We start from the raw sequence: 71,740 nt of genomic DNA, 5'->3' as shown, positions 1-71,740 counted from the left end.
TTTGAGAATTAGGGTTATTTATTATGCCTTGTAGTTTTTGTTCTTCATGACATGTAATAATATTCATACCAGGTAAATGAACATGGAGCCGCTCAACAGCAGGTGTTCTACCATGTATTTCAAATCCAAAAAGCCTTCAAAATGATTCACAAAGCAGATCAATATCGAGATTTTATATATTCAGCTATCTCATCTACTCCATCATTATTATCTGGGTGATCTGTATCTCCATGTGAAGAATCATTGGATAATGAATTGATTAAAGAGACTCGTGCATAATCAGAGCCCTTCATCACATACTTGAATAAGTATTTAATTAAATTAGTTCTGATGCAGACTTCAACATTGATATGGGCTTGATATTTTTTTAAAAGAACCATGTTATATGGTACAACCCAACGGTTGTCCAACTGAATTCCATTCTCTGTTACTATTGTAGATGTATCACGACGTTTGTAGATTGGAAAGCCATCTTGATCACTGAATGTTTCTTGACGGAAGGGTTTTGAGAACCTTTTGCTGCATACACCATTTTTCATGCAAGGGGCATTTGGATTGTGCCTCCCACATGGACCATGAATCATAGATTCTTCTACTAAATGGTAACCCAAAGGATCTGTTTCTTTATTAGGAATTTCAGCACAAACATAAGAATCAATAGAGGACGGTGAATATTCGAACTTTTCATGACTTAGCCATGTTAGAATATGAGAATGTGGTAGACCGCGCTTTTGAAATTCATTTGTATGAACAATTGTAAGGGAAGAATAAAATTATTATTATTTGTTACAGGAAGCATAACCAAGGTAAATAATATAAATATGAGGGCTGCTATATATAAAAAATATTGTAGTATAATGGCCGCATTTGGAAGAAATAGAAGAATATAATTAAAGAGCAAAAAAAATGATTGGAGATAAGTATTACTAGCTAGAGACGGCCCACATATAGTACCATCTTTGAGATTGTCTAATAGCTCATGTACTTTGAGGTGGAAAACCCGAACAATAATATCATTTCGGTCATGTGGTTTTTGGCTCGATTCATACTTAATTGCCTCTATTATTTCAGGCCAATTACTATTGCAAGTATGTGTTATGAAGAGTTGTGGTGCTCCATAGACATGACAGATGGCCATACAATCATGATAATTTTGCACCAGGTATCTTTTAGAGCCAATGAAATTGGAGGGTAATGTACATTTTATCCCAACATCTCTACCTGTTGATGCTCCTCTATTAATAGCTTCAGCAATTGCTTGATAGGTTTTAGACCTTAATTCAGCTTGGTGAAAATAATAAAATGTCAAGCGTTCACTTTCGACGCAAGAATACACATTAACAGAAGCTTTATCAGATAACCAGCCACATCAAGTATAGGAATTTGGGTCATTTTTTGGGTAATGAGCATAATAGGTAAAATATTCTAGCATTGCCACCTCTTGTCTACCAGTTAAAGATTGATTGTTGATTTGTTTATACTTGATACCTAAATGAAAACTTGGTTCACCATATGGAAACAAAAGAGGATATTGTAGTGCCATGAGTGCTGGATGTATAGGATGTATTTGCTTAAATTCACCACTATGACATTCAACAATGATATCAAGTTTAGTTGCACCAATAGAAGCATCGCCTATCATCAATGCAGCTAATTCAGAAGCAATAGGTAAATTGTATTTATCCCCTTGAGTTGTATAACTTTCGATTAGTCTGATTGATATATCTGGTCCTGTCGGCGATAATAAACAATCTCTTGCCATTCTGGATTCTTTCACTAAAGGACTATATGTATCTAGCATCTTTATAATATCTGCTACAATAACTAGATCTAAATCCTTGGATGTTGCATCATTAGTAAATATATTTAGTCTGTTGGCTACTTCATTGTCAGTGTCGTAGATATAAAGCTGAGCATATTGAGGTGGTTCACCATCTTTAGGTAATAAAGATCCTATACGATGATGCACCACACCATTGATACGAAATACATATGGACCATTGCCAGTATTAATGCTTTGATCAACATGAACTCCTATAGAGGTAAAAGCAAATATAGAGTTGTATTGCCTTATATGGCGCATGAACTTATTGCTTCTTGGGCCTCGTCAAACCGAATAAGTTCACTAAGTGGTTCTGGTCTAGGTCTGAAGCATGGTAATGAGACTTTCCCGCTATGACAACACAAATTATATACAATTCTTTTCTGGGCATATGAACTGTTTTTTTCTATACATTCTTGATACCAAAAGATAGCACCACATTTATCACATACATAAGCTGGACCCCATAATAAGATCGATCTTTATATGTCTCTAAATGTATGAAATAAAAATAATAAGAAAGTTATTTTAGATTAAATCTAGTATAATATCGTGTGTTAAAGATTAGATGTTGTAGTTATATTTATTCAATGTATAGGTATAGGATTCCATACCTTTGAGGAAATTTGTGTACTCTCTTGATGATCCAAATGTATCTTGTAATGAATAAAGTGATATACCAGCTGACGAAGCTGTAAAAAATTAGCATAAGTTTAATTAATATATGGAACATTGATGCAGCTAGTAACTTGTTGGTGGAAAAAAAAACTGTATTATTAAAAGGGAAGCAAATTAGTAAACCTTGTCGCTTTAGAGCTTTGAAATGGTTTAAACGTTTTCTCTTTCTTCGATTCTGTGCAGCAATATGTAGTGGCACAATTGAGCAGAAATGATCCCCTGCATTGGTCATAATGATTTTCAATGGGAATTATAACATATATTTATCGAGTGAGTTTCTTATATATATGTGTGAATTTTATTTTGTGTGTGTAGCACTTACTTGTTACTGCATTTCGTGCATCTCTGTGGTCTGGTCGTGCATATGAAATAGAAAGTGGTGCTATACGGGGTTCTGTTTCAAAAATCATGTTAGTATACTATTTCTTTTCTTTTTTTTAAGCTATGTGCAAGAATGAAGCAGGAAAATAATTATTAATGGCCAAACTTACCAATTTCTATGTTAGTGCTTGTTCCAGCTAGGATACTATTTTGATCTGCGCACATACACATGTATGAATGTACCATCATAAGTAGTTTTTTGGTAGAATAGAGTAATCTTGTAAGATAGTTGCTGAAGTTTAGAAGCTGAATAGAGCAATCAAGGGTGATGTTGTAAGGCAGATGCTAGAGTTCAGAAGGAGAGACCATATATATTATTGATCTATGTTAGAGGGTACAAATCATATAAAGAATTTAGTAGCATGTAAAATGTGATCAGGTCATACCTAAGTTGTTAATAGCTGGTACATTCTTTGAAGACGAAACGGAGTAGCTTCGTACATGACTTCGTGTGTGAGGTCTACGACTTGATGACATGTATATAACTAAGTTGCATAGAAGAGAATCATATATACACAATTACTTGGAGCTTAAGTTTGGAATATAAAGAAAATTTTATTATGTTCTGTAATGTTTAAGGTGTGGTTCTTGGTTTTCATACGCACATAACATCTATCAATTATTAAATTAATCATAAATTCTGAACTGTAAACTTCTGTATATGCATAACGAACTGTAAACTTCTGTATATGCATAACATTCATCGAGATTATTTCAAAGTAAAAGAATGTGTATGTGGATATTCTTAGAATAGTGGTCAACAACATATTTTCTGCAAGCGAAAGTTAGAGCGAAGCACAACATACTTTAGCTATGGTCAATCACTTGTACATTTATCATTTAAAAAGAGGCAGCAATCTTTAAATATGTGCATCGTTTATGTAGTGAAATTATTCTAATCAGTATAGGTTTTCATATATATATATATATATATATATAATATTAAGGAATTAACAAAATAAAATAATAAATTATAATATCTATTATGAACATTTTTTGAAAAATGAATTTGCAACTTGTGATGTCCCGGTGGAAAATAGTGGTTACTTTAAGATAGGAAATTCAAATAGATTAATTAGCTACAGAAATTGTATTAATCTGGAACACATAAATATATATCCGTGATATGTTAAATAGCTACTACCTTGATCTTTTTTTTTTCTCTGCCCAACCTTTCTTTTTCTTTTTTCTTGCTTTTGATGCAGCTAAGTTGAAAAGCACATACAAAGATATAATGATATATTATTATTTACTGATAATCTGTACACTCATATGGTGCAGGAATGTTGAAGCAACATGACAGGCATAATGATCAGATGTACCATATAATTAAGATGGGAAATTCAAATAGATTAATTAGTTATAGAAATTGTATTAATCTGGAACACGTAAATATATATTTGTGATACATTAAATAGCTACTACCTTGTACCTTTTTTTTAATCAGTCCAACCTTTCTTTTTCTTTTTTCTTGCTTTTGATGTAGCTAACTTGAAAAGCACCTGCAAAGATATAATGATATGTTATTATTTTCTGATAATCTATACACTCATATGGTGCAGGAATGTTGAAACAACATGACAGGCATAAAGATGTACCATATAAATATTAGCAGGTTTATTTCATTCAAACAGAAGACCTCTGATGGCAAACTGTAAACCAGCTGAAATATGGAAATAATGTTATAAGGAGTACATTTGGTATCTAAAGAACCAACACTTTTTCAGTTGGAAATAAACGATATATGCATGTGTTTCTCTCAGAAATAAAGGACACATGCATTCCAAATGTATTATTAAGTTATATGCCTACTCATTTGCATTTTCATGTTTTCCACATTTTCTACGCTTTAAATCAGCTCCTCCATCTTTCTTCCCTTCCCCATCTCTTGTTTCCCCTCATTCATATGTTCTATGGCCCCGTAGGTGCAGAGCTCGTGTTTGTCCATTCCTACACTCCACGACCACGTCAGTGCAGAGCTCACGCCCTCTCAACTGCGCTCTGCACTTGGCCTGGAGCCACCATCCGAAGCCGCGACCGTCACCACATGAATCAGCAGTGGGGAGGGGAGGCAGGCGAGGCGCGCATGGAAGCTGGGGAGCAGGGCTTCAGAGGAGGCGCTGGCGGCGATACGGAACACTAGCTGACCCGTGCCCCAGGCGGCGTGTTGCCGGGAGAGGCGGTGGGTGGCTCACGGCGGTCGAGGACCGAGGTGGCGCCCGCGCCTATTCCATTGCGAGGAAGGAAAGAAAAGTACACATGTAGAAGCTTCGATGGGGCGTGGCGAAGCTCATCGTGGCCAGGAGGTCGACGCGGGGGCTCCTGATGGTTGGTGCCGGGAGCGACGAAGGCAACCTCCGCCGTCGAAGCCTATTCGATTGCTGGGCTTCAGTGCGGGATGGTCTCGTTGGGGAACCGCGTCGAGCAAGCAGCGAAGGAGCTCTCGCCGCCGACGCCTATTCGATTGCTGAGCTTCGGTGCGGGATGTACTCGCTGGGGAACCGCGTCGAGCAAGCAGCGAAGAAGGAGTTCACGGACACTCTAAGGAAGCGAATAGAAGCTGGGAGCATGGAGATTTTTTCGCTGGTGCCTGGCGTTGGTTGACGGGCTCGCTCGATCTTTCTGGACACTGGTTGGACCGAGCGTTTGCTGGCGGTAGCACTGGCATCGGGGCCCTCCTGGTAGCGGGTGGAGCTGGCAGCACAGGAACCAAACGCACTGAGAGCTCGCCGTTTCTTCCACGCGTAGTATATGATATTGATTGATTGATTCATCTTTTCACAATTTATAATTTATTTTTTATTATCTCTAACTAAAACAAATATGATCCGGCTCACATACGGTTAAAACAATTTTGCTTGAATTGTATGCTGCCATTGTTGCGTAAATTTCTCGCCTACCCGTGTGACATCGTCACAGAGCAAAAGACGAAGCCGCAGCGGTGAAAGCTGAGCATGCGAGTCAGAGACTCAAGATGGCCCCGTGACGAGCGAAATTAAATTCGCACCCACCTCACCTGACCTTCCTCCCTCCCTCCCTCCCAGGTCCTCAAGCCTCGACCAGCCCGCCCTTTCTTCTCTCTCCTCCCGCGCGCAACCCCTACCTCCAGCGCCGCAATGGCAATGGCCTCGTGAGGCTCGGTTTTGTTTCTTGCTTCCTTCATTCACGGCTCCTCGCTGCGGTTGGTCAGGGTGCGGTTCTTGGCGCTCTTGGTTTTTTTTTAGGTCCTGGTTTGCAGAGCACTGTGTTCCTTTGACCTTATTGGGCGATCTTGAGCTAGCTGCTTGTTTCTTGGGTTGATGCGGCGGCGGGTCTTGTGAAGGCCGGGAACGCCGTGGAGGAGGAAGAGGAAGTTGTCCGGTGAGGGGGAGTCCGGAATGGAAGGAGAGGCGGCGGCGGTGGCGCGGACAAGGGTGGTGCGGTGCCCCAAGTGCGACAAGTTCTTGCCGGAGCTACCCATCTACTCCGTCTACGTCTGCGGCGGGTGCGGCGCCACTCTGCAAGGTGCGTGACCGCTATGCTTCGATTTATTTATCTACTGTTTTGCGGTGTACTCGTCATTGATCATAGATTGAGTGAAGAAGGAATGTTTCTGGACATTTTCTTCTTGTTCATCAATTGCATCCTTGTTGGTAAAAGTTGGATTTCTTTTCCCTCCACGCTGGCTAAAAATTTGGCTTAATCCCCTGTTTTTCCATTGGCCAGCTGGGGTGGTGGTTCGTGCGTCCCAAATGGACTTTGCCTTTGGGTGACACTGACACTTGCGAAGGGGAGGATCTAATTTTCGCAAAGTAATCCTCATGTTTTGCAGCAAATTTGGGGGTATTTTGTACAGTTTTATACTTTTAGAACTTTGTTTGATTTGTGTCCCCCCATTTATAAAGAAACAAATGTTTGTTTTGGGGCTACTTCATCCTCATTTTTTCCCGTGTTACATGGTAATGCGAGGTAATGTTTACTCCATTTTTTAGGAATAAATGTAAAACTTCAGAATTTTTAAGAAATGTTTAATCAATTTTTTACGGAGAAATGTAAAGTTCTGTTTTTTCTAGGAAATGTTTACTCCATTTTATAGGAGCAAATGTAAACTTATGAATTATTTAAATAAACGGTTACCCCATTTCTTAGAAACAAATTAACCTTCTGTTTTCTTAGGAAATGTTTGCTTTATTTTTAGGATCAAATGTAAACTTCTGAACATTTTTGGGAATGCTTACTCCATTTTTTATGAACAAATGTATACCTCTGTTTGTTTTTAGGAAATGTCTACTTCATTTTAGGAGCAAATTAAACTTCTGAATATTTTAAGAAATGCTTGCTCCACTTTTTAAAAGCAAGTGTAGACTTCTGAATTTTTAAGAAATGCTTACTCCATTTTTTGCGAACAAATGTAAACTTCTGACTTTTTTTAGTAAATGTTTACTCCATTTTGTAGGAGCCAATGTAAACTTCTGAATGTTTAAGAAATGCCTACTCCATCTTTTATGAGGAAATGTAACCTTCTGTTTTTTTATGAAATGATTACTCCACTTTTAGGAGCAAATGTTAAATTAATCCATTTTTATGAGCAATTCTAAACTTATGGGTTTTTTTAAGAAATGCTTACTCCATTTTTTATGAACAAATGTAACCTCCTGTTTTTTTGTGGAAATGTTTACTCCATTTTTTATGAGAAAATGTAAACTTCTGATTGTTTTAGAAACAACTGGAACTTCTGAATTCGATTTGAATTGGAACAAATGTAACTCCCGATCAAGTTATGTTCTGAATTTTTTTAACCCTCTTTGAGAAGCATATTATCGTCCTTTGGATTTGAATTGGAAGAATCATGTCTCCATTTTCTTGTGCAAGAAAAATTGAAGCTGAAAACTCTAGTATGTGCCTTGTTCTTGATGGCGATATGGCTGTGGCATGTGCATGAAGACTCTGTCTTATTAGGTTGTCTGCAGTTATCCTTATGAATTCTTAAATAGATCGCATGGGGCTTAATAATACATAATGTTGAATTTGACCTATATATTTTAAACTATTTGGTTACGTGATTTTTATATCCAATATATGTCTTGTCATTAGTTATTAGTTTTGGATCCTAGCTTGTTATGGTCGGCAAGACTTACAGCCGCCGCAGGCAGCAGCAGCAGCAGCCAGCCTAGAGTCCTAGTTGGTTTAGGTTTGTTTAGACAGAAAGATCAGAGTCCTACTCGGTTTGGTTTGTTTAGATGGAAGGTTCAGATTTGAGTTAGGAAAGATAGAGATTGAGGAAATAGATATACTGAATTAAGGAAGGAGATTGAGTTAGTTTAGGAAAGAGTCGATTGGGCTGTCCTATATATATACCGTGTTGCTATCCTGTGCCTATGCGCAGCGTATGTGCAGCATGCGTACAGGCACAGAATAGCAACTCACGAGTTGCAACTCGCCGTATATTGTATTGTAACTGCCCACTGACCCAACACGCTCCCCTCCACCTAACCCGTGGGCCCACTGGATGACCTAACACGTTCCCACATCGTGAGCAGCGATTTGCAGCTAGTTACAACTACGTGTATAGATGAGTTACAATATGTAGTATAGAGTGATTGCAACTATAGATAGAGCGGTTACAACTATTAGTTGCAACCACAGACAGAGCGGTTACAACTATATGCATGTTGTAACTAGATTGTCTATAATGTTGTAAGTGTAGTATTCATCATATTGTAACTGTTTTTAGTTGCATGATGCAATTAATTTGATTTTATTTTTTCATGTTGCAACTGTACTGTTTGACCATGTTGCAACTGTACTGTTTAATATGTTGCAACTAAAGAGTTCACCATGTTGTAACTAAAGTGCCTACCACCACCAGAGAACACTGCAATTCACCATGTTGTAACTGTGATATTCACCATATTGTAACTATATGAACGTAACTTCTTTATGATTCTAAAACTTCATCAAAATATAGTATTGATGGATCTTATTTTGCTAAGCACATTTTTTTCCAACAATATGCATCAAACGGATCGAGAATTGGATCTGTGGTTTTAGAATATTGCATTTTAACGATTCGAATCAATAAAAGATTCTTCGCATGCAACACACTGGCGGGTGGATGATGGGTGACGTGGCACAAGCTGGTTAGTCGGCTCATGTTGTTTGGTGCATGTTGGAGGCCGAGTTGTAATTGGTCTATGTAACAAGTTGTAACTCGCAATTCTTCGGATTGTAACTGGCGGTTGCGGGATGTGCGCAGCGCGAATGGTAGCTACGTATAGGCGCAGAATAACCTCGCCGTATTTATACACACACACATGTAATTGAATAAAGCAAGTAGAGAACTATCAATGTATCTATCATCTCTCACGATTCTCTCTCTCTCTTCCCTCTCCCTCACGTCAGTTCTGTCTTCCCCATCTACCCTTTGTTCTTCTTTTCTGTGAGCATCAAGAGGGTGATCATGGCACCAACTCGTCGCCAGTTCAAGCCTAGGATGAAGGCTGTGCATAGCTACAACCTCAGGAGGGTTGATCCTATCAATTTGGTATCAGAGATGCCAGGTCCCGATTCCACTGAGGGCGCTAGCTCTCAGGTTGTCAAGACCATGACCAAGATGATGGTTGATCTGCAGAAGACCATGCAAACATAGTTCAATGACTTCGCGCAGCAAATGGTTGCCATGTCCTCGCAACTTTCGGTGGTCGACAAGCGCTCGCACGAGATTGCAAGTCAGCTGACAGCACTCCAAATCAGCACTTCATCCAGTGCAACAACACCTGTGATGTCCCTTCTGGTGCTCACGAGCGATGCTGTTGGTATCCTGCCATGCCACTCCCCAATTACCACCCACCACCACCATCCAACACATCCAGTTTCCTCACTCACCATCACCCATCCCCACTTTTCCGCCTTTGCAATTTCCACCTGTTTCGCAGGTCAGTAGCGCCATGGACCACGATCATACAGGCGACAACACCGGTGGTCCTCATTTTCATGAGCTTGAGTTCCTGACCTTGGATGACAAGGAGGATCCGCTCGAGTGGCTGAATCGCTGCGAACAGTTCTTCCGCAGCCAACACACAATGGAGAGCAACAATGTCTGGTTGGCAGCCTATCACCTCACCAGCAACTCCCAACATTGGTACTACATGCTGGAACACGACAACAGCACGCCCTCCTGGGTGCATTTCAAGGAGTAATGCCACATTCGCTTTGGACCACCACTACAGAGCAATCCTCTGGGTGAACTGGCGCGCTTGCCCTTTACTACCAGGGCTGGCTCTGACATTTCGGTGGCCCAGGGTGAGATTAAAAATAAGCCCCTCATTAAATATAAATTTCAAAATATTTATATAGCATAGTGGCTCAAAGCAATAGTGTTATATTTTTTATATCAAACAAATAGCAGTTGCATGTATCATATGGAAAAAATAGTATACCTCAGTACACAATAACATAAACAGAGAAAATAAGATGCAGACGAGACATATGACTATATGAGAGGGTAAAGTGAAGACATACTTCTCAATCAAGCCTCTGTATTTGTCAGCACCAAGATTAGTAATCACAACTCCATCACCCGACTTGAAAACATAAGCCAACTTATCATAAATCTAAAATAAATATAAAAATATGATTATACATGTTAGATACAATGAATGTAGCTAAGCTTACAAAAGTAAAATAGCATATGAATGCAACTTTACCTGTGGAGATCATCTGAAACAATTTCTTCTAACATTTACAGAAGTGAAGTCACTAATGATGGTATCAATATCAATCTCATCTAGCAAATTCTTCTCAATGCATAAGGTCGCCAAACCATTCGTTCTTGAGACATTACTGATCTCAAATAGTTCTTCAATAACTTCAACTTTGAAAAGCTTCTTTTAGCCTATGCTACAGTCACAGGTACAGTAAATAAGATTCGATAAGCAATAGAAATATTAGGGTAGCAGTCCACTTCTCTAACAAATTCAAAAAGCTCCATAGCAGACATTGTTCTATCCGGCAAAGTCAATTGCATAACCCTTAATTCAGATATTAGATCATTTAACTCCACATCAAATGAACCATGTAGATAGAAAGTTTTTGTAAATTTATTGTAGCAATCTGTTAGTTCAATATTATTTAGGGACTTCAAGGCGTTTGAACTCAGTAAAAACCCAAATATACCTTTAAACACTTTGAGTTCTTCAAATCTACTTTTCAATGAAGTTGTTGCCATATCAACCATGACCAAAAAGTAATTAACTTCAAAGGCCTTCTCAGCTTGCAATATTTCTTCATTGCAATCAATTTCATCAAATTGTTTCTTCCTAAGAGCACGACGTTTTATTGGAAACGATGGCTCAACACCCATTTCAGATGCAAGGTCTTTGGCAATGTTCAAACTAGATGCACACCCTTCATTTCTATACTTCTCAAAGTATTGAATCATACCTTCAATTTGGTGTAACGCAGAGTCGATGCATATGGATGATGATTGCAACTTTTTGCTCACAGTATTTATAGCAAATAAAAAGTCATACCAAATAACCATACAAAGTATAAACTCAAAGCTACCAAGAACATTGAATAATTTTTTTGCATCACTCTTGTCCTTGGGTTCGGTATCACAAGCTTGATGTAACTCAGACAAAGCTGACCTTAGATGAGAAGCTTGATATCTAATTGCTTTAACACTGTTGATTCGACTCTCCCAACGGGTATTGCTCAATGATTTCACAGTTAAACTTGGAATATGGTCAAGCAAAACTTTTCATCTTTTGGTAGAACAAAAAAATAATTCATATATTCGTTGCACAATACCGAAAAATGAAATAGCTTTAACACATGATTTTGCCATGTCACAAAGAGTAAGATTAAGACTGTGGCAAGTATATGGTATATACAAAGCTCTTGGATTGATATCAAGCAACCTTTTTTTACCCTCTGGTGTTTTCCTTTCATATTTGAACCGTTGTCGTAACCTTGACCCCTTATATCACCAATATTAAGACCAAATGACTTCATGGACTCAAGCAATACATTAAAAAATCCCAAACTAGATGTGTCATCCACCTTCAAGAACTCCAGAAAGTACTCCTCAATTTTTGTTTTTCTCTTAGACATATTAACACATCGAACTATCAAAGCCATTTGTTCTTCATGACTCACATCAGGGGTACAATCAAGGATAATGGAGAAATATTTGGCCTTTTTGACAATTTTTAAGATAGTATTTGTAATATTGGAAGTCAAAAGAGAAATCAACTCATTCTGAATTTTGTGACTGAGATAATGATAATGAATTTTATTGTTTTGAATACGCCTAAGGTGGTTTTGCATTACCAAATCAAATTCTGCAATCATCTCAACACAAGCTAAGAAGTTACCATTGTTATCATTGTAAAGCTGCTCACTGGATCCTCTAAAAACCAAATTTCGTTTACCAAGATATTTCACAATGACAACTATTTAAAACAAAACTTGCTTCAATCGTTCTTTCTCCTTTGTGATTTTCTGTTGGAAATCTTTGTCAATTGTTTTATTTTTGTTCAATCTAGTACTTAATTCATTCCAAGAGTTCATGCTAGTAATATGCTCGACACTAGTTTCATGTTCTTTGAGCATTTCGCTGAGATGCCTCCAATATCTAAATCCATTATCTCCTAATGAACTCTTGCTATTGTTATATTTGAAAATCTTACAACAGAAGCAAAACACTTTGTCAATATGGTTAGAATAAACCAACCATTTTCTGTCATGTATCTCTCCATTGCTCATTATTCTAGAATAATGAGCATACGAAAAATGTCTTGAGTTACCATCTAAAGGGAATTTAAGATTTTCTTCTCTTATAGGTCCCTTCTCAACTAATACGTCCCTTGCTTTGTTATCAAGATTACCCTAATTTCTTGGATCATAAATATCCATAGAAAAAATTGGTTGTACATCAACACTAGCAGATGAATTAAATATACGCTCATGATTACTCACATTGTTATCATCCCCATTGGTGTCAATATTTTCTTCTGTAGGGCATTGGTCTTCTGAATTCCCATTAGGTTGTTCCTCCACAACAACTATCGCCAACTCATCCTGGTTCCTTGAACTGCTCGTATTACTCTTAAAAAATTTATCAATGGCTCCCTTTTGTGATTCTACCAACTCATCTACTTGTTTTCTTTTTTTTTTGGCTGCCAGATGCATACTTTTTAGAAGACATTATTCAAGAACATGCTGAAAATTAAAAAAAATAATGCATTAGCGGTTGAAATACTAAAAGGATCACCAATTAGACGACTAAGACGAGTTATTGTCTCACTAATTAGGCCAAGTCGCCGTCTCACCGTTGTCACCAATCACCAATTCGTCGACTAAGACGAGCCACCGTCTCCCCGCTAAAAATTGAAACAAATTAACAATTGATATGCATACTTTAGGAATCAGGAGGAGGAAGAACCGAAGAAGACAAAAATTGATCACGGACAGACGGACTCACCAGTCACCACCATGGTCTGCTAATGGTCCACGGCAGTCGCCAGTCGGCACTCGGCAGTCGGCAGACCGTAGACGCCAGACGGCAGAACCGCAGCAGCCAGCAGGCCTGGTCGGCTGGGTAGTCGGTAGACACTAGATGGTAGCACCGCAGTCCGCAGCAGGCCTGGTCGGTTGGGCAGGCGGCAGCGTGCGCCAGTGAGCGGCGCGCCAGGGACCCGCAGGTCGCAGCACCCGCTGACGCTGGCGCTCGGGCCTCGGCGCTGAGTCGCTGATGCTCGGGTTCGTTGCCTCGTCGAAAGCTTTCCGGTCGGCGAGGCCGATACCGATTGGGTTGGGCGCGCGACCGGTGAATCCCGTGATCGCGTCGGCGTCGAGGCGGTAGAGGCGTAGAGCAGTCGAAGAGTCACGCCGCAACATGTCCACTCGCCCAGACCTAATTTTTTCAATTTGCTTTTTGGTCGGACAGAACACATACACAATATATATATACATATGGGGGCCTCTGGGTTTTGGGGGCCCGGGGTGGCCATCTCGCTGGCCCCCCCCCTCACGGGCCTACCCTGTTTCCTACCACCGTTGAGGCCTACCAAGAGAAATTCCACGCGCTCCTTTGTCTCACATACCCTCTATCTGCGACACAACAAGTATAGTTGTTTACTGCAGGGTTGCTGGATCGCGTTCGCATCGATGTCGAGCTTCAAGACCCGACGGATTTCCAGGTGGAAATGTGTTCGGTTCGCACGTATGAACACCGCGCCCAGGCTACGGATGGCTCCGCTGCGACATTGCGTCCATTAGAACACACAGTAGGACAGCCATCGGCGCCAAGTCTGATGGCGCCAAAACCATCTAGAGAGCAGGCACAAAGCACCTGTGCAACCATGAGACCTTCACCGCCGCGACCCTCCTGTCGCTTGTCCTTGGCCAAATTGGTTGAATGGCGGAAGCAAGGGTTGTGTTACAATTGCGATGAGCAACATGTGCGGGGTCACCATTGTACACGCCTCTTCTACATTGAGGGGACCGACTATGACCATGAAGTTGGGCCAGATGATGTTGGCTGAAGGAGGAACTTGCCAACCCTGGTTTAGGTTTGTTTAGATGGAAAGATTAGAGTCCTAGTCGGTTTGGTTTGTTTAGATGGAAGGTTCGGATTTGAGTTAGGGAAGATAGAGATTGAGGAAAGAAATATATTGGATTAGGGAAGGAGATTTAGTTAGTTTAGGTAAGAGTCCATTGGGTTGTCCTATATTTTTAGAAAAAGGATAAAGTTCCGGCCTTTTGCATCCTAGGATGTATTATCTGGCACATAACCTATGACTAAACCGCTGGCCATTTTTGACAAAAAGCTCCATAGCCGCCATATCCAAATCATGGCAAGCTAGTCTGATATCTTCCCTTTTGTCATTCTTTTGTAGCAATCTCCAAACTCCGCTGTCCTATATATATATATATATATATATATATATAATAAAGCAAGCAGAGAATATCAGTCTATCTATCCTCTCTCACGATTCTCTCTCTGTGTTCCCTGTCTCTCTCACGTCAGTTCTGTCTTCCTCATCTACCCTCTGTTCTTTGCCGTGAGCATCAGGAGGGTGATCACGGCACCAACTCATCGCCAGTTCAAGCCTGGGCCGAAGGTTGTGCATAACTACAACCTCAGGAGGGCCAACCCTATCATAGCTGCATTTTAGTCTCCGGTTGTACTTTTCAAGGTTTCTTTTGAGGTCAATGGGGAGCCAAAGCAGTGCTATTGGTGCTAGTCTAGCAGAACCGGTCTTCTTTGGCACATTGTTGTGAGCTCCTTGTTAAATATCATAATATGACTTGGTACTTGGTAATCTTTAGCCTCCTTTTTTAACGGCTAATTAAGCTCTGTGGTAATCTGAATCTGAAAATAACATCTTTCCCTGCTGAAAATTTTTGCAGCAAAGAAGAATTCAACCCAATCTTCACATGACCCAGACAATAGAAATGTGAGATACCTTGAAGTACTGGAGTGTGTTCCAGAGGCATCTGAAACAATGCCTGGCTCTAGCACCGCTGATAGATCAGAAACCAACAAAATGGCAGATGTACATAGTAAATCAGTTTACAGACGTCATGCCAATATCTGGACTGGGCCAAGTGCCACAAATCTGAACACTGCTGTTAGAGATAATGGCAGGGAGGCAAAGTACCGGCACATTCGCGATTGGGAGAGTGGAGAAATGGGACAATCATTGAGAGTAAGAGACATATCCCCAAGGTCTCCAATAGATGGCATTCGAACCAATGCTTATTGTGGAGAAGGCCTTGTTGACTGCCATTTGAAGCCGGGGTGCAGATATTCCAATAGGGAACACTCTGATGAAAGAACCTTGGATGGTCCAAGCAGAGTCAGGGGCCTTGAGAAAGACCGTGCTGAGATCTTGAGGATGCTTGATGAGTTGAGGGACCAGGTGCAGAAATCCTGCGATATAACTGATCGGCCAATTGGAAGTGCTCCAACCAATAGAGCAGCAGATGGCCCGAGTTCATATGATACTTGTGACCAGTTGAGTCAATTGAGGCATGATGTGCCTCAATCGCATCGGAAAAGTTCACGTCAATCTCCATTGTTGAATGTGCAAAGTCCTAGCATTCCTGATTATGCTGCATTGCCTGCACAACAAGATCGTCGTGGATATGCAGAGCCCATTGCACATGCAAGAGCCTCTAGCTATCCAGCCAGCCTCTATCCATGGAGAAATTTCGATAATTATTTCTTTGGACACGATGATCCTGATCCTCTCCTCCCTTGCCGCCATGATGGTTTCTGTCACCAGGCTGCTTGTTCTTGCTTGCACTGTTGCCACCAAGAATTCTTGCCTGTACAGGGGAATCACCTGGGCTTCAATGATCAAAGGGCACCATATCTTATGAATAGTTATGGGGCCTATCCTGTGGAAAGTCCCTTGTTTGGTCAGCAAAGATATAGTACAAGAGGCACTGGTACTACCTTGCAGCAGAATCACACAAGGGCCAATGTAAGCAAGAAGCCCACACAGACTTGCGAGCCAGTTGCAGGTGGTGCTCCTTTCACCATATGTTACAATTGCTATGAAGTGCTGCAGCTACCAAAGAAACAATCCTTGTCAGGGAAGGAGTATAAATTGTGGTGTGGATCATGCTCGCATGCAATTGTAGTCAAGTTTGATGGAAGCAGGCTCGATGTATCAGAGTTTCCTTTAGGTACACATTTATCTGCTGGACAGCAAAATATCATCGACAGTGGCATGGGGACCAATGAGCAAACTGCAGATGAGAGGTCCGTTCCAGCTTATTGTTTTTCTGATGGAAGCCATACATCTCAAGAAAAAGATCTGCACTCAAATTTGAGTGAGTCAGAGAACAACCATAACCATCTAGGAACTAATTCTGAGTACACTTCCCAGTCCAGGGATCTTCCTTCTGAAGTCAACGTGGTTTCCCATGTACCAAGTTTACCACATCGTGATCATTGTGGATTCTCTCCATCTGAGTATTCTGAAGTAGGAAGTAGAAGTACCCATTCTGAACCTGAAAAGATTATACTGTTATCTGAAAGTTGCAAGAAAAACTCGATTAAAGATGTATGTGTAGCAAATGAGAAGCAGTCGTCAGACATTGAGTTTGATTATCCTGAATGCACACAAGGTGCATTAAATGTGCAACAAGATGCTGGCCACACTGGAGTAACAAAGGCTAGCCATTCATTTCTCACCAATCTGATAAAAAAGAGCTTCAAAATTAATAATGGAATGCACAATCGAAGAGCAAGAGTTTATGTAAATGGCTTTCCTATCTCTGATCGTGAGGTCAAAAAGGCAGAGAAGCAAGCTGGAGCAATCTGTCCTGGTGATTATTGGTAAATTTCTCATGCTGCTATCTATATTTAGTTTTTGTGTTATGAATTTTACATTTAACCTGTTCTTCACTAACCTTAAAAGCTATACCTCAGACACAAAAAAAAAAAAATTCTAATGTGATTTTACTTAGGTATGACTATCGTGCTGGCTTCTGGGGTGTTATGGGACGGCCCTGCTTTGGCATGATACCTGTAAGAGCAGCTGTCATGGATTTTGTGCATTTACTCATTGTGATGATCAAAGCTCTAAGTGGACCTTTTGCTTGCAGCCTTATATTCCAGAGTTTAATTACCCCATGCCCAAGAACTGTGCTGGTGGAAACACTGGCATATTTGTTAATGGGAGAGAACTTCACCAGAAGGATTTGGATTTACTTGTGGCTCGAGGACTCTCTGATTCCCCTGGAAGATCTTATACAGTGGAAAATTCTGGGAAAGTTTCAGATGAAGCAACAGGTGAAGAGCTTTATGGCCTTGGCAAACTTGCACCAACGTAAGTATCTTTTCTTTGTCACTAAAATTCTGTGAAGAAAATTAATCCATATTTGTTACATGTGGAAGCAAATATTATCAATACTACACTAGTACAATCTTGCTGTGATACCTCTTATCTTCCTGCAGTGATATAACTTGAATCTAGGATCATATTTTTGCAGAATAATCTAGGGTCGTATAAAATCTATTATCAAGGAATCTTGTTGGACGGATACAATAATCTAAGCTTGTTGGGAGTATGCTAATATATTGTGCTTCCCATGAACTGCTTTTTTAGTCTCTGCCGTCAGATATACTGATATATAGAACTTCTCGAGTTGCTGAATACGCTTCAAATGCCATATAATAATCATTGAAATATTGTAATCCTGCCAGTTAAATGTCAATTAATAGCCCAAAAAGATTTTTTTTCTTCTTTTGAGTAGCTTTCAGAAATTACATATGGTGGGAAAGAAAAAGCATGCCTCATGTCTTAACTACACAACAAGATCTAAGGGTCAGGTATCTGGTAACACCATCTCTTTGAATTTGATACTGCTACGATGTCTAAAAAATTTACAAGAATCAGCATAGTAAAATAACAAAATCTGTCTTGCTAGATGGGTTATAGATCTCATTCTAAAAATGTTGCCCTAATTCATTTGACTTTTCTTAATATTGAATACATTGCATTTTTCCAGTTTAACATGTAGTGCTTGACACCATGGTTTTTAAGGTGGTAAGGTGAGGCGTGACGAGCCAACCCCTTCCAATTGCCTAGGCGACACCTAGGTGCTCATGAGGCGAGGCAAGACGACGCCAGACCAGCCTAAGAAACAGCAAACCAGAGGCAGAGAGGAGGAAAGAAAAAGAAAAAGAAAAAAGAGGAAAGGGAAAGGGGAATGGAGGAGAGGTCGGCACAGCCCACATGTGCTTCCCCTCCCATAAATATCCCCTCCTAGGTCGATGCGGAGCTGCTTCTCTCTCTCGCAGCTCCACTTCTCTCGCCCGCCTCCCCTTCTTTATCTCTCAATTGCGCTGCCAGCCCACCACTCCTTTGCCCTCTCGCTCCCCTGCCCCTCATTGCGGGGCCCCTCAGATTGACAATCGCCTCCGCCCTCTTCCAGATCGGCCGCCGCCGCATCTAACCTGAGTTCTGCACAGGCCACCAGCGCTGAAGCCGGCGAGGATGGGGGAGGCGACGGCTGCTGGCATTGCTGGCCGGTTCCCCTCCCGTTTTCCCTCTCTTTCCCTCCCTCCCTCTCTTTCGATGCTTTTCTGGCAAGGCAACGGGGACGCCCAGATTTTCTGAGCACCTTGTCGCCTAGGTGACACCTTAAAAATCATGCTTGACACTAAACTAGAATTGTTTACAAATGATACGACAGCATTGTCATCTATAAAGTGCCAGATGAGATCATATATTGCACAGTTAGTAGAGTAGGATTTTCAACTAAAGAAAAGCAGAGCAGGTTTTTACAACTGCCAGTAAGCAGAATTTTGGAAATCTTTAAATATTTTCCATCAAATCAAACGCTACATATTTGGCGATTCATGTGTGTATGATGTTGCCAAGATGGTTTGTATCATTGGTTGCTTTTAGGTACTCTAAATATTCTTTTTCATTCATGGTTACTCTAAATCCTGACTGTACAACATATTAGTTACTCTTAAGGATGTATGTTCTATTTGTTAAGACTAATTTGCTTATGCTGTCGCGAAAACTTCTTTATGTAGCGTGATAACAGGATTCTCATTTTCAGAAATAGTTTCAGAAATAGTCGTGCTCTTTCTTCAATTGCTGTATTGTTTTTTCTGCCATGGACCACACCAATATTTTTTGCTGAACAGGCCCTGCTAACTGAATGTATATGCTTGTTCTTTCGATCGTGCAGTGTTGAGAAAATGGGGCGTGGATTTGGCATGCGAGTCCCAAGAGTCATCCAGTGACAGGTCAGCACAGCACTAGAATTCAGAAGCTGGGGTGTAAATAGATAGAAATGTTTGAAGTCTACTTTAGATTATTCCAGTTGTGAGGCTAGTTTCATGTTCTTTCTTTTTTCTTGCTTGTATTCCCCCTTAACACGAGGCCTAATTCAGTAATATGGAGGTATTCTTGTATAATTTTCTAATGCATTGGTTTTACCTGGTAAATGCTCCTGTCAATGGAGAACTTTTCCCTTTTCTTTTACATGTTGATGCATCATGCGAGAACAATTTGAAGCAATTATGAAATATATCAAATTTGATCCTGCTACATTGTTTCATATTGAACTAACTAGTCATGATTAGTTTCAACAGCAACTGTATCCTTAGTACACGTGAAATTGAGGAATTGATCATTCATATCAAGCAATCTTAGTCTCAAACGGGTGTCTCGGTGTAGTGTGCCTCTCGTGGTGTGTACGCCCATTTGACGTCCTTATAATGACAAAAATGATTGATCATATACATTTAGGAAGAAAAAAAAATATAGCCTATAGAAGTCAAGTACTCATTTCTTTTTAAGACACTGTTTGGATTTAGGAATTTCGTATGAAAATCAAAGAAAACATCACTTCCTGCAGGAGTTGTGATTTCATTTCGTGTTCCCCATTTCAAGTGCCTCATATATATGTATAGGCACTAAGCGCTCTCACACAGCCAATGCAACATCAGTACAATAAGTGCCTTGGCTCTTATCTATGCAATACTCAATTAGGACGCTGTTAACATCCGGACGTCCGATCCGAGGGCTAGCACCCGGACAATTAGTTACCACATGATTATAGGAGCAGAGAGCATCGTACTGTCTGATTCCTTGAGCTCGAACATGCAAAAAAGAAAAGTCCCACCACAACATACGCGGCTGTTTCTGCAACATATCGTGGAAAATCTTCTTCGTCCTTAAGGGTTCGATTCACAATCCACAAGGAAAAACCCCACCACAACATAAGCGGTTGCATAGGCAATAAGTAAATCAGCCTTGTGCAACAAACACCATACCAAAGTAGATGAAACATGTAAAAAGTAATACTGCAACATTAAAAATTAACAAGTGCAACAAAATTTTGTTTTTCCTGCAACGAAATCTTGGAGATCTCATTGCAACATCCAGAGTGAGCAGAACTAACATTTACAAAAGGAGGTGCCACACCGAAGACAAGATAATTTTTTTTAAAACAAATCAAAACCAAAATTTGCGTTGCTTTTATGAATATATATCCATAGATATTACTAGTCAAAGTTATGGTGTAGGCACCGCGTCAATATTCAAAACAACAATTTCTTTTACCCGACACAATAATATTGTGAAAGGATGGAGCATAAATATGGAATTACACGTGGTAATAATTTTGCATTTAAGCGTTGAAGTCTTCAAGATTGCCTATATATTTTGTAGTAAAAGCCCACAAACAGTTGTGGACACTCAATTAGAAGTTTGAGTTGTATAAGTCACCAATTGTTGTGGACAACCAACTAGACGGTTTTTTTTTTTTTTTTGCGGGCAGATCGTAGGAGCTTTATTCATGTAAGTCAGGATTACAATCACGAATTGCCACCTCCCTTAGCTAGATGGGGATGGAATTGTTCCAAGTACACACTAGATTATCATTGGAAGGTATTCTCGCATAGCAGTGTGCTGCGGAGTTTGCCTCCTTTTTACAACTGAAATAGTAAAACAAGTAAACATCTTGCCTAACTCCTTGATGTCATGCCATAAGCCTGCAACAGTTGACCTTCCACCTGAATTCACTCGAAGAAGATTGGCCAGGTGAAGACAATCTGTTTCGAAGAAGATATTACTGTAGCCAAGTGCCATTACGACCAGTAAACCATCTCTTGCATTTGGGAGGTCACTATACCATCGTGCTTCTACTGCCAAAACATCACCGTCGTGATACCTCAGGACAACACCACTAGCCCCAGAATAATCTCTTGGATCGAAAGCACCATCTGAGTTCACTTTAATGACACCGCAAGCAGGTGGACTCCATGATTCACATGAGCTCAAATTTGGTGCTGACTCTTTCATCTCCATACATAGGACTTCCTCCACCAGATCAGAAATGTACCTTGCCACCATAGATGGGTTCCAGCTTTCACAGCCATGCCTCCTTCCATTCCTTCCAGACCATAGTGACCAAGCACCACAGATAAACAACGAAGCATCAGTAAGTGAGCACAACTTCCCTGTAATTAGATCACGTGTCCATGTTAACCAATTGTAGCGAAAATGGTCTTATTAGGTCATGATTGTAATTTTAGTGATTAATGACAACATAGGCATTAGGACTAACATATTTGTCAAGAATATATGTTAGTAGGTCTCATGGATACAATACATCAAGAAGCCACCGCAACCAGGATAAAATTTAATTGAATTGGAGAAGTCTTAGGAGAATTGACCTCACCGGATAGTCCGGTGCAGAGAAGTTTGCACTCACCAGAGCTTTGTGTTCAGAGACTGTTAGCCTCACCAGAAAGTCCGGTGCTCTGTGTGTTGAACTCACCAGAGTATTTTTGACAAAGGAGAGAAGGCTGAGGACCTCACCGGATAGTCCGGTGATCTGCACTGAAGAGCGCTGGAGTATTTCTTGCAGAGAAGAATTCAAGTGCCAAGGTGCTTGGTTTATACTCACCGGCCAAGGTGCTTGGTTTATACTCACCGGATTATAGCACCGGATCATTTCTTGCAGAGGCGATTGCAAATGTTGAAAAATAAAGAATAACCCATCGGAAGGTCCGGTACTCTGAAAATCAATGCACTGGAGCATTTTATACAGAGAAGAAGTGGCGTGGTCTAGCTCAAGATAACTCACCGGAAGGTCCAGTGATGGATTTGAAGGCACATCGGAATGTCCGGTGTCCACAGAAGCTTTGAGTGTAGTTCCAACATCTAGTTTCTAAGTTTGTACTCACCAGATGATCTGGTGTCAATACTATTGTTCTCACCGGATCATCCGGTGTTAACAACTTTTCTGAGCCACTGGGAAAACAGCTAGTTGGTGGGTTTGAGGCTATAAATATCCCTCTACTCAGTCAATTGAGGTGTGACATGCTCCTGAAATCTAGAGGAAGCTCATATAAACTTGAGAAGATATCCAAGCCACTAATGTTTTTAAAGTGATCATCCAAGACGATTAAGCATAAGATTAATGAGTGTTTAGTGTTTATATGGCTATAGTGAGTTGTAGCTAAGTGCTGCAGCTTGAAGAAGGGATAAGAGAGTGATCCTACCTTATACAAAGTGGTACATTAGCGTGTTGGAGTCTTGATGACTCGCCGACATCTTGGGCCTTGGTGGCTCAAGCTTGTTGAACCTCTGACTAGGTGTGAAGCAACGACAAGACACGTGTACGGGGACATAGAGACCCTTGCATTGGTGGCTCAAGCTCTGAAGTGATCATGACAGCAAATAATCGGAAGAGAGGCTAGTGGTGAGACCTTGTCTTGGTGGCTTGGTGGCTTACCGTGCTTGAGACCTTGTCTTGGTGACTTGGTAGCTCAAGAGACGTGATCGGAAGAGACTTGGTGACCGAGAGAATATCCTTTGTGGAGCTCCAACGTGGATTAGGGGTGGCATTCATGTCATCGATACCACGGGATAAAAATCCCTTGTGCCGAGTTTGTCTCTCTACCTTATTTATATTTCCGTATTTACATACTTGCAATTTACCTTGCTAGAGTAGGTTCCAATCCTCTTGAGCGGTAGAGTAGACACACTAAATAAACCTAGAATATATTTAAATAGAAATTGATATATGTTTATCTTGTGAAACTTTTGGAGCCAATTTATTTTAGGTTTCTAAGTGTCTTAATTCACCTTCCTCTTAGGACATCACCGTTCCTCACACCAGTGCAAAGCTGGTAACATTTTACTTGTGATATTTTGCATTGACTGCCAGAAGTGCCTCGCAAAGGAGCACTACACCACTATATGATATAAGTCATCGGACGGGTCCCCATAGGCCTCACAATGACATTCAGGTACAATATGCCTTTGTTTGAGCTTAGATTTGAATGGGAGAAAATTATTAATAGCCCTCCACCAAAAAATTCTAACTTTAGGTGGTATTTTCATTTTCTAGAGAAACTTCCACCAATATCCATTCTCAGATGAGCTAGTTGTATCCCTATCATGTCTAACCTCCTCGACTGCATTTCTTTAAGGAGCCTGTACACTGACGGGATAGAGTAAATACCACTTCGTTCAAACGCCCAAGCCAGTACATCCTCCTCCATTGTATTTCCTGCCTTAATTTTCATAATCTCATCAGCATCCATCTGGATGAAAGGATCTTGAATAAGACATTCATTCCATTTTCTACTTCCCGGCAATAACAGCTCATTCACAAGGCTCACATTGGCCTCCTCTAACCTTACTCTTGGTTTCAGTGAAAGATTTCCAGGAATCCAATTATCTGCCCAGATATCAATCGAGTTTCCTGGCCCAACTCATTTAATTACACCAAGCTTAAGGACATCACGTCCATGTAGCATTGTTTTCCATGTCTCAGAGCTTCTCTTCTTCTTGGTAACCGAAAGAAAATCACTATTTGGGTAGTACTTGCCCTTAATCACTCTTGTACATAAAGCATCTGGCCTGGTCAAAAGTCTCCATCCCTGCTTCCCCAACATCGCCTGATTGAAGAGAGATAGTTCCCGGAAATCTATCCCTCCATCACCTTTGGATCTTGTCAGCTTGGACCATTTCTGACAGTGAATTTTACGACTGTCAATGGTACTCCCCCACCAAAAGTTTGAGATGTAAGATGTCATATTCTTGCACACATTGGCAAGTAATTTAAAGCAGCTCATTAGATAAGGCACTGCCTGAGAAACAGACTTTAGAGGACCTCTCTACCAGCACAACTCAAAGAGTTTTCTCCCTATGCACACACAAAATTTCTGACCCTGTCACCCACATATTTGAAGGCACCATCAGCCACCTTCCCAATTGCTGTCAGTAGGCCAAGATACTTTTCACCAAGTGCTTCAGTTGATATTTGCATACTCTCATGAACCTTTTGTTTAGCCTCCTCATCACAATTATGACTACAGAAAATGGTCAATTTTTGTTTGTTGACCATTTGTCCTAACCCCAGATTGTACACCTCTAAAATAGGCACAATCCTATCTACACTCCTTTTGGATGCTTGAGTAAAAATGAGACAGTCGCCAGCAAATAAAAGCTGAGAGATCCAAGGTGCATGCCAGTTCACCTTGATGCCTCTAGAGATATATTGTGGGCCACTATTTTTTAACATGCAAGACGAACCTTCCGAGCATAAAATGAACAAGGAAGGATAAATGGGATCACCTTGTCTAATACCTCGAGAGGGTTTGAACACTGGAGAAAACATCATGTTAACTCGAACAAAGAAGGTCACTGATGTAACACACTTCATAACCAACTCAACCCATCTATGAGAGAAGCCCAAAGCTTCCATCATACTCTGTAAATAGTTCCATTCCACTTGGTCATACGCCTTAGCCATGTCAAGTTTAATAGCACAAGCTCCTGATTTTCCCTTCTTCTTTTTGAGATATTGAATACATTCATATGCAATAACCACATTGTCCATAATCAAATGACCAGGGACAAAAGCACTCTGTTCTTCCGCAATGATTTCACCAAGAATTCCCCGTAGTCTGATTGCCATTGCCTTCGGGCATATCTTGTAAATGACATTACAAAGAGAGATAGGCCTATACTGAGACATTTCTTGAGGGTGTTGGACTTTTGGTATTAATACCAACAAGGTTTTGTTTACCTCTTCCTGCATCTCACCTCCATTCAAAAAACCAAGAACTGCACCAGTCACATTGTCCTTCACCAAATCCCAATGTTTCTAGAAAAACCTGGCATTGAATCCATCCAGGCCTGGTGCTTTACTGGGGCCCATCATGAACAAGGCTGTCTTGACCTCCTATGGAGTAAAAGGTTTATCCAGCGACTCATTCATTTGGGCCATGATCTTGCTGGGAACATGCTGGCAAACTGGTTCCGGATGGAGATTCTCCTGGGCGGTAAAAAGTTGCTGATAAAAGGTGGAGGCCATTTGTTCTTTCTCCTGTTTGCTAGTCTCCACCGATCCATCAGCTCGCTTCAAGGCTTGTGTGTGGTTTGTACGTGCCTGAGCTCGCGCTTTGGCTTGAAAAAAATCCGGTATTACGATAATCTTGTTTTAGCTAGAGAATAAGCGATCTTTGTTTTTCCATGGCTTCTTCCCCCGCCATCATTTCACCAAGTTGCTTCACAACATGTTTCTCTATGGTTGTTGGCCCACAATATAGAGAGTTACCATGTTCTCTCTCCAACTCACTCTAGAGTTGTTTGATCTTTTTCTTCATGGTGACAAAAACATCCCTATCCCAGGCCTTTAATGAACTTTGCAGCTTAGTTAGCATAGAGCAAATATTTTGTAAAGAACTGCTGCCAATACCTGTGTCCCATATTTGGTTCACAAAGGCCTTATATCCCTTGTGATGTTGCCATATATCCTCATATCTGAATGGCCTTGGTGGTCGCCGTCCATCTGCCTGACTTCCGCCATGAGGATCGCTTGTGCGCACCTCAATAAGAAGCGCATAATGATCGGATTTCGCAAATTGAATGTGCTGAACTGATGTATCAGCCAACATTTCCATAAACTTTCCATCGCCTAGTGCTCGGTCCAGTTGGACTTTAACATTTAGATCACCATCTTGCTTATTATAAACCAAGTGTATGGAAGCCCCCTGTACCCGAGGTCAACAAATCCACAGTCTGCTACCAAATCCTGGAACCCAGCCATTTGCCAAAGTTCCCTATCATTGCCTCCAAATTGCTCCTCCGCACTGAGAATCTTGTTAAAGTCCCCCGCACACAAACAAGGGAAATCAAGTTGTGCGTAAAAGAACCGTAACAGATACCAGCTGTCCTTCCTGAACTCTCGACGGGGTTCACCATAGAACCCAGTAAACCACCATTGTTTGTTATCCACCTCATCATATGAGATTAGAACATCAATGTGAGGTTTTGACAAATTTTGTAGTTCCACCATAACTTCTCTCCACCAGAAGAGTGCGAGTCCACCACTTTCCCCATAGCCCCCACTGCAACGCCATTTGGGAACCCCAAGCGGTGCTTTAGGCCAAGAGCATGATTCTTCTCCATTTTTTTTTGTCTCCATTAAGAAGACCATCGCAGGCTTGTAAAACTCCACCAAATGACGAAGCTCCTGAACTGCCTCAGACTACCCACAGCCTTGGCAGTTCACGCTTAAGAGATTCATTGTGTCCGGCGGGACTGCATTGTAGCCCCTGCCGTTCTTGCATCTTGTGTGTTGCGAGTCACCTTCTGCTTCTTAGGTTTCTCATTTTTACCACCCTCTTGACCATCATGCGCCTCATCCAAATAATTGAGCTGTGACTGCACCATACCACTAGGAACAATCGCATTTAGCTCATGAGGTGGCAGGTTAAGGTTCAGAACACGAACCGACGAGGACGAGCCACTCTGAAAGTGCATCTAGGCCCCCTAAGTGGGTTTTGGCTTATTGATGACAAAATGATTAAGGAACTAACATGCTTTTCTAAGTTATGAACATGTTTAATCATTAGTTGTAAAGATAAGTGACGTTTGACGCCCGTCGAAACAAATGGAGAATCAACGAAGAGTACTCAATAGGATTTAAATTCTTTTATTTTTGAAATTGAGTCTAGGATAGCCACTCTATTAAGAGGGTTGCATTTGATTGCTTGGTTAGTGTCTCAATGCTCAAGATATCCCTTAGAACCAACTAGCTGAGAGACACAATCACTCACGGACACCGAGTTTATTCTGAAAAAATCCACTGAGTCCGGATACTCCGGTGTTCACCGGATACTCCGGTACTCAGTATTTTGCCCGGAGTCTCCGAGGTAGACTTCGGCAAAGAGTCTCGGTTACGGTTTATTTTTATTGAAAAAGGCTGGAGTCTCCGGTGTTCACCGGATACTCCGGTAATTTATGGGTTATCAGACCGGAGTCTCCGAGGGAGACTCCGTCAGAGAGTCTCGGTTAAGTGTTTATTTAAAAGGGGGGACCGGAGTCTCTGGTGTTCACCGGATACTCTGGTAAATGTTTTAGTGTTAACCGGAGTCTCCGAGGGAGACTCCGGCAGAGACTCTCGGTTAGCGTTTAATCTTTTGATAAAAGAAAAGAGAGATCGGAGTCTCCGGTGTACACCGGATACTCCGGTACCTGGAGAGGCCGGAGGGTCCGGCTAGTTTTTGAGAGAGAGCTATAAATGCTCCCACACCCTATGGCATTTAAGGCTTGCTGTTGTTGGTAAACTTTAGACCTCTTGAGCACTTTAAGAGCATTCAAAGATCCTCCAATCACCTCTAGTGCAAAGTTTGCAAATTTTTAGAGAGTTTGTGTTTGGAGAGAGTTCAAGTCACTTGAGCATTGAGTTCTCCATCGAGTATTCGCTGCGATCATTTCTCTTGAAGCTTTGTGCTTCTAGATGGCAAGGCGTCGCCTGTAGAGCACCCAAAACTTGTGGAGTGCTACGGAAAGTTTGTAAACATCTTCGAATTGAGTAAGAATTTCTAGCTTGATCTTGGTGGTCGCTAGAAGAGGATAGGGTTGGAAAAGACCCGGCTCTTTGTATCCGGCAGATTTAATCCGCTGTTTTAGTTTTAATTTTCAGAAAAGCCTATTCACCCCCTCTCTAGGCACTTTCACACTCCCCCCACTTCGCACTGGTTTCCTCTTGCGGGGGACAATGGGTCTCTCGGTTGTTACATTGAAAAGTTGCTTTGGCGATAAACTACCTTCTTGCCCCTCAACAACCACTGCTGCATTCTTGAAATGAGATTCAGTTTCATTCACACCCTTCATCCCATGTGAACTGGAATGTTGGCTAGAAGAACTCCCTCCATCACCTGACATGTTTCCAGAGGAGAAACCACTCATCGACCGGCCTGAGAATCCACCACCAAAAGATTCCACCGCCGCTTGACTAAAGGATTGCAGCTTTTGTTCTTCTCCTCAGGCGCACGCAATTTCTGATCATACGGTAGTTTCCCATGTTCATCACGGGCTACCGGTGTAGCACATTCCAATTCAGTATCCCCCATCAAACCACAAGAGAAACAATAGAAAGGTAACTTCTTGTACTGGATATCAAACCAATCATGAGTTCCACGATACTCGGATTTCAGGAGGACTCCCTGTCGGAGTGGTTTATCCATCTCAATGAAAACCCTAGCTCGTAGAAAAGGACCACTCGCCTTATTGTTTTCATCCACATCAACTCTATCGGTTGTACCAATCATATCTCCCAATACCTCCTTTCTTATTCATCCATCCGAAAGAGAGGTTCAGAAAACGCACCTAGATTTCCATACGATCAAAACGAACATCAGAGTGACGGAGTTCCACATTAAACTCTTGCAGAATTACTGCATGCTTCCCCACTACCCATGGGGATCCCACTAGAGCTCTCTCCTTGTTAGTCGCACATGAAAAATCCGCAACGAAGAGGTTCTCCATCCTCTCGCCCACTGATCTCCCTGACAGGCCATGAGGATTACCCCATGCCAGCCTCATCGCGCCCAAGATGGTCGTGATGTACACCCAGCTAGATGTTGAAGAATGAAACTAGGATACTAAAGCCCACCAGCACGCCATATAATTGAACACTGGAGCGAATATTACTGAAATTGTTTATGCATTTTATGATGATATCTCCTAAAATTCTTGTTGATGTAAAATATATTTTTCTATGAAGACATCATGTAATACATATGGAGTGGTGATATTATGGTCATTGGGTGTTTTTCATAATTACTAAACTGATATAAAGTCAATAATATAAGACAACAACACAAGAAAAACAAACCTATATGAAGCTACCAAGGGAAAAACCTAAGTCATAAACTTTGCAATTTATGGGCTCAACCCCAAAGTAGTGGAAGTTTTGTTGAACTTTCTGACTTCAAGCTGCAATAAGAAACAGGATTTAAACCGCAAAATCCAGATGAGCTGGACCAAATGGGTTTCAAGTATTTTGCATCCGGCTGGATTCTGTTCGTGGACCTTAATTTATGGAATTTTCACTTTTAATCTTTTTGGAAAATATTTTTTACAAATGGACTCTCAGTAAAAAATATCCAGAAATAGATCCTTTTTACAATATCACAACCTTTGGCGTCGTTAGACTATTGTATGGTGCCACCGAATTTGACACTATTCACTTGCTAATGTGTTATAGTATGGCGCTGTAGTTAGGTGTATAAATGGCTCGGCGTTAGGTGTTTTGGCGCCGTGCGATGCGGCGGTGGACCTGCCGATCCAGGCCTGCTCTTCGGCACGATTGTGGTGAGCGTCTACCTGGAACACGCCGACATGTTCCGGCACCTAAGCCACCTGCTCTCGTGGCAGAGCCAGAGCGGCACGACCTGCTGGTCGCAACTGCGCGGTGTCGGCGCTGGCGTCAGCGCTCTTCACCAACGACACCTGCTGCGTGGTGCTCACCGAGTTCATCCTCAAGATCGCGCGGCAGAACAGCCTGCCGCCCAAGCCCTTCCTCATCGCGCTCGCCTCCAGCGCCAACATCGGCTCCGCCGCCTCGTCCATCGGCAAGCCGCAGAACGTCGTCATTGCCGTCCAGAGCGGCATCTCCTTCGGCCAGTTCGTCTTCGGCATCCTCCCTGGTCATTCTTTTCCTCTTGAATGTGGCGTCAAATGTTCCAACCGGTATGCCCTCCCCTTTTCATTGTCTGCAAGTATGCATGCTCCATTGAAGATTACCTGCTTAAATGCATTCAGAAATTCAACATGCCCAACTTCACATGTTGTAATATCAAGGAAGTAGCCATACAATTGAAAAGATACTATTTTCACTTGTTTAATATTTATGACTGATTAATTACAATAAGCCATGGAAGGAGTGTAAAATTAGTCAAAATAAATTAGCTTTTAGCTTTCCCTAAGGTTCCATCAACGCTTACAAAAGATTGCATCTTTTCCTGGAACCTCCCAATGCAATAATAGTGTGGAACTACATGAACGTAATGTCTGAATTCTGAATCAGCATCCGAAAATTGATGGGTTAATATTACTATCTGTTTTCCTGCATTGATTTCATGCTTCCAACACATTTTTTGGGCTAGTTCCAAATACACAATGTCTGCATTCAACTAATTCAACGTAGAGTAAGACATGCAACAACAACATGATTTGGTTGTCAGTTGGGACAATTTCTGTGACAAAGTCTGAACTCTGAACTATGAGCTGCTTGCCAGACCTTCTGACTTGTGATTTGTGACTTAAAAGATCTTGGAACATCTGGTGAACACTTGCAGATTTTACTCCATATGCACTGCATATCCGATGCTAAATTCTTTCAGTGGCCCATCATTCTCAATAACAAGTTGGACATCTCATGATTCATTCGTATCATTTCCCTGCACCATAATATATGTGACAGCCTGCATTGTGCTGCTGCTCATTGTCACAGGAATCGGACTGCTGCTCATCAGAAGCTACTGGAAAATGGAGCAAAGAAGAGCGTATCAATATGTATGTGTCTAGAAAAAAAATTGTGAATTTTTGTCGTCACAGGTCGTTTGGATTTGCACAAGATTCATTGTGGGATCATCTTTCTGTTACCTCCTAATGATGAAGCACATATATCATGGTGCTTGCTTGGCAGCATTGTGATTTGTACATTTTAGTATTGAAAAAAGTTGTATATTTTGGAGTAGCAGGTATCATATCATAAAAAGGTGTAAATCGCAAATCCGACTGCCCCATGCTCAGCGCTAATGGTCGTTTAGTTTTGAGCAAGCTGATTTCCTACTCCTAATCTGGCGGGCTAACTGATCTCTTCAGTACTCTAAATGCTTCATGGCTCTAAAAATAAAAAGTTTCCCAGCAGCTTCCTCACTGAACAACTACCATACTCGGTCTGCTCCATGGCCTACCTTTCTACAAGCTCAAGAGTCAAACTCGTAACAGTAGGTAAAGAGCTGAAAAAATAAAACTAAAAGTCCCTTTCATGGACGAGTCGACTGTGGATTACAGACTGCTTGTGTCGACAGGAACTAAAGGGGAACATTTTCTGTACTATTATTCAGAAAAAAGCACTGTGAGAACATAATTGGTTGGTGAGCGGCGGCGAAAATTATATTTTCAACACCAACTAAATCAAAAGTCGGGTAAGAGGAACCTAAGCAGATGTCGTGAGTCCTGCACATTAAGCTGCTATAGTATGTAGCTTGTTCCAAGACACTTGTATGGTATCATGAGTATTATCTACCTAGCCACAGTAGTAAAGAGCCAGGATAGCGATCCAAGTGCGAACTCTGAACTCAGCAGATCACAGTTGGTGCTATCTTTTCCTAAGGGATAAATGCAAAAAACCCCCCAAAAGTCACTTGGATTTTGACTTTCCCCCCCAAAAGTTGTTTTTTTGCAAAAAATCCCCCAAAGATTTGATTTTGTTACAAAAACACCCCCAAAATTCAATTGTTTTTTAAAAAAATCACAAAAAATTCTAAAAAAAACTAGAGACAATTATAAGACCTTTTGTGAATTTTTTTTTCAAAAATAATATCCTTTGCATCATATTTCATGGAGAGTAAGTTTGAAAAAAAGAAAAACGTGCAACTCATTTATTAATTCGAGTTAAATGCATAGTTAATTATTTACTAATCCAAAAATCATGAAACAAAATTTTTTAGTCTTATTACATGATCCTATATCTTGTAAAAATACATTAAATCTTGAAATAGTTATTGTAACGTGCAGGATTGAGTAAATATATTGCAGATAGATTAATTCATAACTAATCCATAACACCCCTAAAATTAGTGAAACCACTTTTATTAGTTTACTTAAACAATTATTTGTGTAGGAAAAATAATGTTAGACATGACAAAGTTAAAATAACATGAGTTAATAAATGAGCTGCACATTTTTCTTTTTTTTTCCAAACTTCCTCTCCATGAAATATGATGCAAAGGATATTATTTTTGAAAACAAATTTCACAGAAGGTATTAGAATTGTCTTTAGTTTTTTTAGAATTTTTTAATGATTTTTTTATTTTTTTGAATTTTTAGGAGGTTTTTTGCAACAAAGTCAAACTTTTGGGAGGTTTTTTTTGCAATAAAACAATTTTTTGAGGGGAAAGTCAAAATCCAAGTGACTTTTGGGGAGGTTTTTACAGTTTTCCCTTTCCAATGAACCAAACTTGCAGAGCTGCTGCTGCCCCGCGTCGTCCACCCGCCCTCCCGCTCGCTGCCCCACGCCGTCACCGATTCGGGGAACGGAAAATGAGGCTTTAAGTCCTATAGCATAATGATTAATGCTATGACACGTTGGTGAGTGTTTTTATACAGATCCTAAGTGTTGTATAACGACGCTAAATCCAATGGCGATGTACAATGATTCGATCGTGGCGCCGTAAAAAAAGTCGATTCCTATATATATCTTTTGCTAAGGGTCCATTTGTAATTCTGGACGTTGCCTGTTGGGAAAAATGATTGGGCGTCCGTAGCGATGGTTGTCGGTCTTTTGGGCTGGTATTGCTACAGGTCAACGGTGAGCCGGCGGTCGTACGGGCGTGCCGTACGACCGAGAGAGTGAGCGACTGTGCAGGGAAGGAAATTATATGAGATTGGCTTCGATAGAAAGATCTTCGTCTCCATGTAACGTGTGTAAGAAAAAACACTGTAGATTAAGGATTTCGAAGAGTCTCATATAATTTTGTTCCGTGCACGGGTGGTTACAGTGATATGCAAGGCAGCAAGGGGTCGTGGCAGCAGACACAGACAGAGAGCAGTGCATGCTGGCCCGCATGTGAGTGACTGGAAGATGCTAGTTCCTTCTCTGGCGAAGAGTGCAGTAAAAGGTCTCATAATATACTTGTACAAGAAACTATACGATTTTGTATTATGAATGCTCGTATATGTTGATCCTATTGAAGGACCGGCGTTGCTCCTTCGGCATGGCTTTTGTAGCAGCATTCCACCGTTCCGCAATGATATGGATTGGAAGCCAATAATCTCCATTGTGTTAGGGGTGATCTAGGTTGGATATGGGTGAAACTCTGCTAAATGGGATAACCCTATTTTTTTTTAGCAGTCTAATTCATGAAGTTGGTCTCCTCACCGTATAAATTTATGAAGCAGGTAAAAGGATACTCCACAAATGTCTGATCTATGAAGTCGGAAAAAAAATTACCCATAATTGCCATTAGAGTAATACCCCCTTCATCGTTCGCCCCTCCCCCTCTTGAGCCCTCTCTCTCACCCATGTGCCCAACGCCACCCTCTGCTAGTAGTCCACTGCCCCTGCCCTCCACATGCCGCCTAGCCGCCCCCTCCCTTCGTTCGTTGCCCAACCATGTTATGTCAATTTCTTTGCTAATTCATCTATGGTGGATGAATTGATGGAGAAGATTGTCTTTGGTAATTAGAAATTCATAATGCCTTGGCAATTGAACATCCAAAAAATAGTAATATTTCTTGAAAAATAGAATAAAAAACTCACAATAGTGCCAAAGTGAACACAAAGGGTAGAATAGACAATTCGCTCAAAACCTCCTCATTCATGTATCTGGAGCCAATTTGCTAGCTAAACACAAACACTAATGCTCTAGTGTCATTGGTGGATCTGCTCTATTTTGGATCTGTGGAGCTGTGAAGTAGATCTATAGTTGGAACTCTATCAAATAGGGAACTCTATCATGAATCCCTTGACCTAAACTGACATCTGGTCAGTATGGTGGCAGTGACACCCTAGGTCTTTTCTCGCAGTGCTCGTCCTAGTTTTGACGTCTTGCATGCTTCTTCTTTTGCTAGATCTCTCTCCTTCCCTAGATCCATCCATCATGGGGAACTCTGCCTAGCGTTGGCTCTTTGGCTTTTGTGTGCTTGAGGGGTGTAGCGAAAATGATTCTTTTAGGTATGCATGTGATTTTAATAATTAATGATAATATAGTTAATGTGACTAACATGTTTATCAAGTCTTCATAGATCTCATAAAATATACTTTAGTAGGTCTCATAGATGCAACACATGATAAAGCCACCGAAACGGGATAAAGATTGAAATGAATTAGACAAGTCCTAGGAAAATTATACACGCTAGATGATTTGGTGCAGAGGCGCTGGTACACACTGGAGCATTCCAGAAGTTGAAGTTCAAGTGTTCCAAACGTTAGATGGTCCAGCGCTTGAAGTTGTGCACACTAGAGTACTTTTTAGAGATTTCCTTTGGTTTAATGGAAGATGGAGTTATAAACACTAGATGGTCTGATGCTTGTATCAGAGGCTTCGTCAAAGAATTTTATAATTGCATCAGCTAGTTCTGGAGTGGTTGTACATGCTGTATATTCTAGCACATTGAAGATCTACACATCGTATAAATGCACAGTGAAGTGAAGTAACTCAGTTGACTCAAATCTATACACCGGATAGTCCGATGATGAAGTTCAAGGTAACACCAGAATATCTGGGGTCTACAATGAGAATGAGTGGGGTTCTAATGGCTAGTTATTACTTCTGTACATGCCGGATGTTCTGGTGCCTGTACTACTGTTAATACCAGAACATTCAGTGTCCATAGTCTTTTTGAGCCATTAGAGCAATGACTAGTTCACGGGCTTGAGGCTATAGATACTTCCCACTCGGCCATTTAAGTGTGCTAGAGTCCAGAAAAGCTCATATACACTTCAGAAGACATACAAGCCACCAAAGTGCTAAAAGTGATTATCCAAGGTAATTAACGCAAGATTAGGAAGTGATTAGTGCTATTAGACATAGAGAGGATTGTTGCTAGATGTTACTGCCTAGAGAGGGGAACAAGGAGTAATCCTTCCTTATACCAAGTGGTACATTGTTGCCTTGTAGTCTTGGTAACTCGTCGGCACCATGAGTCTTGGTGGCTCAAGCTTGTCAACCCTCCGATTTGGTGTGGAGTGGTGAAAAGAAGTTTGTATGAGGACGTGAAGACCCTTGCCTTGGTGATTCAAGCTCCGAAGTGAAGACGATGACAAGTGACCAGAAGAGAGACTTATGGTGAGCCTTACCTTAATGGCTTGGTGGCTCAACCTACTTGAGGCCTAGGTGGCTCAAGGGTCATGATCGGGTGTCGATCGGGAGCAATAGCCTAGGTGGTTGCTTCAACATAGACTAGAGGTGACGTTTATGCCATGGATACCATATGATAAAAATCATTTGTGCCAAGTTTGCTCTCTCTACCTTATTTACATTTTCACATTTACATACTTGTAATTTATCTTTGTATATTTACATTTCTAAGTAGTTTTCTAGGATTTGCTATAACTTACAAACCCTTTTGAGTGGTAGAGTAGACACAATAAATAAATCTAGAGCAAATTTAGATAGAAATTGATATATATTTATCTTGTGAAGTTTTTGGAGCTGATTTGTTTTAAATGTCCTAATTCCACCCTTTCTTAGGATGTCACTGATCACTTTTAACTGATATCAGAGCTGGAGCTCACACCTTTCATAAGGATACACCAATCTAAGTGGTATTTTGGCTGTGATCTCTTTTTGATCGGTTAGGCTTCACATTTTAGTGAGTTATGATATCTGGGGTAGGGATGGATATCGGTAGTGCTCCATATTTTGACGGCACTTATTTTCCCCGGTGAAAAATTCTAATGACTTGTTTTCTTCAAGTCAAATATTTAGATGTTTTGAGAGTCATCGATAAGGGATGAAGGAACGTCCCAAAAACAAGGAGAGACAATTCGATACCTTGGTGAAGGGTAACTGTCGGAGGATTAACTCCAGTCGCAGGGATCCTGAGAGACCCCTTTTTAGAGATTCGGCCGGGGGGATGATCCTGAGTCTGTTCGTCGGAGAAATAAATGGGAATGAATGCAACGGCCGGTGGTGGTGGTGTGGCCTAGTGCAAAAAGAAGTAAATGCACCGAAATTTAGACAGGTTCGGGCCGCACGGGGGCGTAACACCCTACTCCTGTATGAACTCTATGAATGTCTCGAGGAAGTCCCTCAAGGATGTTGTTGGTTACAAGGAGGGTCTCCTATTCTAAAGCCTGGGGCTCCTTGTTCTTCGGCTGGGATTGGGCTCAGCCTTCTCTGGTCTTCCCTTCTCTTGTTCTTTCTATCCGTTACCTCTTCTTTCCTTTTTTTTCCTCTTCTTTTTCTTTTGTGCCACCGGCCCCTTCAAATACCTGCCAACGGCGATACGCCCCACACGAGAGGGCGCGAACTCCAAGGCGCCACAAATGGAAAGGGCGTCATCATTTCCTCTAGGCGACGTGACCGGGGTGGAAAAGCGCGGCACACGCCCGGTCATCCGTCTCCATAAATGCCAGGGCAACGAGCGCCGTGGAGAGGGCCCACCGGGCAGCCGCAGAGCGGCCCGCCCTGTCTTGTTCCCCTGCCACAGCAGTGCGGCAGACGGAACACCTCGGCCCTTACGATGTTATCCTGAGACGGGCCGGATGGCACGGGACGGGACCCATGCAATTAATAACCCCACGTCTCTCTGCCAGAACGTGGCAGGAACTGACGCTGAGCGCGGCGGGAGCAGTTGGAGGTGACAGGCCACGCACGCTCTTTAAATGCGGCCTCGGGCCTTTGACTGGCTGACACCTCATCGGTGGGCCCCTCGGGGGCCTCTGCCAGGGGGCTTTCTGGGTCGTCGGGGTACCGAGTGCTCGGGGGTACTGTTCACCTCCCCGAGTACTCTTTCCCGAGAATGCCCTTTCTTGTTCTCGGGGAACCGAGTGCTCGGGGGTACTGTTCACCTCCCCGAGCACTCTCTCCCGGGCACACTTGTACGGATCCTCGGGGAACCGAGTGCTCGGGGGCTGCTACACGCAGCCCCGAGCAATCTCTCCTGGAACTTCCTTCAGTGAGTCCTCGGGATACTTGGGTGCCCAGGGGCCACCATCGGTGGCCCTGGGCACGTTTCTCCCGGTACTTAGTTCTCCTGATCGTCGGAGGACTAGGGTGCTCGGGGGTTACCGTATACCTTCCCGAGCACTTTCTTCCCGGTACTTAGATTTCGTGGATCATCGGGGAACTGGGGTACTCGGGGGCCACCGACTGTGGCCCCGAGCGCCTTCTCCCGGGACTCGCTCTTTCTTACCTCGCGGGAGAGACTCCGCGGGATGGCACCATGTGGCGGATGGCTGGCCTAGCCTTAGGATTCGGGGACCCCCGGTTCCTGAAACACCGACAGTAACCTTTTATCTTCTCTATCCATAAATACATTCAATCGAGTATATTCTCTCACCAATACACATAATCTTTGGACTAACCTTATCAAAGTACATGAAGGCACAAAGGATATATGCAATGGGAAATATCATGTGCTAGTCTCTAAGCTCAATAGCATTAAACAACTTGCCCATAAAAGTACTAATGACATATACTCACTTATGGATATTCTTGTCAATGAGATCAATATGCTAGATTTGACGTCAATTGAAGACGATCAAGTGGTAAGAAAAATACTTTATGCTCTTTTTCCAAAGTATAATTTGATTATCTCCATCATCTACGACAATAATGACATTAGCAAGATGACTCCAAGCTAAGTACTCGGCAAGATCACCACCCATGAGATGACCATGAATATGAGGGTTCAAACTTCTTTCTCATTCGACACCAAGAACGTTGCTCTCACAAGCAAGCAAGCTCCTTGCGCATACATGAAAGAGAAGATGAGGAGACAAGAGCAATAGTCAAGCTCAAGCGAAAAAATGGTGATGAAGATGAAGAGAGCGATTAAGAAAATAAGAAAAACACCTCAAGTAATGAAGAAATAGACCCTAAGATCACCAAGCTTATCTCAAGATTGGAGAAGAACATCAAGAGGATGGATGCCAAGATTGATCATTCAATCTTCATTAAATACTTGGTCAACAAAATTAATCATATAAAGAATGAGAAAAAGACCAAGAACAAGAGGGAGACAAGGGGAAGAGATAAAGTATTTACAAGTATATGAAGATGGGTGTGTGAAGATGAATATTCAAGCTCAAGTGATGAGAGCTAACTCTTCAAACAGAAGCTCCTCCTCAAGGTCATCATCGCACAAGTGCCTTATAGCTAAAGGTATGTAAAGCGATGTAAGTGATGCTATATCCGACAAGAATTTACCATCTCAAGAAGAACTTCTTAAATTGATAAATGAGCAACAAAGAATCTTAAATAAACAAACTAAAAAACTTAAGAAATTCAATACCCTTAATGATATTCATGCTAAATTTGTTTCCAATTATAAATAATTATTGAGAAAATTTGAATTGCTAAATAAGAAACATTAATAGCTTAAGGCAAAACTTGAGACCATTGAATCTCAACCTAAGGCTCCTTTGAAGCAATATCTCTCTCTCTCTCTCTCTCTCTCTCTCTCTCTCTTATTTCAATCATAATGCAGATGTTTCTACTTCTTGTGATGATTTGATTGGTCTATTTAGATCACTTATTTACAATAAGACATATGTTGTGAATGCTGTTGTAGAATCATGTAATGATCTCATAGCATAAGACAATGATGAGTTCAAGCAAAAAGTAAAAAAATCTCAAGAATGACTTAGCAAGATTAAAGGTTAAGAATCATGTCTAACCTCCTCAAGATAACCGTGATAACATGGTAAACAAGCTTACAGTGGAGTCCAACATGACATTTTTTAAGTGTCATCAAGAAGGACACAAGTCCTTCCAATACAAGCAAGTCAAGAAGGAGACTAAGGATAAGAAGAAGATTATAAACCTCTCAAACAAGACCTCCAACATCTACACCAAGCCCAACTATAAGATCAAGATCAAGAGCAATCACTAGAAGCTCAAGAAGGAGGACAATAACAAAGTGGTTGCACACATGATTGGGTAAAAGGACCGGGGGTGAACCAACCTATTTAGGTGTCCAAGGAATTCATCACCAATATGAATGAGCCCCAATTGGTTTGGGTTAAAAAGAAGATTTGAAGTCCACGAGTCGGCTCGGGGGATTTAGAGACTTGATGCACAAGATGAAGTGAATGATCAAGAAAAGAAATTAAGTGTATAAGACTGGGCACAATGATGAAGACCTTAATCATCATATACCCAAGTCCCCCATCCAAAGGTAAAAGAGGTAATAGTAGCTAGATTTTTATTCATGCCTTTTGTTTTGCATCTAGTATATTTGCCATGTCTAGGATTACATGTGCATATTTTATTTCCTTGCAATGCCTAGTGTAGATTTTTCATATGGTAGGTTGGTTATGTTTCTCTCTAACCCTTGAGCAACCTACATAGTTTATTAGTTGTTGGTTCTTTTCATAACACTTGTTTTCAAGTATTTTTTCTTTATGTGCCATGAGTCCAATCTTTATGATAAATTCTCCATTGTTATCAATGACAAGTGTATTTTTCTCATAAGTTCGACTATGCACATATTTAGGGGAGCATATCCTATGTTTGTGATTTTGAGACTAACATGTGTTGCAAGTGGTATCTTTTGTAGTCTCATAGAGTAATTTACAAGTCATCGGAGATATGCAATGCTTATTCGTCAATTGATATTATTGTAAATTTATTCGTACATGTAAGCTAACTCCATGAATAATATGACTTAAGCTTCCTATCTCTACATATTGTCTAGTTGTGTATATATTGTTACATACCTACAAGTGATTCATCACAAGTGGATCTCATCATATGTATGGACACATATGGGAGGAGTTTAGACTATATTATGTGAATTTCATGAATTGTGATCTATATATATTTTTTTATTTCAAATGGTATCCACATATCACTTTCAATTGCATGTAAGCAAAAATCATGGACGCTATACATGATCGTATTAGCACAAATTGATTTAATAAAATAAAATAAAACAGCATTTATGTGTGCATTGCACAACTCAACCATTCATGTGCTATACCGCACAGACCTACCCGCTTGCAAATTAGCGCCTTGCATCTTGGAAGTATTTCTCTCCTCTCTTCCTTCTTCCTTTCGTGTTCTCTCGATGATTAGAGAACAAGTACTCTTTTATGTGCTATGAGCATTTGCCTTTCTTCTATTGCTTATGTGCTAACTATATGCATTCTTCTATGCTGCATCACACATATATACTTGATGTGCATAAGCTTCGAAGCCCTCTACGTTTCATCTTGCATGAAATTGAACATTAATGGTCCAATTGCCACTATGTGAAACTGAAGGGTTAATGTCCACGACAAGCATTGAGATCTCCATTAAACAATCTAATAAAACAGCCATTAGCACTTGATATGCATGCATGCAACCAATTCCATTACAAATGCTTAATGGATTTAGTTTTTCTTTGAAAAACATGCACAACATATTGTAGTTCTTTTGAAGGGAGAGGAGAGGGTATTTTAACCCTATGATTCTCATTCTTTAAGTCTAGTAACCATCACACTAAGACCTTTTTCATATCAGCCATTTTTTTCTTCATTAGTTACATGGAACATTTTCTAACATTCTCCTACTTGCACATGTGATGACTTGAATAATTCGCTAAACCTTAAGTGCACACTTTTCATCAAATTTATCAAGTCGGCATTAAGTTGAAAATGGGCGATTGAATCATGGCGGTCACAAGTCATCGACAAGATTCCTTCCATGTATTACAAATCGACCCAATTCAAACCAACTTTTATAGGGAAACAAATATTGTTATCACACCTCAACCATAATTGTATACATATTTATGTGGATAACATGCAAAACAAACTTTTATTGAATTCACGTAACAATACGAGCAACAATATTCATGTGTATACATCATACTAATAAGGTTTTTATCAATAATGCCCATCCTTTCTATATGGCCAATGAAAGTCTTGGGCGGCAATCCCTTTGTTAGTGGATCCGCAATCATCAGATCTGTACCAATATGCTCAATTGATACCTTTCTCTTTTGTACTTCTTATTTGACTGACAAGTACTTCAAATTCATATATTTTGCACCCTTCGAGTACTTGTCATTTTTAGAAAAGAAGACCGCAGCGGAATTATCACAATATATCTTTAATGGTCTCTCAATATTGTCAAGAATATGAAGACTAGACACAAAATTCCGCAGCTACAGTGATTGAATAGTGGCCTCAAAGCACGTCACAAATTCTGCCTCCATAGTGGAAGTAGCAATTATAGATTGCTTCCCACTCTTCCATGAAACCGCTCCTCCAGCCAATAGGAACACATAGCCGAATGTGGATTTTCTTGAATCCACACATCTGGCATAGTCTGAATCCATATAGCCTACTACCTCCAAATGGCTTGACTTCTGATATGTGAGCATATGATCCTTGGTTCCTCGTAAATACTGAAGAGTCTTCTTTCCAGCTATCCAATGAACTTTTCCAGGATTACTTTGATAACGACCAAGCATCCCAACAACAAAGCTGATTGTAACACCCTACTTTACAACTAAGCATATTTATTCGAAAATGAAAAATTTTGGCAGCATTTCCTCTATAGAGGCGGTATAACTGACCCCAAAAAAAAGAAACCACAGGTAGACAATATATAATATAAACAACATATAGAAATTTTCACGACGGTACCAGCGTCTTACCACAACATATACAGAACAGCTTCTTCAAGCGCGAAACTTAACACAAAACGAACGACAGACCGTCAAAAGCATAAATTCTAAACACCAGTTGAGTTATCGACATTGTGATGAGGTAGTGCGTGCAACTACCAAGATCCATCCCCAAAATGCACGTCGACATTCTAAACATACCTGTAAAAGATTTAACAGGGGGGGTGAGACGAGCTCAACAAGTAACAGCTATGAATATAAACATATCTCACCCAATTCAAGAGTATTTGGGAATTAATCATTCTTCTCACAACGTAAAAAAGAAACACATGGTTTTAAAGAGAATATCCTTTCAGAAGTATTTGTCGAGAAAGTAACGACAGACTCTAACCCGGTCTCCCACAAACTATGGCATTTAACTTCCAAAATTCTGTATTCTTCAGATATCAAATAAATGTATGAATGCCATGATGCAACTCCATTTGAGAGCTGGATGATGCCAACTTCTCATGCAACTCCATGTACCGGTACGAATCATGCACCATGGCAGTGATAAGCCTTTATCACCATATGAAGTGCATAAATGCATATGTATGCATGTGAATTGACGTCAATTCTTAATTTCCTTTTGATGACTCGTGATAAAAAGCACCACAACTGATTCATGATGACAATGGTACAATCCAAATCAATAAGAATAGCATGGATTTAATTAATCAAGTGCAACATCATCCATGATTTGAATGAATTAGAAAATGCCATATACTTCAATTTTATTTGCAAAAGAAGTAAGACATGAATATAAACATAGCACTAAATTACACCCCCACGTTACTTGTCTTTTACCAAAAGCGACGAAAAAATTTCGATTAAGTACGTCCGGAAGTATTACCACTTGCACAGGTATATTATTAGCACTAAAACACATTTAAAACACATAAAATATGAAGCGTCATTCCTACGCCTGAAAACGTCGCATATACGCCTATATTTTGGAAAACCAAATAGAAAATCGTATCACATGAAATGATACACTATCTCCAATTCAGAGTCGAATCAAAGTTCTCACTAATTAGACTTTGCTCCGTTGAAAGAATTGAATGTTTCGACTCGGATGTCGTATCTTCAGATCAATAATGATTATCGAAACGAATCAGACTATTGATCACATGAAATGATACGACAGGAATTGATTGATTTGCTCTAACCACAAGCGTCTAAGAATTACTACAGAATCACCTTTGGAGGATTGACGACGAATCCGACAAAAATACGAAAATTCCAACTTCTCCCTTTTTCTTCCTTTTTCTTTTTTTTCTTTCTCTTTCTTCCTTTTTCTTTTTTCTTTCTTTTTCTTCTCTCTCCTTTTCTCTTTCCTGGTTTTCTTCTTCCTGGCTTTCTCCTGCGTGCTGGTTTGCTTGCTTCTCACGGCGGCTGGCGCAGACACAACGGCGGTGCGCGGCAGCGGCACGAGGGCGCATGGCAGCGGCGCAGCAGCACACAACGCGGCGATGGCGGCGCGCAGCGCAGCGCACAGACATGCAACGGCGTAGGCACAGCAGCTCAGGCCGGCGGAGGCGGCACAGCGCGGTGGCGGGGAGCTCGGCCGGTGCACAGGGCGGCGCAACGGCGTGCAGGCGCACGTGGACAGGCGGCGATGGGGGGGGAGAGAGAGAGAGAGAGAGAGAGAGAGAGAGAGAAACGAACGCGAGAGGCAGCACGAAGTCCCTGGATGGGTCGGGGTGATGAGCGATCCATCCAGAGCTTTATCTCTTTTTTTTAAAACAAACAATGGTCTAAATTTATTGGACTTGCTACGGGTCACAAAGTACCCGAAACGGACATATGAATAGCAAATTGGGTTCGTCTCGACAAGATGAACGCAAGCACGGTCTCCGATCGTCCATACGAGCAACGGATCAAAAAGTCAATTTTTGGTCAAAATCTTTTTTCTCTCTCTCAAAAATTCGGTATTACACTGATATCTGGTCGAGTACATGTCGAAGCATACATTATGCTCCCAACAAGCGATGCATATGGAATCGATTCCATTTCTTTACGTTCCAAATCATTTTTTGGACATTGCATTTGGCTAAATTTATCCCCTTTCTGAATTGGAACCAATCCCGCGGAGCAATTTTCCATTCCGAACCTCTCCAATACTTTGTTAATGTAACCTTTCTGAGACAATTCCAACAAACCTTGTTTTCTATTGTGGAATATTTCTATTCCAATAACATAGGATGCCTCTCCCATATCTTTCATTTCAAATGATCCTTAGTCTTATATTATTATGTGGGACAATAATGATTCAGAGACTAGCACATGTATTGATTGATGGTCATATTTTATAAATCATAGATATAGAGATATCAAATCAATAATGTGGAGACATGTTAGAGAACATGGTGTTGGATAGACACATCTCGAGATGCCACTGAGGTTGTTACATGATGTGACATCATTTGTAATCTCAAATGGTGTACCTACAGGATTTTTAGACCTGAGATCGTCATTGATTCCCGAAATATGTAGTGGCACACTTTGGGGTTGTCAAACGCTACTCAGAAACTGGGTAGTCATAAAAGCGCTTTGAGTTTGCCATGAAAAATGTCCTTTGCAATATGTATTTCTTTTATTTGTTGTAGTTGTTCTTTAGATTTGTTGCGTAAATTTTGTTGTTGCTTGTTGTGCACAATTTTTCCTATCAATTGCATTTCTATTTTGATTATTAGTAATCGTTTTTTATACTAGGCGATTGACTACAATTTTATTAGTAAGTATTTGTAATGTGTGACTGCTTACATAAAATTGGTAGAAATTAGGACAGTTTTGGCTGTTTGTGTAAATATTTAAGAATTTGCATACAACCAACATGACAACGTTTAAAACATGTTAAAGATTATTAAAGTACACCCCCGCTTGAAATTTTTAATAGCTAGTTTGCCCAATTAATCCTTCCTCTGTCTTCCTTGTGACATCGTCAGCGTTCCTAAGCCAGCCATGGTGGTGGACCGTGTCGCTGACCACTCCATGGGCAAAGCTCTTGTTCACCCAGGACCCAAGTGGTACGACCAGGTCTGACCATGTCCTTATAAAAATAGCTCAGATCATCATATCCGCGAGGGAGCTTAAGGGCTACTGTCGATGTAAAGAATATAGGGGTCTCTCATCAGGGCGGCCCGCAACGGCCGGTTTTTCCATTATCCGCTTTTGTTCTCCGGCCCAAGCCCACCGCGCGACCAGTCAACGCCAGCACGACCACGACACTAGCCTTCGCTGGATTTCCCGCGACCAGCTCTTACTGGTCGCGGGGCAGGTACCCTTCTAAGCCAGTCAAATCTTATTTAATATTGCTACTCACGTCATTTTCCTACTCCAGGCAGTTCACCCCGGCTAAGGCAGCATGGTCGGCGTAGGGATACCATGTCTCGTCCTCAACATTAATTGCTGTGGGATAAGCTCGTAGACGCAACAGGGGGCGTGACAGGCGCGCATGGGAAACCGGTGATGGGACTGTGCAGGCCGGATGACCCGAGAGTGACAAGCGAAGATGTGTCCGATGGATGGGATAGGCATTGCAGTGCTCCAGGGCAAAAAACACAAAGAAGAAACCATACTCAATGTGAAGAATGCACAAAATGTAGGGCTATTACCCTAAGGGGGGCCTGAACCTAGATAAACTCTGGTGTTCTTAGATTAGCATAGGCACATTCCCCAGAATATTGATCATGCACCTGTTGTCCGATACACCCCGGAATCACTGTCAGGGATTAACCCCCGACACCTGAGTTACTGTTTTATTTTTGCATTAGCTTTCTCGTGATATTTGTTGCCCTAAATTATACATATTCGTTGAAATTAATATTTTTGGCCCCTAAAATACACATTTTAGCGGTAGGAACATGTACTTTTCTTTTGTCATGGTACGCGTTTTTGTTTGTTCTGGGAGTTGAAGTGTTTTGTTGTAACATTTTTCAAGCTGTTCACTTGAGTAAGAAATGAAAATGTTAGTTGCTTTGTAATAGACATTTTTATCCATTGCAATACGTACTTCTTTTATTTTTTGTAGTTGTTCTTTAGATTTGTTGCATAAATTTTGTTGTTGCTAGTTGTGCACAATTTTTCCTATCAATTGCATTTATATTTTGATGATTACTGATCATTTTTATACTAGGCGATTGACTACAATTTTATTAGTAAGTATTTGTAATGTGTGACTGCTTATAGAAAATAGGTATAAATTAGGACAGTTTTGGCTGTTCGTGTAAATATTTAAGAATTTGCATACAACCAACATGACAACGTTTAAAATATGTTAAAGTTGTGAATATTATTGTACGACTGAGGCTAGTGAATTTTTAGTTTGTTTTGTATTCACGAAGGTATCTGTTAACATCTTACTAGGAGGGATGTTCAATGAACATATATACAAGGTCTTCCATTCTATAGGTTTCTATATGCTATGGGGAACGTTGCTGGCTGCTGGAAAAGAACCATATATATATTTTTTGTCGTATGCCATGGGGAACGTTGCAAACACCAGAGAAACTATAGATTTCTTGTATTGTGCATGTCTGCATATTGTTTGGCACTAAAGGTTGAAAATGCACACCCTTGTCAATTGGTAATGGAGTATACATTTTTTGGAAAACAAAATGTGGAACTGGTGTATTATGCCAATTGAACAATAGGTGTTATAAAATAAATTCGAGCACAAACCGTCACTCTTGCATGTTACGTGTGAATACAACCGTAATCATGAGACCCAGTGCGTGCCAAAGTTGGCATTCATGTGTGTGCATGAATCAACGAATTCACAATGAGAATTCATAAGTGGTCAAAACATGAACATATGGGACCTACATAGACATCATTTAAAATATATTAGTTGTCCAACTAATCCAGTCTATATATGACAATAAGATGAGCCATGCTGAAGTTCCCACTGACTTTAGACTATTATTGAAAGGATTAATAAGTGGAAATCACAGTCATTGACCTATATCATAAGTTGACCAAGATTGTAAGCTAAAACTAATAAAATGTCCGCTAGTTAATTCTCACACGTGCTTTGGCGCGTTAGTACGTAAACGTAGCTAGTGTTGCTTGAAAATTTATAGAGCCTTGCCTGTTATATCATTTACTGGAAAAAAATGAAATCTATTTATATGATTTCCTGTTATATGCTTTTCATGTAGTCATTATATCCAAAGTTAAGGTAAAAGATTGACTAAAGTACATAAGCACCTGCATATTTTCTGTGTATTGTTGGGTGGCTGGACACTACAAGTTGTGGCAAACTGGTTACTCCCACCAGCCATCAATACATGTTGTTTTAAAAAAAGTCCGATCAAACTTTTAAATTTTAATTAACAATAGCTTTTGAAATATTTAATTTAGAAATCTTAAAATTATATGCATAGATTTATCTTGAAAAATACTTTCACATCATCACAAATTTAATGAATTTTATAAATATATTTCTAATAAAAAATAGTAATCAAAACTATGCATCGAAGACCATATTTTATCTAAAATAACTAATATTTATAACCAGAAAGAGCATTTCACTTTGAGTGATTGGAGACCTAGGGTCTGTTTGGTTCAGCTTTTCTGAGCTTCTACTTCTCAGAAGTTAGAAGCCGAACCAAACAATCTAGCTTGAGCTGATTTTTGAAAAGCTGAAAAGGTGGATTATGAGAAAATGAATGAAAAGCTAAGAAAATGGTTGAGATACGCTTTTATGGTTTTTAGTGTGCTAAGAAGTTAAAAATTTATAAAAAACCAATAACAAACTATCAAAAACTAGAAAATAACAAAATAACGAAATATCAAAAATTTATTACAGACGGTTACAATTTAAAATCGTCTGTACTAATAATTTGTAAAGACGGTTAAAAAATTATCTGTACAAATCTGATTTATACAAACTCTTTTCCACAAACAGTTCGAAAAAAATATCTGACACAGGATTTCTGAACCGCCTATATAAATTATTTGTATAGTAATGATTGGAGACCTAGTTGATCTCGATCAAGCAAATGTACGGTCCCAAGATTTTTAAAGTACACCCCCACTTGAACTTTTTAATAGCTAGTTTGCCCAATTAATCCTTCCTTCCTGTCTTCCTTGTGACATCGTCAGCGTTTCCGCCAAGAAGCACGAGCAAGCAATGCATGCAGACCAGAGACCATGTCAACAACAGTACCACGATTCGATCGCGCGTGCACGCGCATAGAAGCGGCAGGTACGCGTACGAATGCGGCCGGGGAAGCCAGCAGCGCTCGCGCACACGCACACACACAACGGCACAAGCTAGCTATATATAAGCATGCTTCCGTTCCATGTTTCATCAAACTCATCGATCCACTGCAACTCATCGCGCGCCCTTGCCTGTTTCCGATCACCCGTTGCTTCACTACACCGTGTTCCTTGCTATCAGCGGCGCCGGTGTGTCGGCATTCGGCAAGTCGACAGCCATGCTGCCCTCCTGGAGCTCTTCATCGCTGCCTGCACTTGCACCGCTGATCCTCTTTGCGCTTCTCGCGTGCACCGCACACGGTGACCATCTTTCGGTCAGTTACTACGACAAGACCTGTCCCAGCGTGCAGGACATCGTGCAGTCCGTGCTGGCGTCGAAGGTCGCCGCCGATCAGGCAATGGCCCCCGCCGTGCTTCGCCTCTTCTTCCACGATTGCTTTGTCAACGTAAGTAATCTGCACCCATTTTTTCCATTACCTAGTCCTTCAAATTATGAATTACACGTTAATTTTGTTGTTCGCGAATGACACGACAGGGGTGTGACGGCTCCGTCCTCCTGGACAGCTCGCCCTTCTTCGAAAGCGAGAAGGACGCGACGCCCAACGTCGACTCCCTCCGCGGCTTCGATGTGATCGACGAGATCAAGTCCCACCTCGAGCACGCCTGCCCAGCCACCGTCTCCTGTGCGGACATCCTCGCCCTCGCATCTCGCGACGCCGTCGCCCTGCTCGGGGGGCCGAACTGGAACGTGCCGCTCGGCCGCAAGGACTCGCGCAAAGCCGACAAGGACGCCGCCGATTACGGCCTCCCCAGACCGAACGACACCGTCACCGCGCTCATCGACACGTTCGGAAAATACGGCCTCGACGCGCGGGACATGGCAGCGCTCTCCGGCGCGCACACCGTCGGCATGGCGCAGTGCATCAACTACAGGGACCGCGTCTACAGCTACAATGGCGAGGGCGGCGCTGACGTTGACCCCAGGTTCGCGGAGCTCCGCAGGCAGACGTGCCAGGCCGGTGACGACGCCAAGGCGCCGTTCGACGAGCTGACCCCGATGAGGTTCGACAACGCCTACTACAAGGACCTGGTCGCGCGCCGGGGCCTCCTCACTTCTGACCAGGCGCTCTACGGCTGCGGCGGGCCGTTGGACCATCTTGTGGAGATGTACAGCACGGACGGCGAGGCTTTTGCGAGGGACTTTGCCAGGGCGATGGTGAAGATGGGGAACATACCCCCGCCGCCGTGGATGCCGGTGGAGGTGAGGCTCCACTGCAGTATGGTCAACTATTGATGATACGATGGCAAATGCAATCGAATCGTGTTGGCTTCAATTAACACATGTGTAACTCCATTTAACTAAATTAAAAAGTTGTCAAAAATATATTGTAATCGAATTATTTCGTACCTCTATATGTTTGTTTGCCCATGTTGTACATTTGTTATTTAATTTGTTATGTTGCGGGGTCAGGATCGGCGTTGGTGCGAGGGACGGTGATGTTGAGCAATGAATTAGGATGTTTAAATTTATTTGGTTTCAAAAACTTTGTGAGATAAATCTATATCAATTTTTATTTAAATGTGCTCTAGATTTATCCAATATATCTACTCTATGGTTTAAAAGGATTGTAACCTACTCTACGAAGGTAAATTGCAAGTGGGTAAATACGGAAACATAAATAACGTAGAGAGAGCACACAAGTAATTTTTATCCTGTGGTATTAGTGGCACATAAGTCACGTCTAATACACGTTAGATCCCCACAGAGGATATGCGCCTAGTCGCTAAGTCTTTTCCGATCACGGTTCTTAAGTTACCAAGTCACAAAGATAAGGTCTCATGCTCGATGAGCCACCAAGCCACTAAAACGAGATCTCACCACTAACCTCTTTTCCGGTCACTTGTACGTTGTCTTCACTTCGCAGCTTTAGTCACCAAGACAAGGGCATCCGTATCACCATACAATCTTCTTGCCGCTGCTCCACACCAAGTCGGAGGGTCAACAAGCTTCACTACTACAAAAACTATTTTTAGAGGTAGGTCATAACTCATTTGCACAGGCGTTTAGCCAACCCACCTGCGATCAAAGGCCTATGAAAATGGACGATTTCCACAGGCGCAAAAGAGACTGCCTGTGAAAACTTATTATCACAGATGGTTCACTTAAGAAACTGTCTGTGATAATCTATTTACACAAGCGGTTCTCTTAAGTAACCGTCTGTGTAAATTAATTATCACAGGCAATTTCTTAAGTGAACCGTCTATGAAAATAGCTTTTCACAGACGGTTCTCTTAAGTAACCACCTGTAGATAGGTAGATTTACATAGGCGGGCGACATAGGGATCATATATTTTATTCTCTCCAGATTTCAATACATTTTCAAGACAGATTCCAAATAACAGATTTCAACAACATTTGAATCAACACAAGTATTTTTTTCATCTCCCACTTACAAAGCCTCGGATGGCTAGCCAATTCGCCTCCGAGATCGAAGAATCTGCCACTCTTGTGGATGACTTCATGCATGATGAACCGGCACATATCACGTTGGACGTTTTGAGTATCTTCGTCTTTGATAGAGGTGTGGGTAGGTTCGATCATCCGTGTCTGAAATAAAAACACAACTTGTAGAGCTAAAATACTATGGCGGAACAAAGCGTGCATGTCCTTAAAATCCACCATGAGATAGGAGCCTGCGCTTAGAAAAATGTTAGCGGGGATAGAAGCAATGATTATGAAGAACCCCGCGCGACATGCCCTCATGTATCATTTGTGGAATCTCCTCATCTCCCATGGATCTTTTTGGAGTTGAAAACAATGGCATAAATGGCTTGCCATTCTCATATTTCTCAGGAACATCTAGTGTAGGTAAGAAATCCAACTGATGGGTACTTAATATTTTGCCGGTCTCTTTCGCGAGATTTCCCTTTGATGGAGATTCCGGAGCGGATGATGCCTTTGCTTTGGAGGACAGAAGCCACCTCTCCGCCGAAGATGTTAGAGTCTTTTCATATGGGGTAACCATGATAGGGACTATCCGGTGAGATCATCATTTATCTCTTCTTAGGTAAAGCACTCTGGTGTGTACAATCTGGTTTCAACTCAAATTTCCTTTCTCCTGGAAGATGTTCCAGTGTCTTCTTCATGTATTACATCTATGAGACCTACTAACATATATTCTTGACAAAGATGTTAGTCCAATTAATTATGTTTTCATTAATCACTAAAATCACATATATAATCTAATCTACAGACGGCGAGGCTGTTGCGAGGGACTTTTCCATGGTGATGGTGAAGATGGGGAACATACCTCCGCCACTGTGGATGCCAATGGAGGTGAGGCTCCACTTCAGTATGGTCAACTATTGATGATATGATGGCGAATGCAATCGAATCGTGTTGGCTTCAATTAATACATGTGTAATGCCATTTACGTAAATTAAAAAGTTGTCCAAAATTAATTTTTGTAATCAAATTATTTCGTTCTTCTATGTGTTTCTTTGCCCATGTTGTACATTTGCTATTCAATTCGTAATTGTTGGGAGAATGATACCACATCGGTCCCTGTTCGTTGACTTCGATGACAACAATCAATCATAAAGGCAAAGTAATAAGGCTAACGTCAAGATAGAAATGTTTTCCCTTATGCTCTATAGGAGTTAAGCTCGAGAGGGTACAACAAAGCCCATAGGGCGAAGCCCGAACATGTGGAACAAACGGCGGAAGCCATAGTGAAAGAAATGAAGCCTGAAGGTAAGGATTAAATGACGAAGGGACGTGATGAGACCAGAAGGACAAAGGGTACGATGAATCCTTGAGGATATAGGGAGATGTCGCAAGGAAACTCAGCGGTAAAGTGAAGATTCCCGGGAAGGAGCCAATGGGTTAGCCAAAACCCGACAAAGAGGTAGCTAGAGGGAGACCACTAGCAGCCCCAACAGAGGGCTCGTTGTCGTCCCTTCAGGACACGTGCCAGTATTAGGTTGCATAGGGCACCATAGGTGGGAAATGATTGTAATACCCTAGGAATATTCTAGGATATTCCTTATTGTTAAAAGGAATATTCCTGTGGATAACTGGTACAAATGTAATGATAATAGGAATGGTTGAGGTATGTCTATAAATATCTCTATTTACCCGATGTAACAAAGAGATGAACAATTATTATAGTTACAATTACGAGTATTATTCAGTGTGTTGTGATTACGACCCCAACATTTAGAATCGTCTGTGGGGATCAAACCCATGACCATGTGGTGATCTCATGCCACCAAAGACTAGAATAAAAGCACAAGGATCTGCAGATGCTGATGGAGACTCGAGGCACCCTTGCAGCTAGGAGGAGCCATGGTGACTGAGGGAGCCAGGGCTTTGATCGAGGCCCTTGGGTTCAATATACCTCGGGTCGGTATGGCTATCAAAGTCGGAACAGGGGGGTCTTGGGTGATCACTCAGGGCACTCAGGAGGGACGGATAGCTACGCTGGATATCCCAGAGCATCACCAGGTTCCACCGCACGCCCTAGAGGACCATGGAGCAGGAACTCACGAAGGCAACACTGTGCAGTACAAGAATCAAGTGGACAAGGCCAACTAGCAAATCCAAGAGCTATGTGGGGAACACAGGTCCTTTCGTCAGTCCATTGGTGAAGCCGAACATGTGGAATGAAGGACGGAAGCGATAGTGAAAGAAATGAAGCCCGAAGGTAAGGATTGAAGGACGAAGGGACATGAAAAGAGCTGAAGGACAAAGGGTACGATGAAGCCTTGAGGACAGAAGGCAACATCGCAAGGAAACTCAGCTGTAAAGAGAAGACTCCTGGGAAGGAGCCAATGGGTTAGCCAAAACCCGACCAAGAGTTAGTCGGAGGGAGACCGCTAGCAGCCCCAATAGAGGGCTCATTGTGGTCCCTTGAAGAGACATGTCGGGATTAGGTTGCATAGGGTACCATAGGTGGGAAATGGTTGTAATACCCTAGGAATATTTTAGGATATTCCTTAGTGTTGAAAGGAATATTCCTGTGGATAACTGGTACAAATGTAATGATAATTGGAGTGGTTGAGGTATGTCTATTGTTGGGATCGAAGTCCCAGACAAGGTGGGCCTTCGGATGCGGAGATATTGAAGGTCCCTCAAAGTGACATGTGCCGGAGGCGAAACAGTTTCGATTACCCCTTCCGGTTACACTGTGGCTCTATTTATAGCCCGTACCCGACGACCATGGGTTCCGTTTACATATCTTACCCCCTAACCTGCTACATTCCCGGAATATCTGGGGGCATTATGGTACAAATGAGCATGATCGCATAATTACAGCAGTACACAGGACGACCGTAGTCGGGCCCACTGTGTCGAGCTGGGTCATCCCTTCGAAGGCGCCGAAGCCTTCTTTGCCCGGGCGCATGCCGGGCAGCCCTCGCCTCCCGGTGAAGGTCAGCTCACACCTTCGCCTGCTCCAAAAGATGTGGGATGCGAACCAGGGCTTCGCCCGCCAGTCGAAGGTCATGAGCCTTCGTCTTCACCGGTTCGGGAACTTGAAGATGCGAGGGCGCCTGCACCCTTCGACCAACTTCGCTCTATGATTTCCGTGGCTGACAGACGAACTCCTACAACAGAAGCACGATAGCTATCACGCAGCATCTCCAGTAGACTTTGCAGTTCCCTTCGAGTTAGGGGTGGTGGGAGATGATCCCCAACAGTAGCCCCCTACTGGCAAGGTTTATCTTCGATAGGCCGAGCCTATAGCCTTCAAGATATCTCAATGTCGTCCCCCTTCGGCCTGTCGAAGTATACTGGATTCAATGCACACCGTTAATTTTGGCTGTTGTATATCATATTAATTTTTTTCAAACTGCTCCTTAGTAGCTACCTAACGATCTCTGTAACTGCCTGCATTTAATGTTCTTGGTGGATGCCTAAGCATGGTTTTTGGTGCTGGTTCATTTTCGATGCGGGAAATTGTAACCGCCGCCGCCTCGCCCTATAAATATTGGGCCGCTGTCAAAATTTTTTACCGTACCCTTGCTAAAGCTGTTGCTCTCGCACGAAGTCGAGTATAGTTTTTCGAACGCCTTAGACAAAGCCCCCGGTTGTCATCCTGCTGTTGAAGTCATTCCTTGGACTAGATGGCCCCGAAGCTTAGATCCTCCCGACCGAAGACCTACTGGATTGGCCAATCCAAAGTGGACGGCGAAGTTCTGGCCGGTCTTGTCAGAGAAGGTTTAATTAGTGATGTTTCGAAGGTCAGGCTTCCCGGCCAACAAGAGATACCAGAACCAGTTGATGATGAGGTTGTTGTGTTTGTGCACTATTTCGGTCCGACCTTCGCCTTCCTTGCGACGAGATGGTGATTAAAGTATTAAAACTGTTCGAAGTCTATTTGCATCAATTGACCCCTAACGCCATAGTGAGAATGGGTTCCGAAGAGTTCCGAAGGCGCGCAGGAGGGCCAGGCGCCAAAATTATTGTTTTGCTCTCGCGTCGATCTCCCAACATTAATACTAAGCAATGACGAGGAGTTGACAGAGGCGGGGGTGATACCCGAGGCCGCCACTTAGGAGGAGCCCAAAACTGAGGGTGCCGACAACATAGAAGTGGTGGCATACTCATCGCCCTCATCGCCTTCGAGCTCATCTTCTAAGACCGAAGAGTCGACGCCGAGTGCGCCCCGCCGCGGCGGGAAGTGTTTGGTGGGCCTCGGTGGGCTGCTTGATGTGAAGGCCATTGCGCCTGAGGCGTTGCGGCCTGCCGCTTTTGAGCCAAGAGCCGGGGAGGTTAGTGATGCGAAGAAGATGCTTGGTACCTTTGTCCTCCCCGAACTCAAAATTCTGCTCGCCCAAAAGTCCACAAACGAGCTGTTCAATGCCTCTGATGTGGCTATTGCGAAGGTATATCGTTTATTTTCTTACATTATTATACTTGGTATTTTGCTAACTTGTATTCAACGCTGCAGGTTTTGCTTCTATCGCGGGCTCAGCGCAAGCAGGATGAGAAATCTGAAGCTCGGGCCCGAAGCGCACACGCGCAGATTGACTTGCTGCAAAAACGGGCAGAGAAAGCTGAAGGCCAAAAACGTGAGCTGTCGTGGCGAGCGAAGGATGCAGAATTGTGACTAGAACAACTTGAAAGGGAGCTTAGCACCCTTCACTCGGAGAAGCAGATTGCCGATAGCGAAGTAAGCTGCCTTCGCCAGAACCTACAGTCCTCCGAGGCACAAGTGTGCGACTTGTAGGCACTTTGTGCGTCAGAGAAGGAGAAAGCGCAGCGGCTGCAATCTGAATTAAGCGGGGCGAAGGCTTTTTAACGATGATGCCCTTAATGTCATTGGGGAGTTTGAGCCGAAGGCGGTCGCCGTGTGTGAAGCAATCAGTCATACCTTCGAAGGTATTGGTGCCTCGGCGACTCCCCCATCAATAGAACTTGCTGGGCTGGGGGGACTTATAAGTTGGAGCAACGAAACCAGTGGCAGCCTCCTTCCTGCCGCGCAACTTTACGGTGACTTCTGCGCGATGGTTTTTGCCCGAAGTCTCATGCAGTCTATCGAGATGACAGGTTGTGACCATCATACTGCTCTCCAGTGGCCTTCCTTCCAGTACCCAGCGGATCTGTCGACTTCGGCCGTTACGAAGGCGTCGAAGAGCACCGCTCGATCATTCACCACCAATTATTGGTGCAAGCACGGCCGCGAGCTCGCTCTTCAAGAAGCTGAAATGAATCGACAAAGGGTACGCTGAGTTAACTTTTGCTTTATCTGGTCGAAGATTATAAATAAATTATGTGTAATAATAATAATTTTTTTTCAGGCCAAGGCGAGGGATGACCCCTCGTCGAAACCAACGACCATGACAGCCGAAGATACTGGGAAGGTGGGCTGACTCAGCGTGAAGGGTCGTCTTATTTTTTTTCGCTTTTATGATTGACGATGTAACACATTGGTTGTGTAATATATTTTATGTTTATATCGAACGGAATCTGCGCTGTGTAGCGAGGGGAGACGTCGAGGGCACATCGGCGCTCCTTGAGCCAAAGATTGAGCCTCAGGACGAAGAGCCAGTTTTGCACCGACCGCAATTTTGCTATCGCCGTGGTCCCTCTTTGCAAGTAGTGAGGTGCAATGGTGGCGACGACGATATCCCTATGTCACCGTCATATTGTACTCAAGTTGGGGCCCATCCGGCCCCAAAGACGCATTTTCATGCCAGCGAAGGCATAGCTTTTCAATTTTCTCTCAGTCATTGGTATAAGGATTTTGTTGATCCAGATGTTGATGACGATGTGGAATAAATTGGTTTTGTATTATGACTTGTTCTTTTGTTACACTTTTAGTGACATGGCACCCGAAGCGTTTTCTGCGATTCGAGACGTTCCGAATCTTGTTGGTAGGGTCTTCGGATTGGACGTACTGAGCGACGCCGCTGCCCCAACTTTCGCCGCAGTTTCCTACGATTGTGTAGGACTTTTATGTTATTTTATTTATTTATTTTTTAAAACGCCGTCCCCCCCCCTGACTTTTAGTCGCAGGTAACTTCGGCCTGTAGGGATTTGGTTCCTTTTGAGTTCGCCGCGGGGGCAGGCACTCTTAGCACCCAATTTTTAGCTTCAAAGGTTTGATTTTCCTTCATCTCAGGGGCGGGCGCTCTTTACCCCCGAGTTTATCGTGAAGTGCACTGGCGTTTCGTTTGTCAGGTGATTCCTCGTTTTTCCTCCCGAAGGTATGTTTTTCCTTTGGTGCGGGGGCAAGCACTCTTAGCCCCCAACTTTTTGTGAAGTGCGCTTTTGTTTTGTCGGTTCAGCGACACTTTATTTTTTCTCCCGAAGGTATTTTTTTCCTTCGGTGCGGGGGAAGGCACTCTTAGCCCTCGACTTTTCGCGAAGTGCGCTGCCATTTCGTCGATCCAACGACACTTCATTTTTACTCCCGAAGGTATGTTTTTCCTTCGGTGCGGGGGCAAGCACTCTTAGCCCCCGACTTTTTGCGAAGTGCGTTGCCGTTTCATCGGTTCAGCGACACTTCATTTTTTCTCTCGAAGGTATTTTTTTCCTTCGGTGTGGGGGCAGGCACTCTTAGCCCCTGGCTTTTTGCGAAGTGCGCTGCCGTTTTGTCGGTCCAACGACACTTCGTTTTTACTCCCGAAGGTATGTTTTTCTTTCGGTGCGGGGGCAGGCACTCTTAGCCCCCGACTTTTTGCGAAGTGCGCTGCCGTTTCGTCGGTTCAGCGACACTTCGTTTTTTCTCCCGAAGGTATTTTTTCCTTCGATGCGGGGGCAGACACTCTTAGCCCTCGACTTTTTGCGAAGTGCGCTGCCGTTTCGTCGGTCCAACGACACTTCATTTTTACTCCCGAAGGTATGTTTTCCCTTCGGTGTGGGGGTAGTCACTCTTAGCCCCCGACTTTCTTGCGAAGTGCGCTGCCGTCTTGTCGGTCCAGCGACAGTTCGTTTTTCCTCCTGAAGGTATGTTTTTCCTTCGGTGCGGGGGCAGGCACTCTTAGCCCCCGAGTGGTTTTTGTAATCCCATAAAGGTCGCAAGTGTACGTCTGTTTGCTTACACTTCGCACCGTGTTCTTGTCGTCGATTGGTGCGCCAATCTATCTCTAGGTTAACGCACTTCGACGATAAACTACTAGTACTCGAGACAAGCAACATTTTTTAGGGGTGCTACTATCAATGTTTACATGGGTTCCTACCTCGTTAAAAACCTCACCCCCTAGTGAAGGGGTCCCTCTGTGAGGAAAAGAGTGCAGTACCCTTACAATGTGATTACAAGAAATACTACGAAAGAAAAATTACATTGGAGTCTCAGACTTAGTTGCTGACTTTCAGGCGTAGAACTTGCGAAGATTTTCTGCGTTCCAAGTGTGTGGAAGCTCCTCACCTTCTATATTAGCTAGATGATATGAGCTAGGTCTCAAAGATCTTTTAACTATGAAAGGGCCATCCCATTTACTCTGAAGTTTTCCAACCGATGTTGTTATACCGAACCTTCGTAGCACCAAGTCTTTGGGGGCGAAGGTCTTTTCGGATATATTCCTATCTCTCCATTTTCTTGTCTCTTGTTGATAACTGGCCAGATTTTCTATGGCTTGCAATCTTACTTCTTCAAGGGCATCTTTCGATGATAGTTCTTCGCATTGCTCTGGTTCATTCCCGACCCTGAATGATTTGGTTTTGCATTCCTATGGAGTCATGGTGTCGGTGTATCAGGAACCGGGGGCCCCCGAATCCCGAGGCCAGGCTAGCCATCCGCCACATGGCGCCATCCCGTGGAGTCTCTCTTGCAAGATGAGAAAAGATCAAGTCCCGGGAGAAGGCGCTCAGGGCTGCAGTCCGTGGCCCCTGAGTACCCCAGTTCCCCGATGATCCACGAAATCTATGTACCAGGAAGAAAGTGCTCGGGAGGGTGTACGGAGACCCCGAGCACCCTAGTCCCCCGACGACCAGGAGAGCTAAGTACCGGGAGAAACGTGCCCGGGGCCGCCGGCGGTGGCCCCTGGGCACCCAAGTATCCCGAGGACCCACCGAACGAAGTTCCGGGAGAGAGTGCTCGGGGCTGCGTGCAGCAGCCCTCGAGCACTCGGTTCCCCGAGGATCCGTACAAGTGTGCCCAGGAGAGAGTGCTCGCGGAGGTGAACAGTACCCCCGAGCACTCGGTTCCCCGAGGACAAGAAAGGGCATTCTCGGGAGAGGGTGCTCGGGGAGATGAACACTACCCCTGAGCACTCGGTACCACGACGACCCAGAAAGCCCCTTGGTGGAGGCCCCCGAGGGGCCCACCGATGAGGTGTCAGCTAGTCAAAGGCCTGAGGCCACATTTAAAGAGTGTGCATGGCCTGTCACCTCCAACTGCTCCCGCCACGCTCAGAGTCAGTTTCTGCCACGTTCTGGTAGAGAGGCGTGGGGTTATTAATTGCACGGGTCTCGTCCCGTGCCATCTGGCCTGTCTCAGGATAACGTCCTGAGGGCCAAGGCGTTCCGTCTGCCGCGCTGCTGTGGCAGGGGAACAAGACAGGGCGGGCACGCCGGGCCGCTCTGCGGCTGCCCGGTGGGCCCTCTCCACGATGCCCGTTGCCAGGCCATTTATGGTGACGGATGACCGGGCGTGTGCCGCATTTTCCACCCCCGGTCACTTCACCCAGAGGAAATGATGACGCCTTTTCCATTTATGGTGTCTCGAAACTCGTGCCGGCGGGTATTTAAAGCAGCCAGCGGCACAGAAGGAAACATCTGGAATAGATCCTTAAGCATAGACAAGAACGCAGGACAAGAGAAACACGACCGAGAAGTGAGCAGCACGAGACAGGCCGAAGAACAAAGAGCCCCAGATTCTAAGATAGACCAACATTCTTGTAACCAGCAACATCCTTGAGGGACTTCCTCAGGGCATTTATAGTATCCATACAGGAGTAGGGTGTTACGCCCCCGTGCGGCCCGAACCTGTCTAAATTCCAGTGCATTTACTTCTTTTTGCACTAGGTCATTCCACCACCACCGGCAGTTGCATTCATTCCTATTTATTTCTCCGACGAACATACTCAGGATCATCCCCCGGCCGAATCTCTAAAAAAGGGGTCTCTCGGGATCCCTGCGACTGGAATTAATCCTCCGACAGCTGGCGCGCCAGGTAGGGGGGAAGCATCCCTGAATCTGTTTGTTTGTTTTCTTCCGCAGAAAAAATGGCCGGTGGTCATCGCCTCCCGCGTTCCAGCTCTAGTTCCAGCGGGGAAATGCAACCCCTCGCACAGGAGGCCTCAGCCGCTGCTGCATCCCAGCAGCAGCCGCGATCTGCACGCATGGCGTTCCCCAGGGCCACCGCCGCTGTTGCAGCTGCGTTCCCCTCCCAAGGGGACCAGGGCGCCGGGGCCCCCAGGGCCACCGCCGCTGTTGCCGGTGCACCATCCGACCCCCAGCCGGTGGTCGAAACTCCTGCCGCCAGGTCTGCGTCTGGACAGCGCCGGGCGCCTCTCCGGCGTAGGCTCACCTTCGGCGACGCCAGCCCTGGGAGCACGCTGCTTGCAGCGCACGCTCTCCTCAGGCATCCGCCAGTCCAGGCGACGGGGGAAACCCCGGAGGGCCGCTTGCTCCAGGAAGTCGCTGCCCTGGTCGGCACTGCCTGCCGCCACCACCCAGCGTGGCGCCGTTGGGACCGACCAATCGTCTGGTGGCGTTCGCGCTGGCCGGGGAGCCTCGAGGCGGAGCACCGCCCCCAGGACGTTTCTGGAGCCCACGGCCTCCGCTTGCACCTCAATGAGCGGAGGGGCATCGAAGATGCGCATGTCACTCTCGAGCGCCAGCAGGAGACCCGGCAGGAGGCCGAAGCTGAGGACCAGGCTTCCTCATTGCCGGCCTATGATCGCCGGGGCTCCCCGGCTCGCCGGCGTTCACCGCCCAAGGGAACTGCCCGTGCCACAGGGTATGGCACCGGCTGCCGTGCCTTCACTAGTGAGCTCCGCCGGGTCAAATGGCCCACCAAGTTCCACCCCGAGCTGCAGAGAAGTATGACGGGTCCATCGACCCCGTCGAGTTCCTCCAGATATACACCACCGCTGTCTAGGCGGCTGGTGGCAGCGAAAAGGTGACAGCTAACTACTTTCATGTTGCCTTGAGGGGCTCTGCCCGCTCTTAGCTTATGAACTTACCCCCAGGGTCTATCAGTTCCTGGGATGATCTTTGCCACCAGTTCATGGCTAACTTTCAGGGCACGTTCACGCACCCTGACCTGGAGTGCGACCTCCATGCCGTCAAGTAGCAGGAGGGGGAGATGCTGCGGTGCTTTATTCAGCGCTTCAGCCAGGTCCGCAACACTATCCCGCGGATAACCCCCCACGCTGTCATCGTCGCTTTCCGGAAGGGCGTCCGCGATGAGCGGATGCTCGAGAAGCTTGGCACGCACGAGGTCAAGACCACTGCGGAACTTTTCGCGCTGGCCGACAAGTGCGCTAAGGCGGCGGAAGCCCGGGCTTGGCACGTTTCGTGCCCTGAGCACCCCGCCGCCGATCAACCGGGTCCTTCCTGCTCTGACAGGCGGGAAAAGAAAACGAGAAGGAGGTGCGAGGCCGTCCCCATCGAGCCGGCCCAGGGCCCCGCCCATAGGCCAGCCCAAGAGCTCGACCGCCGGCAAGCACGCCAGGCGGCCGTCGACAGACGTCCTGCGCCCGCGAGAGCCCCAGCCCGGGCCCCTACTAGGGCTCCCGCTCCAGCAAGGGCCCCCGCTCCTGCGGGGCCCGAGCCAGGCAAGTGGTGCCCGATTCACCAGACCAGGTGGCATGACCTCACGGAGTGCCGCACGGTCAAGGGCCTCGTCGAGCAGCGCCAAAGAGACCGCGACGAGCTCCGCGGGGGTGGCGACGATGAAGCCGCCCCCAACAACACGGAACTCGGCTTCCAGGAGCCCGAGCACACCGTTGCCTTCATCGACGAAGGCGCGTACACGCCCTCCTCCCGCGGCGTGAGGTGTGCTCGGTGACCCCGAGCGAAGATGCCATAAGGCCCCTGAAATGGTCGGACCTCCGATCACGTTCAGCTTGGCCGACCACCCCGCCAGTACTGCAGGCGTGGGGCGACTACCCCTGGTAGTGTCCCCCATCATCTGCAATGTGAAGGTCAGCAGAGTGCTGATCGACGGGGGAGCGGGCCTTAACCTCCTCCCCAAGGAGGTTTTCGAGAAGCTGCAGGTGCCCTCTAGGCACCTAAAGCCATCTCTCCCGTTTTACGGGGTGACGCCCGGGCATTCCCTGCCCCTCGGGTAGGTCAAGTTGCCCGTGACATTCGGGAGCCGGGACAACTTCCGGACGGAGAACGTCATCTTCGACTTCGTGGAGCTCCCCCTTCCCTACAATGCCATCCTCGGGCACCCGGTGCTCGCTTGGTTCATGGTGGTCACACACTACGCGTACCTCATGGTCAAGATGCCGGGCCCAGCAGGCCCCATCTCCGTGTCCGCCGAGACCAGCATTGCCGCCTCCTGTGCCGAGCAGTCATACTCGGCCTTGGTCTCAGCCCGAGCCGAGGTCGAAGGTCGTCCAGGGGGCCCAGGACCCTCTACATCCAAACCCCGACTCGCTGTCGACACCTCTGTTCCTACGAAGGAGGTCGTGGTGGGCGAATGCGCCTCCCAGGTCGTCTGAATCGGCGGTGACTTGGGCGGCAAATAGGAAAGAGCGCTCGTCGCCTTCCTCCGGCTAACATCGACTTGTTTGCATGGCAGCCGTCCGATATGCCCGGGATCCCTAGGGAGGCTAATGTTGACTATTTGGAAGAGCGCCGGCGGCGTGCCGCCGTCCGAACAGCCCGCTACCAGCAAAGCCTGCAGCGCTACCATCAGTGCCACATCCGGGCCCGGTCTCTCGATGTGGGGGATCTAGGTCTCCGACGTGTCCAGTTGCGCGAAGGAAGGAATAAGCTGTCCCTTATGTGGGAAGGCCCCTTTACCGTGATCGGTGTCCCGCGAGAAGGCTCTTATCGGTTGGCTACAGAAGATGGGCAGCCGCTCCCCAACCCGTGGAACATCAAGCACCTGCGCAAGTTCTTCCCGTAGATGGCCATGTTTGGAGGCTCAGGTCACCCAGGCCGGGGGCTTCCCTCCGCCCAAGTTGACCGGGGGCTACCACTAACTGGGTAAGTCACCCAACCTTGTAAAAAAAATTGTCAATACAGTATGTATATCAATGTGCAATCATATGTCAATTTTATTTTTCTGGATTCCATATGTTTAATCTGTCTGGTGAGATGCTCGATTGTGCGAGAAAAATCGCTCTCTCATTTTCCCCGCTGATAAAAGAATCCCGGTCGGTATGCACGCGGGCAGTTGCGTTGACTTACGTCTGTTGTGGTAGGCTGTGGTGTTCGGTGTCGTGACAGTCTCCCGGGCACTACCGAGTCCCTGAGGTTATCGGGTAATCCTATCGCTCGAGCCGCTCGAGTAGTCCGGAGCCTAGGCCCCAGGGGCGGCCTGTCGGTGCTCGGTCTGGTCTGTCATACCCGGGCGCCACCGAACCATAGAACCTCTGGGTTATGCCTCTGCCTACTTTTGTCCGCCGGTCTGGGCATTCGAGAGGTCTCGGGTCGAAAACGAGAGCAGTCTATAATGAGTACCGCACTAACAGAGCGCACCAAGCAAAGAATTTCTCTATTTTTCCCCAAGTCACAGATCGACAATCAAAAGCAAAAGCAGCTCGACCGCGAGGGCCTCCATGCCCAGGTCGTTGCTCGGCCCCAAGGGTCCTCGGGTGGTCCTACCGCTCAGGTGTGAGTGGTCAGGATCGCCTGATCGCAGGCTCCTCATGCGCCCCCTGGTGCTCGGGCGCCCCGGCCGTGGGAACCAAGTTCCCGGGCACCCCGAGCTCGGAGCGTGTGCCCCTCCTGGATCGGTTGGCCGAAAGGCTGACAGCTGTCCGGTGAGTGGTTAAATTTAGGCGAATTTACATTCAGTAATATTTTGTTCCCGATTCGTCCTCGGGGGCCCTCGTACTCTAATCTGCTTGGTGAGATGGTCTCCTCGCGCACAAAACCCTGTCGCGTGTCCACTTTTTCCTAGAACGACAGAACGGTCCGTAGAAAGGTGCACCGTACGTGTGGTAATGTCCGATTGAAGTTTTTCATGGTGGTCGTGGTGTTCGGTCCGCTTATAGGGCCCCGAGCACTACCGAGTCCCTGGGGTTTTCGGGTAATCCTATAGCTCGATCAGCTCGAGTAGTCCAGAGCCTAGGCCCCAGGGACGGGCTGTCGGTGCTCGGTCCGGTCCGTCCTAAGCCTGGGCACCACCGAACTGTGGGGACTCTTGGTCGCATTCCCGCCCACGCGTGTCTCCAGTCTACTGGCTGAGTGGTCGCAAAGTGGAAAAGTGTTCACTAGTCATGGCGTGCTCCGTGCTGGATCGATCTATCTCCCGAGCAAGGAAGTTCGTACCTTTGTCTTTTGACTTAGCCGTTGCGGACTCGCGAGGGCTCGGGGGCTGAACGCGCCGAGAAGGACGATCGGGGCGATTTTGTTCTCGGGGAAGGAAAGGTCGGGGTCGGTCCGACTGAGTACTCCTCAGGGCATCAAGTGAAAATGGCAGAAACTTCATCAAGCACTCGGGAGAATACCGGAGTTGCGACCCCAAAGAAAGGCTTCCGTTATATTCACAAAAAGGGACAGCTGTTCTGAGGGATCACTCCCATATTTACATCAAGACAAAGAAATAGAAAAACTACAAAAGCCTACTCTAAGTCGGAGCCCTCGCTGCTGCTCCCTAGGTCTGAGGTCGGCGGTGCCTCTCGTGTAAAGTAGGCCACCACTACGGCGGTGGCGCCCCGAACTGCCTCCTGGGTGGCCTCCTCCTTGGCTTCAACCACCCCTTCCCGAGCTGGTTCCAGCGGGAAGTTCGGGTCTCGGCTTCGGTAGGAGGCCAGGACATGTTCGGCCACTGCCTGGGCCAAACCATGCCCTTCCTGGGCGGCGAGTTTCTGGACGGCCTGGGGCAGCGCCTCGAGGCGCTGGCTGATCCTCTGGAAGCCGAGGGCAACCTGGCCGGGGCCAGCCCCCTTCGCCTCCATGTCGACTCGCCCGAGCCCAGCCGCCCTCACGGACCTCCGCATCTGTCGGAAGATGTCTTCCATCATCTGCATCACATTGGCCCGTTCGGTCTCAGCGGCCTCGAGCTCCTCCGTCGCGCGCCGCAGCCGCTCCTCGATGACCTGTCCCCCGGCCGCGCCGGTCACCTGGGCTTCAGCCCGCTTCAACCGCTCCGCAAGGGCGGAGAGGGCCTGCTCGCGGGCGATCAGCTCGGACTCCCACTTGGCGGCCCGCTCCTCCCGAGCGGTCGCTGCCAGCACCGCCTCAGTGGCCTCCGTCTCCCGGAGAATCAGCAGTTCCTCCCGGGCTTCCAGGTCCGCCGTCGTAATGCCGACATCGGTCTCCCTGATGGCGACGTCCTCCTCCCAGCTTTGGAGCTCCTCCTCCCGGTGTTGGAGTTCGGTGCGGACCTGGTCAGCCTCGCCTTTCTGGTGGGCCAATTCAGCCTGGGAGGCTTCCGCCGCCCTCTCGCGGGCCAGAACAGTCTCCTCCCGCGCCTGCGCCTGCCTCTCCCTGGTGAGCGCCTCGGCAGCCTGCTGCCACGACGCCTCGGCCAGGCGGGTGGCTTCCTCCCGTTCCCGCGCGGCCTCCACGCGGGTGCCCTCTAGGGCCTTCTGCTCCTCCTCCAGGGCGCGCCGCTCGCCCTCATTGGCGGAGCGCCGCGGCAACGCGGGCCTCAAAAAGGCGCCAGCCCGCGACAAGTCGTGCCCTCTCCGAAGCAAGGGCGGTGCGGTCTGCCTCAAGCTGCATCATCTCCCCCGCCACGGGGTTTGGGTCCTCTGTATTGTCATCTCGATGCCGGGATCCTGTACCCCGGGCCCGATGATGTGGGCCCAGAGTCCTCCTTCCTCCTCTTCAGCAGGGGGCTCTGCGGGGCCGCTGTGCGGTCTCCGGGCTCCAGACCAGCCCAAGCAGATCAAAGTCTGGTTCCAGAACCGCAGGTGCCGCCCCCACCGACGGCCCCGCGCTGGACGACTGACCGCCCTGGCCTCCCTCCTCACCAGGCGACGGCGACGGCGGGGACGCTGGCGCAGGAATGAAAGTCCGGGGGCGCTTCCCTCTATCCCCTGGCGCTATTGCCGCCTCGCTGTCTGCGCCGGATCACTTGCAGCCGCCTCGCCGGCCGCCTCGTCCGCTCCGAGGATCTGATTGGTCCCGGGGTTTCGGCGCCTTGGCCTGTCGACCAGCCCCTGGGCGTTGAACTCCGGCAGCTTCGCCTGCAGCGCCACCCGGTCCGGATTGGTGCAGAGCACCATCTCCTTCCACGGGAGCTCCACCCGGCTCAGGTCATCCACCCCGATCACCACCCGGAGCAGGCCCTTCAGTGTTGGCCTGCCCAAGTCCCACTCCTCGCCGATCTGGGTCCAGGTGATGTCCTGGGGGCCGGTGTAAAACTAGCAGGGCCAGGCCCACTCCCGTAGGGGCGCCAGGCGATGGCGTAGGTAGTCCGCCACCACCATTACTGAGGTAAGTCCGGCCTGGCACAGGAAGTCGATGCGCTCCAGGACCGGTGCCATCTGCGCATCCATCTGCAGCGGCACCTCCCAGGTCACCTTCCGGGGTTCCACCGCCATATCCGGCAGAGTCAGACGGTTGTGGGGGTTGACATCGACATAGAACCAGTCACGCCGCCAGTCCTCCCATTTGCTTCAAAGCACCTGGGGAATGTATTGCTCCCCCAGGCCGTCCCACAGCCAGAAGTTGCAGCAGTCGGCGACGTCCGCGGTGGAGAAGCCCCTCTTCTTCCCGGCCGATCACAGCACGAAGAAGTGCCAGAAGAGCGTCATCGACGGCGGCACCCCCACGAACTTCTCGTAGAGGTGGGTGAAGACCGCCAGGATGACGACGGAGTTGGGGCTGAGATGCACCAACTGGATCCCGAACGCCTCCAGGATCTGAAGAAAGAACGCTGAGAATGGCGGCACCAACCCGGCCGCCACGAAGGAGGTGAAGAGGACGATGCACCCCGGACAGTTTGTCGCCGGCGGGAAGCTCGCCGGCGTCACCACCGAGGCCCCCCGCTGGTCCTCGGGGACCATCAGCTTCCGAACCCTGTCCGCCGCCTCCTCGTTCACCAGGCGGTACTCCGGCAGTACGCCGTCGGGAGTCCTGTCGCGGCGGCTCCCTCCTGCTCTTGACATCTCATCGGGGTGGGAGATGATCTGGACGGTGGGAAAGGAAGGTGCTTTGATCGCCTAAGAAAAGTCTAGGGCTCAGGAGCGCAAAGAGGGCAAGAGCTTGATCACAAGGGGGGCGGTTCGTTCCCCTCCTCCTTTTATACCCCAGGGGGATTCAAACATCGCCTGCCACGGCGTGCTCGGCGGGACGGTTTCCTCGATCAACGCAACCGCCAGGCGAATTTCCCACGAATCGTGCGGTGTCAGCAGTTGCCAGGCGTATTTTTCTCGATTTGCGCGGCTATCGCGCGTGCCGCCTGCTCCGTCATCACTCGCCGCCCGTCCCGTTGTCACACGCCTCGGGAGTCATTTGGAAGTGTGTCCGTTCAGCTCCCTGTTGGGTCGTACCAAACGCCCAGACCGGAGGGACCACCGTCTGAAAGCTCGCCACATGGCGTCAGTGTCGGCTTCGGCCTCGTTCGCGACGAAGGGCCCATCCGCATTCTCTGGGCCATTGCCTGCCAATGGGCCCAGGGGCTGCTATCGGTGTATTAGGAACCGGGGGTCCCCGAATCCCGAGGCCAGGCCAGCCATCCGCCACATGGCGCCATCCCGCGGAGTCTCTCCCGCAAGATGAGAAAAGATCAAGTCCCGGGAGAAGGCGCTCGGGGCTGCAGTCCGTGGCCCCCGAGTACCCCTGTTCCCCGATGATCCACGAAATCTAAGTACCGGGAAGAAAGTGCTCGGGAGGGTGTACGGTGACCCCCGAGCACCCTAGTCACCCGACGACCAGAAGAGCTAAGTACCGGGAGAAACATGCCCGGGGCCACCAGCGGTGCCCCCTGGGCACCCAAGTATCCCGAGGAGCCACCGAAGGAAGTTCCGGGAGAGAGTGCTCGAGGCTACGAGCACTCGGTTCCCCGAGTATCTGTATAAGTGTGCCCGGGAGAGAGTGCTCGCGGAGGTGGACAGTACCCCCGAGCACTCGGTTCCCCGAGGACAAGAAAGGGCATTCTCGGGAGAGGGTGCTCGGGGAGATGAACAGTACCCCCCGAGCACTCGGTACCTCGACGACCCAGAAAGCCCCCTGGTGGAGGCCCCCAAGGGGCCCACTGATGAGGTGTCAGCCAGTCAAAGGCCCGAGGCCGCATTTAAAGAGCGTGCGTGGCCTGTCACCTCCAACTGCTCCCGCCGCGCTCAGAGTCAGTTCCTGCCACGTTCTGGCAGAGAGGCGTGGGGTTATTAATTGCACGGGTCCCGTCCCGTGCCATCCGGCCCGTCTCAGGATAACGTCAAGAGGGCCGAGGCGTTCCATCTGCCGCGCTGCTGTGGCAGGGGAACAAGACAGGGCGGTCACGCTGGGCCGCTCTGCGGCTGCTCGGTGGGCCCTCTCCATGGCGCCCGTTGCCAGGCCATTTATGGTGACGGATGACTGGGCGTGTGCCGCATTTTCCACCCCTTGTCACTTCGCCCAGAGGAAATGATGATGCCCTTTCCATTTATGGTGTCTCGGAACTCGTGCCCTCTCCCTCCCGTTCGGGGCACGTTGCTGCTGGCGGGTATTTAAAGCAGCCGGTGGCACAGAAGGAAACATCTGGAATAGATCCTTAAGCATAGACAAGAATGCAGCACAAGAGAAACACGGCCGAGAAGTGAGCAGCACGAGGCGGGCCGAAGAACCAAGAGCCCCAGATTCTAAGATAGACCAACATTCTTGTAACCAGCAACATCCTTGAGGGACTTTCTCAGAGCTTCGGATACATAATATACCGGTGCTTGGCGCAGCCTATTGTCTTCGAGTTTTTCCTGTACAAGTACAGTGCTGACTCTCGAGGGGGATGCCGCTATGTATAACAGCAAATCTGCACTGGATCCAGGCTGGTCAGTGCTATAAGCTTCGTCAAGTAGATTTTTAACTCATCGAAGGCTGCTTGCTGCTCCGCACCCCATTTGAAAAAGTCAGAACTTTTTAACACCTTGAAGAATGGTAAACTTCGCTCGGCAGACTTTGCAATGAACCTGTTCAATGCTGCTAGCCTTCCTGCCAAGCGTTGGACTTGCTTTCTGTTCTATGGCGGTTTCATATCTAAAATTGCTTGTATCTTCTAAGGATCCACTTCGATGCCTCTTTTCGACACTAAAAACCCTAGGAGTCTTCCGGATTGCACTCCGAAGACACATTTTTCTGGGTTTAACTTTAAACCTGCTCTTCGCAGATTGTCGAAGGTTTCGCGGAGGTCTTCGATGTGTTGGCTCCTCCTGGTACTCTTTACCACTATGTCATGAATGTAGGCCAATACATTTTGTCCCAGCTACAACTTTAATACAGCCTGCACCAACCTCGTGAAGGTTGCTCCAGCGTTTCGGAGTCCGAAAGGCATTCTTATGAAGCAGTATGTTCCAAAGGAGGTTCTGAAACTCGTTTTGTCTTCGTCTTCCTTCGCCATCCATATCTGATGGTACCCTGCATAAGCATCTAGGAAGCTTAGCATCTCGCAACCGGCCGCAGAGTCTACCAGCTGGTCAATTCTAGGCAGTGGGAAGTCATCCTTGGGACAAGCTTTATTTAAGTCTGTGAAGTCGATGCACATTCTCCACTTTCCATTTCCTTTTCTTACTAACACAGGGTTGGCTAGCCACTCTGAGTGCATTAATAGCGTATGACTCCGGCATCGAGCAGTTTTTCTACTTCAGCCTTCGCTGCTTCCTCTCTTTCGCCCGAAGCTTTTCTAAGCTTCTGCTTCCTTGGCTTCGCTTTGGGGTCCACATTTAGGTTGTGCTGAATGATTTTCTGACTTACTCCTTGCAGGTCCCTGGGAGACCAAGCGAAGACATCATTGTTGTCGTGAAGGAACATTACAAGTTGTTGCTGATCCTCTGACGGAGCCTCTGCTCCTATAGTGACCTTTTTATCTTCTTTGTCATGATTTAGCTGTACTATTCTGGTAGCCCCTTCTGGTGCAGCCTTCGCTGCTTTCCCTATCTTTGGCTGGTTGTGGCTTGCTTCGCGACCCATCGAAGGGTCTGTTATGTTGTGGACATTTCTTCTTCTTGGAGCTATTCCTACTTCAATTCGCCTAGCCACTCGCTGATCTCCCAACACCTTTATGACTCCTTCCGGGCCAGGCATCTTCATGCACAAATATGCGTGGTGTGGTATTGCTCCGAATGTATTGAGGACTCCCCTCCCAAATATCACGTTGTACGGGTAGCCAATGTCCACCACATCGAAGGTAATGCCTTCTGTGTGGAAATTCATCTGCTCGCCAAATGACACTGGGATTATTATTTTTCCCAGAGCGTTGATTGTGTTTCCGCCGAAGCCTAGTAGTGGTGATCCAGCTTGCTTTAAGTCACTTCTTTGCAGCCCCATTTTGTTGAAGGCGTCAACGAAGATGATGTCCACCGAGCTTCCTCCATCGATCAATATCCTGTGTACTTCATTTCCTGAGATGTTCGTGGTAATGAAGAAGGCATCTGTGTGCGGATAGTCTAGTACCCTCATATCCTCTTGCGAGAATGTAATGGAATGTTCGAGCATCTTGAATTGATGTATGTTGGTCCCACTCCGACGTGGTTGACCCTTCGCACGTATTCTTTTTGTTGTCTCTTGGATTCTGTTTGCTGGTTTGATCCCCCTGAGATGGCCAACACCACGTTGTACCCATGGTTTATCATGTTAACTGATTTGCTACTTTCTGGTGGTGCCTAGATTGCGGGTCTTGGCGGTGGCGGAGGTAGGTCGCCCTGAATGTTCATTTGCCTAGTTTGATCAAATTGAGCTGAAGTTGCAGGTGCATACTGTGGTGCTGGAATTTGCTGCCATTGGTTCGGAAACACCATGTTCTGATTGTGGTTTTGCCACCCTTCGCTTCTTCCGAAGCTTATTGCATGGTGAACTGTCCTTCCATGATCAGCAAACTGCTTTGCCAAGCTTTCTTTCATAGCCAAGACCTGTGGGCACTGTTTGGTCCGGTGGCCGGCTCCTTCACCATGCAGTTCGCAGTAGAAGGTTGCCGGGTTGTGGGGAACTCGTCCTCCTCTGCCTCCGCGGCCTCTTCCCCTGCCCGCTCGGCCTCCTCTATTGGATAAGTTGTAGGCTTCGCACGATCCCTGAACGGCTTCGGGCGGGCTGGGGTTGATCTGATTGACTTCTTTTTGGCTTGGATAATCAGAGCCTTCGGGTTTTCTTGGACAGTGCAGTCTATCTCTATGATTGCCGCCACCTGCCTCTTTAGGTGGTGCATGTTGTTTTACTTTGGAGGCTGTTAATTCATTTTTCCTTCGGAGATGATCGAGCTCAGATCTTGAGTATTCTTCCATCTTGTTGAGCAGCTCTTGGACACTTGCGGGTCTTTTTCTGGTGAGCTTTCCTGCCAATAGCCCCCCCTCTGATGCCCTGTATTGCGGCATCGATAATTGTATCTTCGCTCAACCCCTTTGCCTGACAACGTATGTGTACAAATCGGCGCATATAGCTCTGCAAAGTTTCTGTTGGTTGCTGCTTCAGCGCGAAGAGGTCGGTTGCGGTGATGTTGAATGCCCGGTTCCCCTGGAAGTTGCTGTATAGTGCAATGCACAG

At 45.2% G+C, this 71,740-nt stretch overlaps 3 protein-coding genes and 1 pseudogene across 7 annotated transcripts in view; 3 read left to right on the top strand and 1 right to left on the bottom strand.

Moving 5' to 3' along the window:
• The window catches only part of LOC133925897 (uncharacterized), a 5,280-nt gene extending 1,747 nt beyond the window's left edge, over positions 1–3,533 (bottom strand). The window contains exons 1-5 of one of the 2 annotated variants that reach the window (XM_062371641.1): positions 3,268–3,533; positions 2,992–3,036; positions 2,823–2,894; positions 2,624–2,719; positions 2,437–2,514 (exon numbers count right to left, since the gene is read on the bottom strand). In XM_062371641.1, coding sequence (XP_062227625.1) covers positions 2,437–2,514; positions 2,624–2,719; positions 2,823–2,894; positions 2,992–3,036; positions 3,268–3,358 — 382 coding nt within the window. In that variant the 5' untranslated portion in view covers positions 3,359–3,533. Of the gene's footprint in view, positions 1–2,287; positions 2,515–2,623; positions 2,720–2,822; positions 2,895–2,991; positions 3,037–3,267 lie in introns of those variants that run through there. The other variant, XM_062371640.1, reaches the window with a different exon arrangement.
• Positions 3,534–5,795: 2,262 nt separating this feature from the next.
• On the top strand, positions 5,796–19,881 carry LOC133926827 (uncharacterized). Of its 4 annotated transcripts, none has more exons than XM_062372952.1 (6): positions 5,796–6,011; positions 6,106–6,385; positions 15,278–17,216; positions 17,348–17,408; positions 17,486–17,709; positions 19,586–19,881. In XM_062372952.1, exons 2-6 carry the CDS (start codon positions 6,259–6,261, stop codon positions 19,638–19,640), a joined length of 2,406 nt encoding a protein of 801 aa, XP_062228936.1. In that variant the 5' UTR covers positions 5,796–6,011; positions 6,106–6,258; the 3' UTR covers positions 19,641–19,881. The 4 variants fall into 4 exon arrangements, with proteins under 4 accessions (XP_062228936.1, XP_062228938.1, XP_062228937.1 ...); XM_062372954.1 differs by having other exon boundaries at positions 5,796–6,072; positions 6,204–6,385; XM_062372953.1 differs by having other exon boundaries at positions 5,796–6,072; positions 6,162–6,385.
• A 9,816-nt stretch (positions 19,882–29,697) lies between these two features.
• On the top strand, positions 29,698–32,986 carry LOC133927674 (silicon efflux transporter LSI2-like; annotated as a pseudogene).
• A 15,585-nt stretch (positions 32,987–48,571) lies between these two features.
• LOC133925896 (peroxidase P7-like) lies at positions 48,572–49,901 on the top strand. The gene is made up of 2 exons (XM_062371639.1): positions 48,572–48,935; positions 49,025–49,901. Exons 1-2 carry the CDS (start codon positions 48,573–48,575, stop codon positions 49,781–49,783), a joined length of 1,122 nt encoding a protein of 373 aa, XP_062227623.1. The 5' UTR covers position 48,572; the 3' UTR covers positions 49,784–49,901.
• The last annotated feature ends 21,839 nt before the right edge of the window (positions 49,902–71,740 follow it).

The sequence above is a fragment of the Phragmites australis genome, chromosome 8, assembly GCF_958298935.1.
Source record: "Phragmites australis chromosome 8, lpPhrAust1.1, whole genome shotgun sequence".
Taxonomy (NCBI): Eukaryota; Viridiplantae; Streptophyta; class Magnoliopsida; order Poales; family Poaceae; genus Phragmites; species Phragmites australis.
This window is presented reverse-complemented; position numbering and strand designations above follow the sequence as displayed.

What these genes read in the sequence shown, in the direction of transcription:
- LOC133926827 (XM_062372952.1), top strand. Translation starts at nt 6,259, where the DNA reads ATGGAAGGAGAGGCGGCGGCGGTGGCGCGGACAAGGGTGGTGCGGTGC. An exon ending in GTGCGGCGCCACTCTGCAAG is followed by an intron (nt 6,386 to 15,277) that starts GTGCGTGACCGC and finishes AAATTTTTGCAG; the next exon opens with CAAAGAAGAATTCAACCCAA. An exon ending in CTTGGCAAACTTGCACCAAC is followed by an intron (nt 17,710 to 19,585) that starts GTAAGTATCTTT and finishes TCGATCGTGCAG; the next exon opens with TGTTGAGAAAATGGGGCGTG.
- LOC133925896 (XM_062371639.1), top strand. Translation starts at nt 48,573, where the DNA reads ATGTTTCATCAAACTCATCGATCCACTGCAACTCATCGCGCGCCCTTG. An exon ending in TCCACGATTGCTTTGTCAAC is followed by an intron (nt 48,936 to 49,024) that starts GTAAGTAATCTG and finishes ATGACACGACAG; the next exon opens with GGGTGTGACGGCTCCGTCCT.